This window comes from Phyllobates terribilis, unplaced genomic scaffold (assembly GCF_046119375.1).
Source record: "Phyllobates terribilis strain yellow unplaced genomic scaffold, ASM4611937v1 Scaffold_9__5_contigs__length_417890890, whole genome shotgun sequence".
Classification (NCBI taxonomy): domain Eukaryota; kingdom Metazoa; phylum Chordata; class Amphibia; order Anura; family Dendrobatidae; genus Phyllobates; species Phyllobates terribilis.
In genome coordinates, this window is record NW_027362769.1 from 356,054,675 (window position 1) to 356,126,763 (window position 72,089).

Here is a 72,089-nt window from a genome sequence, read left to right on the forward strand (position 1 = left end):
ATGTGACAGCCCTTGAGATATTTGTAGACGGCTATTAAGTCTCCTCTCAGTCTTCTTTTTTGCAAGCTAAACATTCTCAAATCCTGTAACCGTTCCTCATAGGACATGGTTTGCAAACCGGTCACCATTCTGGTCGCTCTTCTCTGAACTTGCTCCAGTTTGTCAATGTCTTTTTTAAAATGTGGTGCCCAAAACTGGACGCAGTATTCCAGATGAGGTCTGACCAAAGAGGAGTAAAGTCCGATAATGACTTCACGTGATCTAGACTGTATGCTTCTGTTAATACATCCCAGAATTGTATTTGCCTTTTTTGCTGCTGCATCACACTGTTGACTCTTGTTCAGTCTATGATCTATTAGTATACCTAAGTCTTTTTTACATGTACTGTTGCTTAGCTCTATTCCTCCCATTTTGTATATGCTTTTTTCATTTTTATTGCCCTGATGTAGTACTTTGCATTTTTCCCTGTTAAAAACCATTCTGTTAGTTACTGCCCACTGCTCCAGTTTATTTAGTTCATTTTGAATCCTCTCTCTCTCTTCTCTAGTATTAGCTTGATCCAGAGATTGTAAAGGATCTGGTATACTAAGACTCTGTGTACGTGGATACTACAAAGGAGCCCTGTTGTGAACTACACTTTGAGACTGACATTGATTCTAATTCCTGATTACACCTGGATGTGCTGGAGAGCTTGGTGAGAAGGAGAAGCAGATCAAACCCTGTGGCCAGAGATCAGGGTCTAATAAAAGGTTTAGTTTGTTAACTGTTTGTATATGTATTAAGTCTGAGAGATTTCTCTTTGCTCTTGTAAGAAGAGAAACTGTACACTGTATAGGTGTTAGGATTTGAACCTGTGACCCATTGCTTGCTAGTCTGTTCCTTTGCTGTGGAGCTATTCGGAACTTGTGTAACTCCTGCCTGAAACCATATGAACTTCGTCTGGGATAGAGATCATCACCTGCCCTGCTGATTGTTCCCGCCCTGATTGAGATTGATTGGACCTGCTATATATACCTGGCCCTGTGCTGCTTCCTGTTGCTGAGTATATTGTGGTGCTCAGTCTAACTGAGTGAAGCATTATCTGAGCTCCTGATTTGGAAGGTGTTCTGCTGGTGCCTTCCTGCTTCTTGTGAAAACTCTGCTGTTCCTACCTCGAACTTCGATTGCCTAAATGAACCTAGGGCTTGTGTGTGATCCCGGCCGGCGCTTGCTCGGGCGGGCCGCTGCATCTGCCGACATAGTGAACTATCACCGCCATATACTGCATCTCCAGAAGTCTTCCCACGGTCAGGTCACCTGTACACATCTGCTCCGGCCACTGACCTCCAGTCCAGTGTCGCCAGTAACGTGACAATAGGTAACGCGTTGGCTAAATATATATATGAGTGTTCTCCAAGGGGAAAACAAGGGTACCCAGATCCCATTGTATTAGTGTGGGAGGCAGGATGTAAGGTTATATTCCTTGGAGGACCACGTGCCACATCCGCGGTAACATCCTGGGTAGGCCCTGTACTGAATAAGGGTGGGAGCGGCATAGCCCAGGGGTAGTTTGGCTCATTCCAGCGAGATTGGCACTTGGGCTCTCCCGGGCTGCATAACTTGTATTTTGTGTTAGTGGCTGTTGTGGCCCATAATTTGTAGAATCGTTTAACCCTGTCATTTGTGTGACAAGTATAAAGAAAGTTATTTGCCACTATACGAGGTTGGAGTCATTCATAGCACAGCCGTATCCCTCATACACTTTCGACCGGCATTCCGGTCGTTACATCTTGGCGTAGTCGGCAGGATACGGTGCTCACCATGAATGGTGACAGTGGCGCGGAAGGTGCTGCCGCACCTACTGTGGAACTCCACCCCCCTCCTCCCATTGTGACCGGTAGAGACCGGTTAGTTGGTAGCCCTGCAACGGGCGCACTACTTAACCACCTGGTAAAGTTTGATCGGTATAACTTGCTGTTAAGTGATTGGGTAGGCAGGTTGAAGAATGCCATTGCCTTGCACAGTGTCATCTCTCAGCTGCAACCGGAAGTCGCGCTGAATGCTCTGGTGGGGATTGCCCACAAAGTTGTCTTGTTAAAATCTGAGGATAGGCGAAAGACGGTCAACGCATCATCCGGATACAAGAGAAAGCATTTGATCACCAGGCGGCAGCAGGGCAACTACGAGTACAGTTTTTCGCCCGGACCCAGAAAGACGGAGAAAGCCTGATCCCGTATGCTATAGCGCTGGAGGAACTGCATCAGGAGATCAAAAAGAAGACGCCTGTAACCGTGGGTACTGAGGCTGATGTCGACAGCATTCTTCGGGATCAGTTCATCGAGGGGATACGGAGTGAAGCGCTAAGGAGCGAATTGTTGCTGAAGGCGCGGAATACCCCTGGTGTCACCTATGCCGAAATACAGGAAGAGGCGGTAGCATGGACTTTGGAAGTGAAGCCTGCTTTGCAGTTGTGGCACCCCTGAGGGTTCGATCGCCACAGGGATACTGCACCTCTTTAATGGGGTGTGGTATCTCTCCTTCGAGGTAAGGATGGTGCAACTGTCAGGACCACACCTCTGCATCCAACACTACACCTCTCCCACCTGAAGGGGGCTAATATGCACCAGGGTGCTGCCCCAGCCGGGATAAGTGGAGATGGGGGAACCAAAAGATAGAGGGAACCAATTAGTGGGTGAGGGTGGAGGACGCACATGTAGGTTACACTTAATAATTCATACTTAATAAACAGCCATCTTGGGCTTATTGTCTTTTGATTGTGATCTTCATCATTGAACGTGGCTTTCTGCGTGAACCTGCAGTTGATGGGGACACGGTCGTCGTACTCTGGCCTTGAGTCGAGGAGCGGGCAAGAGTTAACGGTTGTCCCTGCCCAAGAAGGCCTGGAGCTGAGGAGTCTAGCTCCACCGCAAAAGGATCCCAGGGTGATGCAGACGGAGTGGTATACGCCACCTGTCCTCGCTGCTCTGGCCTAGTCAGAGGGATTCCTGCTGCAAAAGGGGTACCAGCCCCCGATATCTGACTTTGTTACTCTATGTCTCAGTCGTAGAAGCCCGGAGGCTCAGTGGATCCCACCGGGTAACGGAGCGGAGTTGCCACCCGTACCCTTGTTCTATGCATAGTCCAGAGGGAGACCCGGCCTTTCTACACACATGGATAGGAGAGGACTTAGTTTGAAGTCTAGGAACACTGTGGTGCGGGGTCCTGGCTAAACCACCTGAATTACTCGGAGGTTGTCGGACCCCCGGTCCTGGTGGCCGCAGAGCCCCGTGAGGAGCAGGGAGAAGCCTTGCAGCTGCATGCTCTACTGTGAGTAAAAACCCTGAAAGTCTACCCCTATGGCCTCCAGTCTCTTTATTTCTGCACCGCACAGCACCAGAATTCCTCCACTACAACTCCCTCCATCTGCCTCTCTGCCCTGAGGCCCTGCTCCGCCTGTGGGGAGTAGCACCATCTCCTGCTGCCACTACATCCCGCCTCAGAGGACTGCCGCAGCGCTGGTGGCGATCACCAGACACCACAGTTGGCGTAGTCGATAATAATCACTCAACCCTGTCAGCCCATTACACCCTTTTTAATGTGACGGCCCTGTGCACGGAACGGGTCCAGGCCACGACTGCTTCCCCAACATCTGACCCGGCTCCGAGTATCCCCATCTCCCAGGGTAGGGCTGTGAGCGTCACATACTTGGCGTAGTCGGCAGGATTGCGTGCCCGCAGCAACAGAAGGAGATTGCCCATTGCTACTGGGTGCTGTGCGCCTTTTACCTTAGACTGTCGTTTTCCACTTAAAATGGCGCCCGCCCAAGAAGAACGGACGCCATAATGTGCAGAAAGGACAGTTTCCTAGCACCTCCTATCGTGGGCCAGGCTCCCCAATGGCGCCAAAAGAGCAGACCGCCCCTTCCATTAGCGACTATCCGCGGGGTAGTGCCCGTCAAAACGGATGGGATGTCCGAAGGCGTGACTGTCAGCTTACCGCCCTGGAGCCGCCCCGAAAAGAGGAGGGAACGAGGAAAACCAACAGGTGCGGCCATAACAGTCAGAGACTTACTATCCTCAGGAGCAGACATGGACGCTGCTGAGGGGAGTCTACCGGAGCCTTCCGAACCCGGCCCAGGTCCTTCTCCAGTCGGCGGAGAGGCTGGCATATCCCTGATCCCGGGAGATCTTGACTTTCTCCGTAAGGAAACCCCGGACCTTGCTCGAAGGGTAGCTGAGGCGCAGTAAGCGGCTTCCGCCGCATAGCGGGAAGAAATGCTGCAGCGGATCCGGGCCCGCCACCAAGGAGTAGCAACTCGGGAGGATGAAGCAACAGAGGTCACGTGCAGCCCAGGAGCAGGTGAGTGTGATACCCCCGTCCCGGCTGCTGAGCCCACCATGCCCCTCCTGGACCTCATGACTGAGTACTTGCTACCTGGCGCGGTCACCTGGGAGCAGGTCTTTGCCCCGGAGTTAGAGGCCTCTGCCATTGGCGGGGACCTGCATTGCCTTCTGCCTCCCATCTAGGAGGAACCTGTGTCTGCTGGGGTATCCACCGACCCCAACCCGGACTGGTCCACACTGACCGAGGACCTGCAGCAGCCCCTGCTGTCACCGCTGCCCGCACCTCCAATTACCTGGCCGGCAGCTGAAGAGTGGGCCTGGGACAACCAGGGGTGGGACCTGATGGTCTTCCCCCGGGAGACCCGGGCTGAAGCGCGGAGGAGGAGTGAGCTGTGTCGGCAGCAAACGTCCAGCTCGATCGGGAGCAACGGCAAAGGGAGGTCCGCTGTGAGCGCCTCGAGGTGCGCGCCAAGGCTGCAAAGTCCAGGGCCCGCCAGCAGGGGGCAGCCCGTCCAAGCCCCCGGGAGCGAGGACAAGTCGTCCGCTTCCACCATGAGGCAGGATGGGGCTTCATCAGGAGTCCCCAGTTTGAGCAAGACGTCTTCGTCAGCCGGCGGGACGTCGAGCCGCGGCTGAAAAAGGGACACCCTGGTCGGAACCTCTTCCCGGGTGACTTTGTTACGTACATCCGCCACCACGGGGTGCGGGGGTGGTACGCCCTGGATGTTCACAGGGTGTCCAGGAGCGATGCCCCCTCGCGCTCAACAGTGGAAGTCCAACCAGCCTCTGTCGGGAGGAATGAGCCTTTCCCCCGGTGGGGACCTTTGGATTAAGCGGCCCAGGCGGCTGTAACCTCTACAGTTAAACTGTTTTTGTTAATGTTTTGATTGTTATTTCATTATGTTTTCTTCCTGGATTCTAGAGACATTTGTCCCTGCGGACTTGCAATAGGCACACTCTTCAATTTTATATAGTTTGCATCTCTTTAGGTGCTCCCTATTGGTTTTATATAAAACCGATTATATTTCTACCTCAGACCTCGGAAGAAAAACCTGTCTGGCGTAGCTCTCTTGGAGGTCCATCTTGGGATCTTCATGCCCTGCAGCCACCCCAGGGCCTACATTGAGGTTTTGGGACAGGTCCCTCGCACTTCTGAACTGACTCTTCTTCATTGCACTTTAACTCGTCTGTCTACATGCATAATGTCTCTTGATGGTTTTATATTTTTATACTTTTATAATATTTACAGTTTGTAACGTTTAAGAAAAGGTGCCTCCCATAAAGGGAAGATTGTTCAAATGTTATACCAAAAATATAAAAAGTCTGTACCAGGTTTTGCTCTCTTTGCAGCCCGCGGACGTGTTGTGTTTCACCAGGGGGGAATGTGGCGCCCCTGAGGGTTTGATCGCCACAGGGATACTGCACCTCTTTAATGGAGTGTGGTATCTCTCCTTCAAGGTAAGGATGGTGCAACTGTCAGGACCACACCTCTGCATCCAACACTACACCTCTCCCACCTGAAGGGGGCTAATATGCACCAGGGTGCTGCCCCAGCCGGGATAAGTGGAGATGGGAGAACCAAAAGATAGAGGGAACCAAGTAGTGGGTGAGGGTGGAGGATGCACATGTAGGTTACACTAAATAATTCATATTTAATAAACAGCCATCTTGGGCTTATGGTCTTTTGATTGTGATCTTCATCACTGAACGTGGCTTTCTGTGTGAACTTGCAGTTGATGGGGACACGGTCCTCGTACTCTGGCCTTGAGTCGAGGAGCGGGCAAGAGTTAACGGTTGTCTCTACTCGGTCAAGGGCCCTGCCCAAGGAGGCCTGGAGCTGAGGAGTCTAGCTCCACCGCAAAAGGATCCCAGGGGGATGCAGATGGAGCGGTATACACCACCTGTCCTCGCTGCTCTGACCTAGTCAGAGGGATTCCTGCTGCAAAAGGGGTACCAGCCCCCGATATCTGGCTTTGTTACGCTATGTCTCAGTCGGAGAAGCCCGGAGGCTCAGTGGATCCCACCGGGTAATGGAGCGGAGTAGCCACCCGTACCCTTGTTCTGTGCATAGTCCAGAGGGAGACCAGGCCTTTCTACACATACGGATAGGAGAGGACTTAGTTTGAAGTCTAGGAACACTGTGGTGAGGGGTTCTGGCTAAAGCACCTGAATTACTCAGAGGCTGTCGGACCCTCGGTCCTGGTGGCCACAGAGCCCCATGAGGAGCAGGGAGAAGCCTTGCAGCTGCATGCTCTACCGTGAGTAAAAACCCTGGAAGTCTACCCCTATGGCCTCCGGTCTCTTTATTTCTGCACCGAACGGCACAGCACCAGAATTCCTCCACTACAACTCCCTCCATCCGCCTCTCTGCCCTGAGGCCCTGCTCCGCCTGTGGGGAGTAGCACCATCTCCTGCTGCCGCTACATCCCGCCTCAGAGGACTGCCGCAGCGCTGGTGGCGATCACCAGACACCACAGGTGGCGTAGTCGATAATAACCACTCAACCCTGTCAGCCCATTACACCCTTTTTAATGTGACGACCCTGGGCACGGAACGGGTCCAGGCCACGACTGCTTCCCCAACATCTGACCCGGCTCCGAGTATCCCCATCTCCCAGGGTAAGGCTGTGAGCGTCCCACAGTGGAGTAGCCTGCAATGGCTAACACAAGAGAGCCGAGACCAGACCCTGTTCAGGCACAGCTGGCGGCTTTGCAGAAAACCATGGAAAACCTGACGAAACAGGTACAACAGTTGCAAGTTTGGGAGAAGCCTCCAAAATGCTCAGCCTTGAAGAACCCCCTCCCTATTCCCCTTTATGGTCAGCCCCCCCCCTATACCTCAGGAAGGACGCTGACTGCTCCTAGACCTGAGGCATCTAGAGGTAGGGCAAGAAGACTGGTTCAATATTGGCGATGCCGAGAACTGGGGCATATGCAGCGGTACTGCCCGAGGAACCTTCCGGCTGAAGTCCCGCCATCAGTAAAAGAGAGGCCCTTGCTGTAGTTGGGCATACGGCGAGGCAGGAACGAAAATCAATGCCCAAGGTCTGTTCTGAAGATCTGATTTCAGAGATTCCCACGTTGGAGGTGCAGTTTGCAGGAAAGAAGGTGGCGTGCTTCGTGGATGCCGGATCGGAGGTGACGACTATGCCAATGGAATTTTTCAAGTCGCACTTCGAAGAGACTGTCAAAACGGAGTCGGGACACCAGCTAAGGCTGAAAGCCGCTAATAATGAAGATATTCCAGTGGCAAGCATCGCCAGGATGAGAGTACAGCTGTGCGGCCAGGAGTTGGGAACCAATGGAGTGGTGCTCGTGAAGACACAGGCGAGGTCGAATCTCCCGGTGGTTCTGGGAATGAATATCTTGAGAGAGCTTGACCTTGACTCCCCTTTGTTTGAGCGCGATGGTCCAAGATACTGGAAACGAGCGACACCCCACAAAGCCACTCAGAGGGCCCTGCAACAGGTGGTCCATTTGTGCGGCATTCAAAAGAGTTCGGCTGAAGGAAGAGTAGTGGGAGTGGTGTATGTCCCATTCGGGTCTGCCGTTGTAATAGCTTTGGGTCAAGAGAAGCTTGTGTTGATGCCGGTAAGGACGCACAGGAAACTGAATATTGTGGAGGTGATTCTGAAACTGGTGGGACAGTCAGAAAATATGGATAGCCCAATGATAGCCTGAACAGTGGCCATTATGCAAGATGGAAGTAAACCAGTGAGATGTCTGAATCTGCAGAATCATGAGGTGACTCTGGCAGTGGGCACGAAGCTGGCTGATGTGTATGTGTGTGGTGAAGGAATCATCCCCAAAAGCCAGTTCACACTGAGGGCAGACCGCCGGACCGCCTGGATCCTGTCGATGAAGACGGCAGCTGAAGAACCCCCCTCGCCCGAGTGGAAAGGCAGAAAGATTATGGAAGTCATGGGAGTGGATGAGTCCCAGTTGACTCCCGAACAGGCTCGCAGACTGGAGGCTGCGCTGTGGGAATATCAGGCTGCTTTCTCCAGGGGAGATGAAGATTTGGTTGCACCAAGGCTGTGGAGCATGAGATACCCACAGGAAACACCCCCCCAATTCGGGAGAGATATATCGCCAGATCCCACCAAGTCTTTATCAGGAGGTCAAAGGAATGCTGGCGCAGATGCTGGATAATGGGGTGATCCGGCCGAGTTAAAGTCCTTGGGCCGCACTGGTTGTGCTGGTCCGGAAAAAGGATGGAACTATACAGTTTTGTGTTGATTACTGTAAGCTGAATGCGCACACAGTACGTGACTCCTACGCATTGCCCCGGATCGAGGAATCCCTTTCTTCCCTGGGAAAGACAAAGTACTTCTCCTGTCTTGACCTGGCCAGCGGCTACTGGCAGGTGCCCGTGGTAGCTCTAGATTGGCAGAAGACAGCATTCATCTTGCCAATGGGACTGTACGAATTTAATCGAATGCCCTTCGGACTGACTAATGCTCCAGAAACGTTTCAGCGGTTAATGGAATACTGCTTGGGCGATTACAATTTTGAGTCCATGTTGATCTATTTGGACTATGTGATTATATTTGGAGATTCGTTCGACGACCACCTGAAGAAGCTCGGGCAAGTGTGGCACCGACTGAGGGACAATGGGCTGAAGATCAAGCCAAAGAAATGTCACTTGTTAAGGACACAGATCGAGTATCTGGGGCATGTTGTGTCGGCTGAGGGTGTGTGCGCCCAACACCGAGTAAAATTGAAGCCATTCAGGGGTAACTCCATCCAAAGACCATGACAGAAATATGGGTGTTCCTCGGTTTAGCAGGATACTACCGTCGGTTTGTGAAAGACTTTGCTAAGGTGGCTGAACCACTGAATGAGTTGTTGAGAGGGCAGCACAGGGGCCCAAGAATCAGCTGACTTGGTGGACGGACCGACAGCAACAGGCATTCGATCGGGTCAGGGCCGCCCTTGTACAGGCACCTTTATTGGCCTATGCTCGCTTTGACCAACCGTTCACCCTGTACACTGATGGAAGTCTCCATGGTCTGGGAGCTGTTTTAGCCCAAGAACAAGATGGGCATGAGAGGGTTATCGCGTATGCTAGCCGGTCTCTACGGGACACCGAGAGAAATCCGGACAATTGCAGCTTGTGTATGCTGGACATGTTTGCCCTGATGTGGGCCATGACTGAGAAGTTTGCAGAGTATCTGGCTGGTTCTGAGATTCTTGTGATGACGGACAATAATCCACTTGCATACTTGGAAAACGCTAAGCTGGGAGTCCTGGGGCAGAAATGGGTGGCGCGAATGTCCATGTTTAATTACCCGAGGCGCACCCGAGCATGGGGTGGATGAAGACCTCGAGGATACTGAGATCCCTGATTTGAGGCGATTGCCTGTGTTCGTGGGTGTGGCACGTTCAAGTGGGGTGGCGACAAGGGTCGCCACGTTGCTGGGCAAGACTCATCAAGAGTGGGCTGAGTTACAGGATGCAGACTCCGAACTGTCACGAGTAAAGAAATGGCTGAGCCAAAAGTCCTGGCCCGATGGGAGCGCAAGAGCTCGACTGGGTGTAGAAGGACAAAAGCTGCTAAGGCAGTGGGATCGATTGGCCATAGCAGAGGGGATTCTGCATCGCTGCATAAACATAGCAGCGGAGCTGGAATACCGTTGGCAGGTAGTAATTCCATCTTCAGTGGCTCCGGACATTGCCCAGGAAACTCATATGCAGGGTGCACATTTCGGGCCTGAGAAAACTTATCGTTTGCTGCACCAGTGCGTGTACATGCCTGGCTTAGAAGAAGTTGTGAGAGAGGTGTGTGGTAGGTGCCGGGCATGTGAGCTGAATAAGTCCCCGGAACAGAGGGCTCCTGTCCAGACAATCGTGACATCTGCCCCGCTGGAAGTGCTAATGGCAGATTATTTGTCAATTGGGTACACCAGAAGTGGTCATCATTCAAGTCTGGTCATGACTGATCACTTTACTAAGTTTGCTGTTGCTGTCCCCACCAAGGATCAGACTGCTAAGTCAGCAGTGGAGGCAATTTGTAAGCATTTCATCCAGGTTTATGAGAGTCCTCAAAGGATACATTCAGATCAAGGTGCTTGGTTCCAAGGTCAGATCATAACGGAGTTGCTACAAGTCTATGGGATTCAGCAATCCCGGGCAACGCCCTACCATCCGCAGGGAAATGGGGACTGTGAACAGTTCAACCGAACCTTGGTCCAGATGCTGAGAACACTTGAAAAGAGGCAGAAGGAGCAAAGGACTGAGTTCCTCCCAGAACTTATGTGGGCCTATAACAATCGGGTCCATAGCACCACAGGATTCACTCCTTACGCGATGATGTTCGGTCGGCCTGGGCGAGAGATGGAAGAACTGAGTTGTTAAGGGAGGGCAATAATCCTTCACGGTTGACCAAGTGAGTGTCAAATTATTATGATGATTGCAATCCACAGAAAACCAAACGGAAACAATGTTCTGTCTTGGAAGGATTCAAAGAATCTCTGATCCCATTTATTTTGCTTAGCATTTTATATTGTTTTGAGTATTTTAATAGCCAATCAACTCTACAGCCATACTACAATACTATAGGCTAACTGATGTTAGTACAATTATTACGGAAAACACATATATGGTCATATTATCATTGTTAGTTTGAAGCACTATGGAAATTTTACAAGGTCAAACCTGGCCTAAACAAGTTAGATAACAGAGTGTCTGACAAAATGTTCTCTTGAGAAAAGGTTAGTGTGAGATAAGTTCCATGGGAAGAGAAAGAAAGAATGTATGTTATGCAAGGAGTGATAATAACATGATTTTAAAGCAAGCAGACAAAATGGAGTTGCTCTAGCATGAGTATCAATATGTCCTTTACATTCCCCCCTAAAAATTATGTTATTATCAACAATAGAGGTGCTTTCCCAGGGTCATGTTTTGAGCCTGAGGGACATTGGTCTTCACCCAATTAGTGCCCTTGATACCAATTGGGGCTGTCGCGGCATGTCCATCCCCCCTTGTTTGTTGATATAATCATAAGCTCAGATCTGAGGTTGGTTGGGGCAAGCGGGTAAAGGTCATCATTCCCTTGTCATCCAGGTCCTCAATGCTGGTTACATGTGGGAGGTCCGTGTACAGTAGCACTGGATGTTGGCTGACAGCGTCCTCCTTGCTCCTCTCTGATGACTGGCAGGTTTTCCTCATGCAAAATGGCATACAATAAACGACTAGTTTTAGTAAAACATATATTAACAAGATGCAAGCAGCAATATGCAACACTCTTTTGTCAATTCATTATGTTTGTTATATTCTTCCCTGAGTTTCCTAATGTCTTCCATTTTAGTCTTTAACTGTATGGTAGAGTCGGGGTCAATAGGCTGGTCCTATAACCTGACACATCCCTCCTTGAGCTGCTGTCAAATAGTCCAGCACTAAGGTATGTTGATTAGCCACTATAATAAGCTGATTCTGCACTGCAACAGTACTATTAATTACTTCCAAAATATTCCAAATCTGGTCATCTAAATAATCAGTGACCTCCACTAATTTGTCCCACATTTATGTAACCATAGGGTAGAGGAAGACAGTACTAACTATCTTATCGGGTATACTCATTTGAACTAAATGAGATCTTCCTGATGGGCGTGGGGTGTTGTCTTTGGCATGTTTAAAAATGGTATAAAGAGGGATGGCTCTCATATCAACTTTACTATGGGGAATAAGATAAGTGGCTGAAGTTAGCCGGGCCAATGTACAAGTCCCCCTACTCCGACTGGGAGCCATTTGTACGCATTGTTCCCACAGACCCAATATGTGGCTGATGGCAGATCCCATAAAGCAGAGTTCTGTAATACTAATTTATGTACCAAATCGATAAAAACTGTGTTATTTGATAACATACACCATGAAGACATTTGTCCCAGGGGGCTACAATATCCAACATCCGGATTACCACATGTTGGATCACTAGGCTTATATTCAGAAGATTCATTACAACAAACATTACCAGATATTTTATAACGTGTCATTGGTACCTTTTATAAACAGATTTGCATGTACCCATGAGTGATTATGAATGTATCTTTCCAATAATGACGGTCTGGGACGGACCGCCAGAAAGGGCATACTAGCGGCTGAAACTGGTGAGTGAGTACATATCTGTCACGGGTGTGTCGCCACGAAGATCGCCACGATTACACAGCCTGACTTCTTGCAGCTGAGTTTTTGGTGCTTTGTGTTTTTCGGCAGTGAGGGAGTTAACTCTCTCTCTCTCTGTGCTAGACGAGGTCCAGCCTCGCCCAGCTGCAATCAATGCTGCTGTAGTGGGACTCCTTCAAATGCCTGCCGGTCTGTTAGGGAAGTGTCGGTGAAAGCATTTCATGCAGACTAACAGAGCGGATCGTGGTATTTGGAGTTTTAGAGCTAAGTGTATTTGGAGTGTTTTTTCCCTTCCTCGCTTTATCATTTATCTCCTTTCCCGTTGGTGTTCCCTCTGTTGTAGTTGTGTAGTTTTTGTATGCAAGGTGGTTTTGGTTTTACCCTTGTACTGAGTGTGGGCATATTATTACCTGTCCCCTTTTGTTGTGATCAGGGGTCCTTCTCAGGACTAGATTACTGAGGTGCAGGGATCCTCAGGAGGTAGGGGTTACGCTGGCGGCCTGGACCTCTGTACCTTTAACAGTACCTCCAGGTAGAGGGATTAGTCAGGGCCCCAGCTTAGGGTCAGCTTAGGCCCCCTACCTCCAGTACACAGAGACAGCGTGACATTTTCACCGACCACTTAGATTTTCTCCAGCTACCATGGATCCAGTAGCCGGTCTAACTCGGCAGTTGCAGAGTTTGTGCATGGAGCTGGCGGACGTTAGGTCCAAGGTTTTGTATCCTCAGGAGCAAGCCGGACCAGAACCTAAAGTAGCTCTCCCTGACACGTTCACTGGGGGGCGGGACAAGTTTTTTGTTTTCCGGGAGGCATGCAAGTTGTACTTTCGGCTGCGGCCTCGGTCATCGGGGAGTGAAGAACAAAGGGTGGGAATTGTCATCTCGCTCCTACAAGGGGACCCACAATCTTGGGCGTTCTCTCTTCCCCCGGGCTCCCCGGCTCTCCAGTCAGTGGATATGTTTTTTGCTGCTCTGGGTCTTGTATATGATGACCCGGATCGGATCTCCCTTGCTGAATCTAAGTTACGTAGGATCCAGCAGGGAGATCGTCCGGCGGAGGAATTCTGTTCGGAGTTCCGTAGGTGGGCCACTGACACCCGGTGGAATGACCCGGCTCTTAGGAGCCAGTTTTGTCAAGGTTTATCCGACAAATTACAGGATGTGTTGGCACAGTATGACTCTCCCGCGTCCCTGGAAGCCGCTATGGCCCTTGCAATTCGCATTGACAGACGGCTTCGGGAGAGGTGCGGGATAACTCCACCCCCTGTGATGACTCCACCTCCTACAAGGTCCCCTCATATGGTGGTTCCCCTGGTCAGTCCAGAGGAGCCTATGCAATTAGGAGGGACATCATTTCGGGGGAGGGGACCGGTGGTGCGCCATAAGACAGGAAGGTGTTTCTTCTGCGGGAGAAAGGGACATTTTATTGGGGGGTGTCCATCCCGTCCCTTGCAGAGTGAAGAGTCGTCGGAAAACTGTTGATCCCAGGTTGTGTGGTGGACGGCAATCTGGGAGTAGGTATTTCGTCCCTAGGTTCGTCTCAGTTTCTCGTACCGGCGGAGGTGGTGGTGGGTACGAGAACTGAGAGGATATCTGTTCTTCTGGATAGTGGGGCCGGGGCTAATCTGGTGGACGCTCGGTTTGCCCGGGTTCAAGGTATGCGATTGAGTGAGTTGGCTAAACCCATCCCCATATTCTCGATCGATGCCAGGCCTCTCGGTCAGGGAAGTTTTTTGCAAGCTGTGCATAACGTAAAACTTCAAGTGGGGGTGATACATAAAGAACTGTTGTCTTGCTACGTGTTGGAGGGTCTTCCCACTCCTATAGTGTTGGGCCTTCCTTGGTTAACTAAGCATAACCCGGTTATTAATTAGCAATCCAGAGAGATAAGCCAATGGAGTAAATTCTGTAATAAAAACTGCATGAATACGGTCATCGGTGCGGTTACTCCTAGGGTCTTACCTCCATTTCTGGCGGACTTTGAGGATGTATTCTCGGAGAAAGGGTGTCAGGAACTACCTCCTCATTGCGAGTATGACTGTTCTGTAAAACTGCTCCCTGAGGCCAAGTTACCTAAAGCTAGGTTGTATAACCTTTCTGGTCCTGAGAGGCAGGCCATGAAGGATTATATTTCAGAAAGTCTGGCTAAGGGGCATATTACACCTTCATCTTCACCAGTGGCCGCGGGGTTCTTCTTTGTTAAGAAGAAAGATGGAGGCCTACGCCCTTGCCTGGATTTCCGTGAACTTAATCGGATTACGGTCCGAGATCCGTATCCGCTCCCACTTATTCCCGATCTCTTTAATCAGATCGTGGGCGCCAAATGGTTCTCTAAGTTGGATCTCAGGGGGGCGTACAATCTGATTAGGATGAAGGAGGGGGATGAGTGGAAGACGGCGTTTAACACTCCAGAGGGGCATTATGAGAACCTTGTCATGCCATTCGGTCTGACTAATGCCCCGGCGGTGTTCCAACACTTTGTTAATGACATTTTTCGCCGCCTGGTGGGACAGTTTGTTGTCATATATCTGGATGATATCTTAATTTACTCGCCGGATCTGGTGTCTCATCAGGAGCACGTTAGGCAGGTGTTACAGATCTTGCGGGATAATAAACTGTATGCCAAATGGGAAAAGTGTGTGTTCGCCGTACAGGAACTCCAGTTTTTAGGCTTCCTGGTTTGAGCGTCCGGTTTTCGTATGGACCCTGGGAAAGTGCGGGCAGTTCTTGAGTGGGATCGGCCAGAGAATCTTAAGGCACTACAACGTTTCCTGGGGTTTGCTAATTATTACCGGAAGTTCATTCGTAATTTCTCATCCATGGTTAAGCCTCTCACAGACATGACTAAAAAGGGGACGGATTTTTCTAGGTGGTCTGACAAGGCTTGTCAAGCATTCTCCTCCTTGAAAAAATGTTTTGCCTCGGCACCCATACTCATTCAACCTGATGCGTCACAGCCATTCATTGTAGAGGTAGACGCTTCTGAGGTAGGGGTGGGAGCAGTATTGTCACAAGGTTCGTCCCCTGGTAAGTGGCATCCGTGCGCCTTTTTCTCTAAAAAATTGTCGTCCGCTGAGAGGAATTACGATGTCGGCAATAGGGAACTCTTGGCCATTAAGTTAGCTTTTGAGGAGTGGCGCCATTTTTTAGAGGGGGCAGTCCATCTGGTCACCGTCATCACCGATCACAAGAACCTGCTATATCTGGAGTCCGCGAAACGTCTGAATCCCAGACAAGCTAGGTGGTCATTGTTTTTTACCAGGTTTAATTTTGTCGTTACATATCGTCCTGGGTCAAAAAATGTAAAGGCGGATGCCTTATCTCGTAGTTTCCCTGGGGCCGGGAATACGGACGACCCGATTCCTATCCTTCAGGAGGGGGTGGTGGTTTCGGCAGTATGCTCTGAGCTTGAGGAGGAGGTATTGGAGGCTCAGGGGAACGCCCCTGTTGGACCTCCAGGGAGACTGTTTGTTCCAGATCAGTTGCGACAAAAGGTGATCGAGGCACACCATAACTCAGTTTTTGCAGGACACCCGGGGAGTAAAGCAACTGTGGATCTCCTCTCGCGTCGGTTTTGGTGGCCTAAATTACATAAGGAGGTGGTAACTTTTGTCGCGTCCTGTGGGGTTTGTGCGCGCTCTAAGACCTCACATACCCGTCCGTCTGGGGCCCTCTTACCTTTGAAGATCCCGGAGCGTCCTTGGACTCATCTGTCTATGGACTTTATTACGGACCTCCCTCCGTCTTCGGGTAAAACGGTCATACTCGTTGTAGTGGACAGGTTCAGCAAGATGGCACATTTTATCACTCTTCCTGCTCTTCCTAATGCTAAAACTCTTGCGCAGGTGTTCATTGGGGAGATTGTGAGGCTTCACGGGGTACCCTCCGAGGTGGTGTCAGATCGGGGGTCTCAGTTTGTGTCCAAATTCTGGAAGGCGTTTTGTGCACGGCGGGGGATGCATTTATCGTTCTCATTTTTTTTTCATCCTCAGACCAATGGTCAGACGGAACGTATGAACCAGAGCTTGGAGACATATCTCCGGTGTTTTGTGTCAGAGAACCAGGAGGACTGGGCTTCTTTCTTACCTCTGGCAGAGTTTGCTCTTAATAATAGGCGGAGCGAGTCCACTGGTAAGTCCCCGTTTTTTGGGGCATATGGATTTCACCCCCAGTTTTGTACTTTCAGTAGGGGGGACTCTTCGGGGGTTCCTGAGGAGGAACGATTTTCCTCATCACTCGCTTCAGTATGGAGAGGGGTGCTGAAGAATCTGAATACTATGGGGAACCGATACAAACGTATGGCTGATAGGAGGAGAGTGTCTGGTCCGGACCTTAGTGTGAACGATCGGGTATGGTTGTCTACCAGAAATATAAAACTTAAGGTTCCCTCCTGGAAACTGGGTCCCAGGTTCATCGGGCCGTACAGGATCAGTTCTATAATTAATCCGGTGGCATTCCGTCTTGACCTCCCCCCTACGTTTAAAATTCACAACGTGTTCCACAGATCGTTGCTTAAGAGGTATGTGGCGCTGGTGATACCGTCACCTTTACCTCCCCCTCCAGTGGTGGTCAATGGTAACTTGGAGTTCCAGGTATCGAGGGTCATCGATTCACGCTTTAATCGCCGGTCCCTTCAGTACCTGGTTCATTGGAAGGGGTATGGTCCTGAGGAGAGGATGTGGGTTCCTGCGTCGGATATTAACGCAGACCGATTAGTTCGGGCCTTCCACACGACTCACCCGGATAAACCTGGCCCTGAAGATCCGGAGGCCCCTCGTAGAAGGGGGGGTACTGTCACGGGTGTGTCACCACGAAGATCGTCACGATTACACAGCCTGGCTTGCAGCTGAGTTTTTGGTGCTTTGTGTTTTTCGGCAGTGAGGGAGTTAACTCTCTCTCTCTCTCTGTGCTAGACGAGGTTCAGCCTCGCCCAGCTGCAATCAATGCTGCTGCAGTGGGACTCCTTCAAATGCCTGTCGGTCTGTTAGGGAAGTGTCGGTGAAAGCATTTCATGCAGACTAACAGAGCGGATCGTGGTATTTGGAGTTTTAGAGCTAAGTGTATTTGGAGTGTTTTTTCCCTTCCTCGCTTTATCATTTATCTCCTTTCCCGTTGGTGTTCCCTCTGTTGTAGTTGTGTAGTTTTTGTATGCAAGGTGGTTTTGGTTTTACCCTTGTACTGAGTGTGGGCATATTATTACCTGTCCCCTTTTGTTGTGATCAGGGGTCCTTCTCAGGACTAGATTACTGAGGTGCAGGGATCCTCAGGAGGTAGGGGTTACGCTGGCGGCCTGGACCTCTGTACCTTTAACAGTACCTCCAGGTAGAGGGATTAGTCAGAGCCCCAGCTTAGGGTCAGCTTAGGCCCCCTACCTCCAGTACACAGAGACAGCGTGACAATATCCAACAGTCACTGATCTGGTTGTTTTCTAATTGTCTCAATTCTTGTACCAAAATCTGATGGTGAGTAATGAACTTATTATTAAAGTTGTCAGTACTCTGATGTAGGCTATTCCAGGTATTGACTAGTTTAACCTTACATATTATCATAAAACATCTCAGCTGTTGGGATTGTCAGGAGCACTTGGTATGGTCTGTCATACAATGGTTCTAGTCCGTGTTTCCGAACATGCCTCTTCACATACACATAATCTCCAGGCTTGAGGGTATGACAACCTTCTGCATCAGCTGGATCTGGAATAGAAGATGATACTAACGCATGGGTGTTAGTTAAGGCTTTGGCAAACTGAATCACATATTGCACAACATAATTGTTTTGGGGTAAATCTAGCTATGGCTGGTTGTGACCTAAATAGTATCTCATAGGGTGACAGTTTGTGTTTCCCTATGGGTGTGGTGCGTATGTGATATAGTGCAATGGGAAGGAGCTCAGGCCACTGGGCCATAGTCTCCTGCATCATTTTGGTTAACTGCCTTTTCAGTGTGCCGTTCAATCTCTCCACCTTGCCACTTGACTGTGGATGGTAAGGAGTATGTAACGTCACTGTTGAGGAAAAGGCTGGCCCTTGATCACTTTTGATATCTTCTGGGACGACTCCATACCGGCAAACAACTTCAGAGACCAGCTTCTTGGCGGTAGTCTTGGCAGTCATGTTTGGAACGGCGAATGCTTCTGGCCAACAGGAAAACATATCCACTACCACTAAGCAGTATTCATATCGTCCTGCTTTAGGGAGAGTGATGTGATCAACTTGCAAGGTTTGGCAAGGTGTTTTGTCGGTACTAGTGTTGAGCCACCCCCGTATTGTTCGAGTTCGGTTCGTTGAACACCCGTATGTTCGCCGAACTGTTCATCGAACTGTTCGTCGAACACCTTTGAACACCATTAAAACCAATGGCAGGCAAACAAAAACACATAGAAACACATAGAAAACACCTTCAAAAGGTGTCCAAAAGCTGACAAACTGCTCAGAAGACACAACTAACACATGGAAAAGTGACAAGTACATATAGTCATGCGAAAAGAAAAGAGATGGAGGAGTTAAAGGAGGGGGAGACACAGATATAGGCATGTCATGCCCTTCTAAAACCAAAAAAGTGTGAAGCCGACACAGCCAGTCCGTTCCTGCCTGTGCGACCTCCGTGTCGTCGGGTTTGTGCTAGAGCTGCGGTGGACCCTGATGGCCAGCCCCCCTCTCTCAATACTGGTGCCTGTCCGCTGGTGGGTCGAGTTCCCCCGCGGTGGGGGGGAGTGACATCTGCAGAAGAAAGACCATCTTCCAGCCAAACTAAGATGTCTACTTCTTTTCGTGGACAATGTGATACGATCCCTTTCTTACGGACACGCCCATCGCTACAATTTCCAGATGAGGCACAAAAACAGCAGGTGCTTCAACGTATATCAAGTGCTCCTTCAAGTGGGCTCTCCTCCACCTCAACTTCAACATCACAAATACTCCAGTCCTCAGAGGTGTCACCCCAATCGCACTTGCTTCCCCACAGCTCCCAAGTCTCCAGCTGCCCGTCTGAGTATGGGGTAACACAGATGGTTGAGTCTGCACATCTGTTTACTCATACTATAGCCTTGGAAACGGAGGTCAGCTCCAGAGCTTCTGTTAATCCAGACGAGGAAATGATCTGCACTGATGCCCAGAATCTTTGAGTCGGATCCAGGACCAGATGAAGAAGGTTCTGAGCATAATGTAGACCCTCGTTCCCCAACTGTATCTCCTGTTGGTGGAGACAATGATGAAGACGATGATGAGACTCAAATACCTGATTGGAGCGACAACTTGACTTTTCGGTCAGGGCAGGAAGAGGTTGGCTCTGAGGACGACGGGTATGAGAACACACAGGGTGATGATGACGAGGTTGGAGATCCCACTTACTGTCAACCCACAGTCAGCCAGTCGATGAGGTCAGCAGAGGAGGTGGAGGAGGATGTGACTAGCCCAGGGGATGGGGATGACTCGGTACCCGGGCCTTTGCCTGGCCTTTGGGATGTCGCGGTGGTCGGCTCCCGAGCCCGTACCCTGGGGTCAGTCTTTAAAAGGGTGGATAATTGATAATTTTATAAGAGTTGGTGACGCAACTTGTGGTATCTGGTGAGAAGCACCAGCGCTGCAGTAGTCCACTGAGGCCAGTGATAAGGCAGCTCGATGGTATAGCTCCCCACAGGTGAAGCTAGGCCTCAGAAAATAATATGCAGGGGGAATGCAGGACAGGCGAGACCCAGCTGGGTCAGAGCAAGAACGGGAACCAACACGGTAGTCACTTCAGTACCTTTTACTAGTGGAAATTCAGGCACATCCCGGAGCACTGTAGGGTGAAGGGTGCATATCAGGATCCTCCCCAATGAGCGTGTGTAGGGCCTTCTGTTTCTTGCCTCTGCGTAGTAAGTTTCTGACCTGCCTAGAGCTAGGCCTAACTTTGTCTCTGTCCTGCGCTGGCTGACCTTGTGGTAGGGCCTTGTCTTGGAGTTCACGCTCCCAGTATGCGGGGCCTAAGCGTCTCCTGGCTCTGTTACGTATCAGCACCTTAGCGATCCTGGGACTTGTAGTTCTCCAGGGATTTCAGTTATCATAGAATCATAGAATCATAGAATCATAGAATCATAGAATGGTAGAGTTGGAAGGGACCTCCTGGGTCATCTGGTCCAACCCCCTGCTCAAAGCAGGATTCACTAGATCATCTCAGACAGATGTCTGTCCAGCCTCTGTTTGAAGACGTCCATTGAAGGGGAACTCACCACCTCTCGTGGCAGCCTGTTCCACTCATTAATCACCCTAACTGTCAAAAAGTTTTTTCTAATATCTAATCTGTGTTATGCCTTACTGGGTCAGAGATCCCGGTAAGCTCGGAGCCGGTGTCCGGTAAATGCTTCGGGGTGAGCTGGTTGAGCTCCTCTGCCCACTATGTACTAACTCTCCACTCGCCTTCGGCCTACTCAGGCCCTCACTAGTGCTATACACACTAACCACTAACTGCAACTTGCCGCGCTTCACCGATCTTATGGCGCCGGCACACCTTAAGCTCTAACTGGGCTCCCTGAATCTAGCTAACAGGAGCCTCGTGCTCTACTGCTGAACTATTAACTGAGTTCTCTAGACTAGACTGAGCTCCACTGCAGACTGACCTCTCTTAGGCTTCTCTACTGCAGGAACTCTTCAGAGGAACTGAACTACCTAGCTCCACCTTCCCTGTTTATATTCCTAACGGGCTCCCTCTGCTGGTCTGAGGTGGAAGGTGGAGATGTGTGAATGTTTATGGGGACCTCTTGTGGAGGATTCCATCAATGCACTCTTCTAGGAGCTGTGATACCAAGTGCAGCTGGGCGTCACAGATGCTATTGATGATGTGGTTAGGTTGCGCCTTCCTGGACAGAGACGGAATACTGGAAGCACGTCAACAACTGCATCCTCATCCACAACTCGGCCTCTGACCACAAGTCGTAGTGGCTCTTCAGGTCGCATGGGCTCTAAGCCTTGCATAGCCTGGGGATTTTTTCAGATTGATAAGGATGACCCAACTCGTGTTATCTGTAATATTTGTCACCAAAAGCTAAGTAGAGGCCAAAAAATCCATAGTTTGAGTACTTCATGCATGAACCGTCACATGGATATGAAGCATAACTTGCAGTGGGAAGCTCACTGTGCTACAATGCGGCCTAGCGGGCCGGGCCAGCCACCGTCTGCCCTATCTTGTGTATCCGCCACCTCTTCATCCTCTGTGACTGGGGGGACAGCAGTCACACATGTTTTTGGACGCAGACCTGCCACCTCTTTACCCGCAACAGCCAGTGTGATTGGCCATTTCATTTGGAAGTGGAAACACCAGCTGTTGTTGAGCGCTCTCCGCCATCGAGAGCACCACTTTTGGATCAAGGCAACCTAACTTTTCCGCCTACATCTTCCTCACAGACCGGCACACAACATCACCGCTTCTTTGAGAAACTCTGTGTGTGACAGGGTGCATTTCACCACAGACACTTGGGCGAGTAGTCATGGACAGGGGCGTTACATGTCGCTGACTGAGCACTGGCTAACTATGGTGACAGCAGGACAAGGGGCTGCTGTCCAAGTCTTGCCGTCCCCACGAGTTGTACGTCAATCCTCTTTATCTAGAAGTTCCTCCACTGCTTCTGCCTCCTCAACCTCCTCTCGGTCCTCCACCTGCACCCAAAGCCTGTCTGGTAATGCCACCCGCTTTTTAACTGTGCAGAAGGAATCCTGCACACCTCCCTACTATGCTGGCAGTAGGGCTCAAAGGCATCAGGCGGTGTTTACTTTGAAATGTCTGGGAAATGTGAGTCACACAGCTGAGGAGTTGTGGTCAGCTCTGGAGACCCAGTTTCATGAATGGTTGTCTCCACTGGACCTGCAACCAGGGAAGGCCGTGTGCGACCATGCTGCAAACCTGGGTGCGGCCCTTCGCCGGGGCAATGTCACACACGTGCCTTGTATGGCTCACGTGTTGAACCTGGTTGTCCAGCAATTTTTAGCCCACTATCCGGGACTAGATGGCCTTCTGCAGAGGGCACGGACGCTGTGTGCTCACTTCCGCCATTAGCATCCCGCAGCTCAACGACTTACATCTCTACAGAAGTCGTTGGGCCTGCCAGTTCACCGGCTGAAATGCGATGTGCTGACACGGTGGAATTCAACTCTGCACATGTTGCAGCGACTGTGGCAGCACCGAGAATCCCTGGTGCAATACGTTCTGATATATAGCCTGGGCCAACAAGATCCAGAGGTGGGGCAAATCACGCTGCAGGAGCGGTCTCAGATCAGGGACCTATGAAGTTGATGCGCCCCCTGGGCCGTGGGGTACCCGGAGCCGGGCAGGTAGACGCTGGGGGTTGTAGTCACTGTGGCGGCGACCCGGTCCGTGACCCAGGGCGGTCAATCCAAGGGTAATTTGTATATATGGGTTTTATAATGTCCGACTACGCCACCTGTGGAGTGCGGCCAAAGGGGCCGCCGCTGTGGAACAGTCCTCTGAAGCAGATGGTTTTGCAGCAATGGTATTATTACTCCCCACAGGAAGAGTGTAGCTTCAGATCAGTGTGGGTGGATGATGGTGGTTGTAGTGCAGGGAGTCAGTAATGAACACAGAGTCCGTGTGATGCAGTCCCCAGATCTTTACTCACAGTTGTTGCAGTCCAGATTACAGGTACCAGAGCAATCTTCCCCATCGTGCTGTGCATACTCAATGAGGGGCTCAGTCGACCCCCAGATAGCTCCGGAGTACTTAGCAGGACCCCCTTCTGTGTGGCCTTTCTCTGGCCTTCTCCCTGCACCTCACACCCAGTGACACTTCTATCCGGTACCTCGGACCTTGGCGGGCGACGTGTGTTCCGTCCCCTGGGTCCTATGAGGCTACCTTCTTAGTGAGACTGGTGTGGACTTTGGCCTGCAGTACATGAAATGCTGCAGCCTCCGGTTTCTAGTTGGGCCTTGCTGTTTCTCCGCTAGTTGAGGGACCATTTCCCCTTATCTGGCCTGACCCCTCTACCTCCTGGTAGCAGCAGGCGTACGGATGGCCTTCTGCACGGCCCGTACCCCTAGGGTCCCTTCGGTTACTGGAGCCTTCCTGCTCCCACTCCTCTCTTCTCTCCTTCAGTCCTGGGCCTCCCAGGCTAGGCCCGCCTCCGGAGCAGACCTCATGCAGAGTCTCTGCTCCTGTCACTTCTCCTCCTCTGACTGGCTTGCTCTTTCTAAGATGGCTTCCTATTTATACTCTCCCTGTCATGTGCTCCCCTAAGCTGCTTTCTCCACCCACACCCAGTACATAGGACCCTCCCACCAGCTAGGGACCTGGGACTGTGCTCTCCCTTAGGAGCAATCTCACCCTAACCCCACTGCGGGTATGTGTTGGATGCAGGTGTTAGGGTCCCGAGCCATACTCCTTCCTTACCTGAGGGTGAGATACCACACCTCTGGGTGAGATGCAGTACCTCTGTGGCGACTGAACCCTCAGGGGCGCCACACACCCTTCTGCACAGTTTTGAAATGGCGACGAATATGTTTAGTGCTGACGACGATGCCATTATCAGCATGACTATTCTGGTGATTTACATGCTGGAGCACACGTTAAACAGAATTCAGAGTCAGGTGGTGGGACAAGAGGAGGTGGAGGAAGTAGAGGAGGAGTCGTATGCGGAAGGGATAACATCTCCAAGGTCCAGACGGTCGGCAGCACCAAGGCGGCAGGCATGGGAGGGTGGGGGAGAGGGATTAACCAGGGCGCATGGTAGCAGCCAAACTGTTGAGGAAGGTGCAGGAGCCTGCAACAAGACCCTCGGATTGTCAGAATTCAAAGTAATCCCGACCACTGGGTTGCCACACTCTTAGATCCCCGGTACAAAAGTAAATTTGCCGAAATAATTCCTACCATAGAAAGGGATTAACGCATGCAGGAGTATCAGCAGAGGCTGTTGCAGAATCTTACATGTGCTTTTCCACAAAACACCAGTATTGTACATAGTGAATCTCACAGTTCTAACTTGCAAACCGTGGGACTATGGAGTCTTCATCACTCAAACCGTAATAGTAACACAGTATCTGCTGGTAACAGCAATTTTGTGGAATCGTTTCACCACTTTTTTAGACCATCCTTTGCAAGGCCACAGGAGACAAGAAGTCTGACACATAGTCAACGCCTAGAGACAATGGTACAGGAGTATCTCCAAGTAAACATCGAAGCTATGACTGTGTCACTGGACCCTTGTTTATTTTGGGATTCCAATCTGGAAAAATGGCCGGAGCTCGCCACTCACGCCTTGGAGATCTTGTCATGCCCTGCAGCCAGCGTTCTCTCTGAACGTGTGTTCAGCGCTGCTGGTGGTGTGCTGACAGATAAGCGCACGCGGCTGTCCACTGAGAATGTAGACAGACTCACGTTCATAAAAATGAACAAATCATGGATCCGCAAGGACTTTTCTACCCCTGTGTCATCCTGGGGAGACTAAAAGCTTGAGAATTTGGTAAAATCACCTCACCAACCTTTTTAAGCAACTCTGGGGCAATTGATGCCACTTAAGTGGTGTCTGTGCCACAATTTTTGGAAAAAATGGAGACTCTTTTTGGAGTCCCCTTGCTGTGTTTTACGAGACGTTGGCATCGTCAATTCCAGGTGGGTGGGGTCGCTCCGTCCCCCTTTTAACTGTAAGAAACTACATACACTATGGCTTGGGGTAACACAGATGATTGAGTCTGAAGAGCTGTTTACTCAGAGGTCTGCTCCAAAGCTTCAGTGTCTGCTAGTCAGCGTAGAATTTTTAACTGCATCTAGCCTATACTTTGGGCGTAGTAGCCCAGCTGCGAAGCAAGCTGCACCGCCTGTGTATCTAATAAGAATTTTTAAATGCATCTAGCCTAGGCAGACTGTGGGGACCCCCAACCAAACCCAAACGCTCAGCCCCCCTACCGCCCCCCTTTCCTTGACAATACAATAATGTAACTCTTACAACTGGATGGGTGAGGATCGGTCACAGCTTTATTAACTCTTTATACTCATTCCATTAGAAAGGCATTTTATTTCTAAAATAATTCAGCTTGTTGCAGCATGTCCTGGGTCTCCACACCTGCAAGTTGGCCAACAAGTGTAACTCTCCAACATGTCCTTTCTATTTCCAGGCCACGGAGGATCCTGCGTACTCGTATGCAGGACTCTGACCCCCATCCATCACTCTTAATGCTTCTTCCACTCCGTCCTGGAGTCCTGACATGAATATGTCCAGTCCAATATCCATTAAGTGAACACCGTCGGGCAGTATGAGGCCTGCTTTATCTCCTTCCAGTTGTCGGTGTTGTATCACTACATCGCCTCTGTCGCTTCTAAATTTTGCCATCCGAATATTTATTACCCGCCTTGTCCGTTCGATGGCCGTGATGTCTCGCGCACCTTGCCATACTGCTATCGGCACAATCTCTGACCATACTATAGTTAGTTTTGTGAAAAATTCTCTGAAGCGCTGAAGCGCTCAGTGTCTAGTCTCATTATTGCCATTAGTTATGCGCTCTTGTGATGACCTAGGTCGTTTCCCCCGGCCTGTATAACTAAGATGACCGGACCTCTTGCCTCTCTCCCTACCTTGATTACCTCCATTAGTACCTGTGGCCATAGCAGGCCTCTAATACCTCTCCAGTTGAAATATGTGTTATGAAACTCTAATTTCCTTCCGCCTGGGTGGACTTTCGCCCTTTTTTCTGCCCAATATATATACGAGTGGCCTATCACCCACACTGTTGGCTTAGCGTCACCTGTAAAAGAAACAAACCACGTTAGGATAACAAGTCTGCTCTTATGTATCTCGCCAAACACGTGGATCGCCATCTCCCTATCCTCTGAACTTCCGTTTCTGACAGTCCTGCTCTTGCTGCTTCCGTGGCCGCGCCTATGCGGATTGAGTGTGTCCCGTAATCTTTGGGGTGGTTCCCTGCCAATGTTATGCATTTATTAAATATAGCTTGGAACTGGTATCTTGATAATGGCGTTCCATCAATGTGTGATAGGAAGAAATTACTTTGTGCTCTGATGGTTATATATGTTTTTACTATTGTTACCCGACTCAGTGTACCGTTTGTGGGTTGTAGAAGTACCCAAGTGCCCCTGCCTGCTGGAACTGTTTTCAATTGGCGTATGCGTAGACGTATTGCATTATTGGCTATGACTATGTCCTGGTGTAATAAGCCTCCACTGGTGGTAATTTTGGATTGAGGGACTAATTCGCTTATGCATAGCGCCCCGAAGAAGGCGATCGCAAATGCAGTAGACAGTAGTGTTGCTTAAAATTGTGAGTGTCATGTTAATGGTGTTAGGGATATGATGTGAGAAATCAGTTTTAGTGACATGGGACAGGACGTCTACACTCCTGACTTGGCTGACCCCTTTTCCACCCTTTTATGGATTGTCTGATGATGAATCTCTTTGTCACATCTCCCCAATTCAGTAGTTGGAAGTGAAATACTACTCCGGTCAGACACCGCTGCGCTGACGCCCCTGATATGTCCCTCATGATTAGTTTGTGGAGAAATTCTATGGTGACTTGTAATCTGGCTTGTTCACATTGGTCAACCCATCTGCCTGCTACTAGTCATGTCCACTCTTCCCATGCCTTACCGTATGCTTGCCACGTCGATGGGGCAACTGACGCTCTGATTAATGGCATCAACTATTCGCCACTAGATCCCATAGGGAGGGTGGGCAACTGTTGCCCAATGGGTGGGCGTTGGGGAGGAGTTCTGTGAAAATCCACCAATTGAATTGTGATAAGGCGTTAGCAGCAGCTTTAGACCCCTCAGCATCGTGGGTAGCGCGGACCCATGCATTGTGTTTTAGGCACAGGAATGCTAGCCGGCGTAGACAGGAGAGACGATGATGCCATCTTATTAATGCAGTGCGCTAGGCTGATGTTTTTTGTTATGAAGCGTATATTTTTGTTAGCCAGGAGTGCGCCCCATATTTCTATTGCTACCACTATTGGGAAGAAAAATTATTTTCCGGGCTAGATGCAGCTAAAAATTATTATTAATTTCAAAGCTGGTGGAGCTTGGTATAGATGGCCTAATACAATGAGTACCACACACTGCTACTATGCCCAAAATTATTTTCCAGGCAAGATGCAGCTAAAAATTATTATTAATTTGAAAGCTGGTGGAGCTTAGTATAGATGGCCTAATAGAATGAGTACCATACACTGCTAATATGCCCAATATTAGTTTACAGGCAAGATGCAGCTAAAAATTATTATTAATTTCAAAGCTGGTGGAGCTTGGTATAGATGGCCTAATACAATGAGTACCACACACTGCTACTAAGCCCAAAATTATTTTCCGGGCTAGATGAAGCTAAAAATTATTTTAAATTTGCAACCTGGTGGAGGTTAGTATAGATGGACTAATAGAACAAGTCCCACACACTGCTACAAGCAGACGCCCAAATATTTTTTCAGAGCTAGATGCAGATAAAAATTATATTGAATTTTCAACCTGGTGGAGGTTAGTATAGATGGACTAATAGAACAAGTCCCACACACTGCTACAAGCCGAAGCCCAAATATTTTTTCAGAGCTAGATGCAGATAAAAATTATATTGAATTTTCAACCTGGTGGTGGTTAGTATAGATGGACTAATAGAACAAGTCCCACACACTGCTACAAGCCGAAGCCGAAATATTTTTTCAGAGCTAGATGCAGATAAAAATTATATTGAATTTTCAACCTGATGGAGGTCAGTATAGATGGACTAATAGAACAAGTCCCACACACTGCTACAAGCCGAAATATCTTTTCAGAGCTAGATGCAGATAAAAATTATATTGAATTTGCAACCTGGTGGAGGTTAGTATAGATGGACTAATAGAATGATGCTATGCCCAAAAGGTTTTACTTCACTAGGTGCAGTAAAAAAATTTGTATTCTATACACAGGTGGTGTAGCTTGCAACACAGATAGGCTACTCCACTGACTAACACACACTGCAATAGGCCAAAAAGGATTTGCTTTGCTAGATTTAGCCAAATGCTGTAAAAAAAAACTTGCCCAGCACTGGCACAGACCTGCCTGGCAAAAAGTGATAGGAACTGATGTAACTTAGTCCTGAAAAGGACTGCAATTACAATTAGTCTTTACTCCCAAGCTATCTATTTAAGAGCACAGACCTGCCTGCTAAAAGTCGTAGGAAATGATGTAACCTAGTCCTTAAAAGGACTGCAATCACAACTATTCCCTACTCCCAAGTAGATTTGTGCGAAAATTGGCTTGAAATTAATAAGGTATAGCGCACATGTAATGCAGGTACCGGAATGCAACGCACAGAGACACAAGGAGAGAACAGTTAGAGATGTTTGTAAACAGTTTTATACAACAGGTATACTGAAACAAGGGATTAGCAACAAGGGTAATGAACAGTGGTTTGAAACATCAGAAAAATACGAAATTTCTCAAAGTAAGGCGCAGTCTCTTAAAATAAGGCGCAGTCTCTTAAAGTAAGGTGATGCCCTCAAGCATGAGAAGCACCACACAAGTTCTTTAATCGTGAATTTGGCCCTAGCGGGGGTCACCGGTTATTCCCGCTAGGCCGTGAGTCTCTTTCCGGATGAATTAAATTAAATCACGTTGTGCTACTTTAGCCCCAACCGTCCCCCTCCCAACCTGAGTACTTAAACCCAATTGTCCCCGGTACCGTGGGTGAGCAGTGGAAGTGACGGCCCTGCTCACGTATGCAGCTCCTCTCTGCTTGGCTGTTGGGGGCAGTCTCTCGAGCCTTGGATAGGGGGGTCCAGGCCTCGTCTGTCGGGGGCCGACTTCGGGTTCCGCGAACTCACTCAGCACCGCGATCAGGTTCCTAGTATCCTCAGCAGGCACAGCACTCGAGTCACAACTGTGAGGGATCCGGAGCTCTTTTACCGGTGCCCGGCTGGAGCATCTCTCAGGCCTCTGGATTTGGCCTGTCACGTGGGGTTTCTCAGGACGAAGGGAGCACGTCTGCTCCTCTCTGCTGCTTGGCGCCAAAGACCCCTCAGGTTTGGCGCGCTGGCCTCTTATCTCTCTGAACTCCTTCCTGGAAGTCACCTGATCGGGTCCAGCCTCTGAAACTGCCCTCCCTGCAACTTCCTTTGTATATTTTGTGTTTCTGCTTGACTGTCTCTGGCCAGTAGATGTCAGTCTCGCTCCATCCTTGAAACGTCATGTTGAAGTTCTTTTACAAGCTTTTTTGCTCGTTCTACATTCCTCCCTCCTTTTTGCTCGCCAGTCCTCGGGCGAGTGGACTCCTCGCAGAATTGATGTCTCCTTCCAGGCAATGCAAGCTCAGACAGGAGTTGGGCACACTCCTGCGTTTTCTGTTGGATTCGAGACCAGATAAACTCTTCCTGAGCATACCGGTTAGGAGGAATTCCGGCATTAGCCCGCTCAGTTCTGCGGGGCTCTTCTTGCGGAGGAGACTCCGGGAGATCCGAGGAATCAACTACTGGGGATTGCAAATCATTTCCTGACTCATTCTGACTTCCACTCGGGAGTGGCACCAACATTTCTGACGGGCCCAACTGCATTGTGGCCCACCCTTCTTCATCCCCCAAGGTTCCTGTATGTGGCACTTCAGCCAACACGTCTGAGGGCCCAGCCCTGTTACAGACTTCTGCTTCAGAGGAGCAAGGTCGCAACATATTACGGTGCAACACCCTGGATGTCACGTCGTCATCCCCTTCGGGCCTAACCTCGTAGACGGGGTTGTCTGGGTGAACCTTCTTCACCACCCGATATGGTATTGCCTCCCAACGATGGTCCAGCTTACTCCCAAATCGTTTAGCCCTCACCAGCACTCGGTCTCCTGGCTGAAGCGATCCACCTGCGGTCGGGGGCCGAACTGCATGCTCTACTTCCTGAAACATCTGAGCAACCAGTCTTCTCACGGTATGGAGTCGACGCTGGTGTTCTCGAATCCAGGTACTTGGGCTACTGCCCGGACCGGGGTCTTCTGAGTCTAGCTCCAGTTCGGTGATTTCTCGGCCACTTCTTCCAAACAGCAACATGTAGGGGGTGTAGCCGGTGGTTGCATGAACTCGATTATTATACACCCACACCAGCTCGGACACGAATTCGGGCCACTTCATCTTTTTGTCCGCTTCCAGTGTTCGCAACATTTGCAACAGGGTTCGGTTAAAGCGCTCGCATGCACCGTTCCCTTGCGGGTGGTAGGGCGTTGTCCGGGAACGGTCGATCCCATAGATGTGGTATAGCTCATCCATCACTCGTCCTTGGAAGCAGGCCCCCTGGTCAGAATGTATCCGCTTCGGGCACCCATAAATCCGGATGAAATCTTGACAGAAGGCCTTGGCTGCTTTAGTGGGCGTCACTACTGCAAACTTGGTGAAGTGATCAGTCATGACTAAACAGTGTCCATAACCGTTGTATGAAGTTCCTACCATCAAGTAGTCAATCATCAAGACTTCCAAGGGGGCAGAAGTTCGGATGGTCTGAATGGGAGCTCTTTGCTCCGGGGGCTTGTTCAACTCACACTGGCGACATATTCGGCAGACCCCCTCGACTTCTTGTCACAGTTGAGGCCAATACACCAGCCGTTGCAACCACCGGAAGGTCTTTTCTACTCCGAAGTGAGCACCTCTTCTATGAGCTTCTTGGGCTAGCTGTGTTACTAGCGCTCCTGGAACTACCACTTGCCAGGTAACATCAAACTCTCGAGGCAGCTGGATTCTTCGGCATAGCAAGCCGTCCTTCAGGAGGAGCCTCTCCCACTGGCCTAGGATTTGTAGGGTAGTTGGAAGTAAAGCGGCTCTGGTTTCCTGGTCGGGTCTCTGATTAAGGGCGACCCATTCTCTCAACTTTGCTAGCTCCGGGTCGGATTGCTGCAGATGTATCCATTCGTCTCTTGAACGGCCCAGAATCTGAGTGGGCCTCGGCTCCCCTCTGGTCTCTTGGGCGCGGACCACAGCAGCGGCGAACTGGCTGAAATCCGGGATCTCGTTGCCTTCGAGCTCCTCATCTCTGTCCTTCTTCGGCCCCGCCTGAGTGACCCGGGACAGGGCATCTGCATGTGTGTTCAGGGCCTTGGACCGATAGGCGATTTTATACTGGAATTTGGACATCCTTGCGACCCACCGCTGTTCTAACGCACCCAGTTTGGCGTTCTCCAAGTGGGCCAAAGGGTTGTTATCTGTCCGCACTTGCACTTCTGACCCTGACAGGTACTCAGCAAACTTCTCGGTCATGGCCCACACCAGTGCCAGTAGCTCCAGCTTAAACGAACTGTAGTTGTCCGGATTCTTCTCCGTATCCCGGAGTGACCTGCTGGCATACGCGATCACTCACTCTTTCCCTTCTTGTACTTGAGCCAGCACTGCTCCCAGCCCATGCAAGCTTCCATCAGTGTACAACATGAACGGCTGCGAAAAGTCAGCGTAGGCCAGAATCGGGGCATCTGTTAGCGCCATTTTCAATGCTCGGAATGCCTCTTCTTGTCGTGGGCCCCACTGAATGGGCTGCCGCTTGGCTCCCCCAGCTGTTCCTCTCAGCAATTCATTGAGCGGGTTCACAATCTTAGCGAAGTCTTTAATGAATCTGCGGTAGTATCCAGCGAGCCCCAGGAATGCCCTTAGTTCCCTTAGATTGGCGGGCATGGGCCACTTCTGCACGGCAGCTACTTTCTCCGCAGTGGGGTGCACCCCTGCACTGGACACAGTGTGCCCCAGATATTCAATTTCTCGTTTGAAGAGACGACACTTACGAGGCTTAATTTTCAGGCCGTGCCTTTGTAGCCGTTCTAACACTTGTTCCAATCGGCGGAGATGATCCTCAAACGTTGCGGAATAGATAATTATATCGTCCAGATATATTAAAGTGGCTTCAAATTTGAGGTCCCCCAAGCATCTCTCCATCAGCCATTGGAAAGTTCCTGGCGCATTTGTTAGTCCGAACGGCATTCGATTGAACTCAAACAGGCCCATAGGGAGAACAAAAGCTGTCTTCGGACGATCCTTCTCAGCTACTGGGACCTGCCAATAGCCACTGGCCAGGTCAAGGGAGGAGAAGAATTTGGCGCTCCCTAGTGCAGATAGAGACTCTTCGATTCGGGGGAGTGGATAGGAGTCCCGTACTGTACAGGCATTCAGCTTCCGATAGTCTACGCAGAATCTCAGGGTACCGTCCTTCATTCGGACCAGCACGATCGGAGCGGCCCAGGGGCTCTGGCTTTTACGGATCACACCGTTCCGCAACATGTGGGCCAACAGCTCTTTCACCTCCTGGTACATTTGAGGCAGGATCTGCCGATATCTCTCTCGGATGGGAGCAGTATTTCCGGTGGGTATTTCGTGCTGAATGTCCCGAGTGCACCCGAAATCATCTTCATGCTGTGCAAACACTCCCTGATATCGCTGGAGAAGTTGTTCGATCTGCCTTACTTGTCCAGCGAAAACTCAGTCAGGTTAGCTTCCATTTCTTCCAGGAGGTGGCGTCCAGCCAACGGTTCTCTTCCATGTTCCTGGCTATTGAGGGACACCTCTAGGGTCCATGGTTTTCCTTCCACAGGTGCCAGCCCTATAGCGTCAGCTCTAGTAAGGGCCTCCGGCATTACGCACACTCGCGCCACCTCGCACGGTGGCCAGAGTTCGAGCAATCAGGAGTCCAGAGGGCGCTTCTTCTCCCTCCATTGGTTCAACTTGAATGTCCACGCCCTCTAAGGACACATGTGCCAGCACCGGCAAAGTGAGTACAGTCTGTCCCACCGGCAGTGTCATTGTGCCTTCGGGCGGTATCGATACCTTACCAAGGTACTGGGAGGTAGTGGGCAACTTTTGAATCTGACTGACCCGCACGAGGTGCTGGAACACTCTCTTGTTAGCTGGGTCTCGAGTGTCGCGGGTCCAGTTGTTTTTGCTACATCCCTCAGCCAGGAACTGTCCGACTTCTTTCAGCACATTCATGCCTAGGGATACAATGGGCCCATCGCCTCCGGGCCCGGTGGTCAGTACAATCCCTTTTCGACCGAGGTCCTTTCCACATGCCCGCACGGACATCCATACTACTCCTGCTACTGGGATAGGTAGTTGATTAGCCGCCACCAGTTTGACAGTGGGTTCCCGGCAGGAACGAGCGACTTCAGTAAAGTGACTTTGGAAGTACGTCTCAGGCATAGTGGTCACTTGAGACCCGGTGTCCATCAAACAGCGGATCCGCTGCCCATTGAATTCAGCCCAGATAATGGGCCTCTCGGAGACAATGTCTTCAGAGCTCCCTCTTCTACTCTCTGAAGCTCGAGACCCCACGTTATGCTCCACAACCGTGGGGAATTTTAGTTTAACGGCTGTCCCCTCCTCCTCCTTTCTCGGTTTGGACAGTCTTTGGAGATATACCCCCTACCTCCGCAGGTCCAGCACTCCGGTCCTCGTTCTGCCGATAGGTCGGGTACATGTCGTGCTGGGGCCAGATAGGAAAGTCTTTCTTGTTCTGGTCTCCGTCCGCGTTGAGCAGTACGGTCCGTCGGCAAGGGGGCAGTAGGAGTCTTCCTAATAGAATTCAGCTCACCCCGAATGTCTTGAATTTCCTGAGGTATTTCCCGTACCCAATCAGGCTCTTGGTTGGTGAATCCAGGAGCAATTGCCTCATGACTTCTAACTGTGGCTTTGAGAACAGGAACTTCTCTCTCCAGGACTCTAGCTTCAGCCCCTACCTCCAGGAAGCCCATATCAGGGCTCAATCGCAGCCGCTCCTTCAGGATCTGCCTCAGGGAAGGGTCTTTCAAGCCAGCAATCAGTTGGTCACGCAACACCTCATCCAATGGTCCCAGTCCTCGGTTCCCATCTCGAGTTTTCTTAGTGATATGGGCTGTCACTTCCTGTAATGCATTAACATACTGATTTACTGTCTCATTTTCCCCTTGGACCCGCTTAAACAACCGTAAGCGCAAGTGTCCCAAATCTGTAGTGTCACCATGCATGTCCTCTAGAATTTTTATCACTTTATCCACGGTGTCACGGTCCCCAGGTGGGCGGTACATCAGTCTGTCGGGTCTCTCCATCAAGGGTTAGGAGGGCCAGCTCCGCCTGGGCTAGAGGGTCAATGGGATACATACGTAGCATACTTCTCAGTCTTTCTGCCCAGTCCCAAAGTGACATGCCATCCCCTGTAAACTTGGGAAGATGGCTGAGCATAGCCCCCAGGGGTATATGGCTCCGGCCGAACCCAGCCACAGACTGATCCGCCATCTCTGTGTCTGAATGTTGCATCCTGCCGACTACGCCAAATGTAATGCAGGTACCGGAATGCAACGCACAGAGACACAAGGCGAGAACAGTCAGAGATGTTTGTAAACAGTTTTATACAACAGGTATACTGAAACAAGGGATTAGCAACAAGGGTAATGAACAGTGGTTTGAAACATCAGAAAAATATGAAATTTCTCAAAGTAAGGCGCAGTCTCTTAAAATAAGGCGCAGTCTCTTAAAATAAGGCGCAGTCTCTTAAAGTAAGGTGATGCCCTCAAGCATGAGAAGCACCACACAAGTTCTTTAACCGTGAATTTGGCCCTAGCGGGGGTCACCGGTTATTCCCGCTAGGCCGTGAGTCTCTTTCCGGATGAATTCAATTAAATCACATTGTGCTACTTTAGCCCCAACCGTCCCCCTCCCAACCTGAGTACTTAAACCCAATTGTCCCCGGTACCGTGGGTGAGCAGTGGAAGTGATGGCCCTGCTCAAGTATGCAGCTCCTCTCTGCTTGGCTGTTGGGGGCAGTCTCTCGAGCCTTGGATAGGGGAGTCCAGGCCTTGTCTGTCGGCGTCGACGTCGGGTTCCGCGAACTCATTCAGCACCGCGATCAGGTTCCTAGTATCCTCAGCAGGCACAGCACTCGAGTCACAACTGTGAGGGATCCGGAGCTCTTTTACCGGTGCCCGGCTGGAGCACCTCTCAGGCCTCTGGATTTGGCCTGTCACGCAGGGTTTCTCAGGACGCAGGGAGCACGTCTGCTCCTCTCTGCTGCTTGGTGCCAAAGACCCCTCAGGTTTGGCACGCTGGCCTCTTATGTCTCTGAACTCCTTCCTGGAAGTCACCTGATCGGGTCCAGCCTCTGAATCTGCCCTCCCTGCAACTTCCTTTGTATATTTTGGTTCTGCTTGACTGTTTCTGGCCAGTAGATGGCAGTCTCGCTCCATCCTTGAAACATCATGTTGAAGTTCTTTTACAAGCTTTTTTGCTCGTTCTACACACACAGCAACAGCGGTGCCATCTAACATGCAGCTGCAGCAGTGAGAAAATGGTGGCGACGGGGAAAATGGCTGGGTCTTATAGGGCAAGGACATGTGACATACACTGCCAATGACACATGCCCTTGCTTGTGTGAAAAAAAGCAGTTCGCTCCGTGTGTGCGCTGCTGATAGGCTGACAGATTGCACCTCCCCACTGTAAATGCGGGAAAGAGAAAAAAAAATGGAGATCGTCATTATTTCTGCAGAGATCCATCCCCTGCCCCTCCCCCCGCCCCGCTGTACACTCAAACTGCATATTAACATTAATTTTCAGCATTACTGAGAAAAAATCCAGTTATGATTTTGGAGCATGAACAGTTATCGAACATAACCTCGAACAGCCAAATTTTTTTCAAATCGTTCGGGTTCGCCGAACGGCTCGAACACCGCCCAAAACAGCTCGAATTTGAGATTGGTGAACAGTTCGAGTCGAACACCGCCCATCTCTAGTCGGTACATTCTGTAATCTACCTGGGTTGCAGGTTTGGCATATTGTGCAACCTTTGTCCTGTGCACTCAACACGGTGGAAATTCCTGGAGCCCAATAGATTTTCTGTACCAGTAACAAAGCTTGATTCTTCCCTCGATGTACCGGTCCATGGGCCCAGGCCGCAACGGCTGGATACAGGAGTCGAGGCAAACAGTACAGTTGTTTCTTCTTCCATAGCCCATCTATCAACTTAGCACCCGCCTCCTTCCACGACTGGTGTTCTTCTTTAGAGCGTAGATCGTGAGGAGCGTAACTTTGTGATTCGAGGGACCGGTTGATGCTCTTCTGCAGGTTGATCCTGGGTTGGCACGGAATTTAGCTGTTTGGCCTGTTTCCGCGTAAGAGCCATGGACATGGATGTCGGAAGAAGAGCTGCTCATTAGCATGGAGATCAGCAAGTGCATTACCTCTTGCTTCAGGGGCATCTGGTCGGGTATGAGCTTTGCGACAGCCAACTGTCTTGGTAGTTGCACGCTTCCATCAATTGTCTGATTCTTTCAGCATTCTTCACAGGAGAACCTGCACAGTCAGAGCTTTGAGCTCTGCTTCCTGTGCTGACATACTGGGTGGTAAGACTGCTGCCTCTACTAATGTATCTACAGTTGTGACAGCATATCCAGTATGAAACCTGCCAGAGGTGTCAGCATATCTGGATCCATCCGTATATAACGCAAGTTCTGGATCATCCAAGGGTACTTCCCCCACTAGAACAAGTGGAGTTGACTCCGCAGTAATTTGTCAATCATGCGGAGGATCCTCTTTCCCCTCTCCTTCAGGTGCTGGTAGCAGGGTGGCTGGGTTGATGGTGGTGCACTGGTGTAATTTCACATTTTCTGGCAAAATCAACGAACACTGCAGCCGCAGGTGTCTCTGTGTAGACAGATGTTTAGGTTGCTGTAAAGTCAGAACAGCCGCAATATCGTGCGGAGCATAAATGTGAGTCTCATGTCCAAGGATGATGTCTGCCATTTTTTCAAGTAACTGCTGTGTGGCGTGAACCGCTCGTAGACAGCTGGGGGAGGCTCTGGCTACTGGGTCCAGATGCGCTGAGTAATACCCGACTGGGCGCTGCTTTGTACAGTGTCTCTGTGTGAGTTCTCCGGCTGCATGTCCTCCTGTCTCAGAGACATACAAATGGAAAGGTTGAGCATAGTCTGGATTTCCAAGGGCAGGGGCTGTCATTATCCTTGACTTTAGTTGCTCAAAGGCTTGTTGCAGCTGTTCTTGGTGGTCCTTGTTGTTTACATCAGCCAGAGTGTTTTCTTTTAATGAACTTTTGGGACTGCATCAGACATGAGGAGTCTGGGATCCATTGTCTGCAATATGTACATAGTCCGAGGAAGCGTTGCAGCTCTATGGGATCTTTTGGGAATGGTAGTATGTAGATGGCCGTCTTCCTTTCTTCTGTGAGATGTCTGGCACCCTGAGTAAGGCAATTGCCTAAGAAGACCACTTGACCGAGGCAAAACTGAAGTTTCGAGGCTGAGACTCGACAATTCAGTTTTGCTAGATGCTTGAGGAGGCTAACACTGGCCCTGATGGCAATTTGCTCCGTGGGGGCACACAAAAGATCATCCACATATTGTAACATTGTAACAGTACTACCTCAGAGTTGTCCAGCTGCCATGGCAGCAGACAGCTAGATATGTTCTTTGCAAACTGATTAGGGCTATTCTGTGAACTCTGCGGCATCACCGCACCGTCCAAGTCATTTGCCTGCCCTGATATGTAAATGCAAACAGAAACTGACAGTCTTTGTGTAGTAGAATGCTAATAAAAAAAAAACAAAAAAAAAAAAACGTTTGCTAAACCAATTACTGTAAACCAGACAACGTGTATGTGCATCTATTAGAACCTTAAGGATATAAAACCATCTAGAGAATTAGTTTACATCACCATATATAATGCTCTGTCATACACTTCATACACTGATCATGATGATCTTCCTCATACACATTCTGGGATTCTGGGTGTAGTGTGTATTGCGGCCTGTATTCCTGGTGTGCTAAGATGGCTACCACCAGATGGAAGCATACTACATGAAGGGTGCACCAAGATGGCCACCACCAAAAGGACACGTGATCAGAGGCTGGAGGTGATGCAATGGGTGTAGCTACATGGCCGCTACAGGAAGGGTTGGAACTTTGGGCGGACATAGGTATAACAGATGAGGATGGGGCACTAGGATTGGCTTGGGTAGCGGCAAGGGGTGTGTCTCCTGGACGGGGGGGGGGGGCACGTGACATGCAACACAATAATCTGCTGACAATGGATTCTGCTGGCCACAATTAGAACATTTCCAACAATTCATTACTCCGCCATTATCGGAGAGCAGTATCTTTGTAATACACATAACATAACGTCTTTCCCCTATTGTCTGTATTTTCTTCCTCCATTCACCCTCTTTTTTTTTTCTTCCCTGCTCTGTATCAAGCCAAGGCCGTTTTACTATGCTAGCAGCTGTAACTGGGCGCTTATCTGGCAGCGCGCATATTTCAGTTAACCATTTAAGTTCCTCCACATATCCACATACTTTTTCCTTCTGTCAACAAACTCAGCGCAACCTTCAGCGCAACTTTTCCCTCACATGCATTCACTTTTCAACATTTCAACATTCCATTATCTTCCTTGCTGCATTTAACATCTTGTACTGTAATCTTACACAATGACATTACTCTTTTTTTCTCTACATGTATAACAAACTGACATGATAGCTGTCCTGCTCTTGTAGCTATCACCTCTCCTTCTCTTAACGGACCATGATTATGGATGTAATCATTAGATGCAGCTTGTATTGTAGGTCCCCCAATACGACATATCTCTGCAGCTAGCCCCCATCCATGCTGCAGTTTCGCATTTGCTGCGTTTACAATGATCCCAACCTGCTGTTGTGGTATACTCCCCATACCCATTCTCAGTATAGTAGAGAATTCTGAAGGACCATTCAGTAAAACAGACGCCACCTCCTCATACTAGCGTCCATGTTCTATTTCCCCAGTTTGGGAGAGGGTGAATAGGGAAGATTTCAGAGGACCCTTGGTCCCTCTGAATGGAGTATGGACCATGGCAGGGGCAGGTTGGGGTAGTGGTTTATAATACCCCCCGTCAGCATTAAGTAATGGGCAGGTTGGTGCTACAACACTGGGTTTACGTGCGTGCTTCACAATTATAGCACGTCCTGCTCTATCCTGGATTAGTGACCCAACACACATTACAGAGCCAACCGTCTGGGTTATATGATGGTTGCTGGCTCTCAGTGGGAAGTGCAGGGTCTTTAATCTCATAAGGTATAAGTTGCTCGCTCAGTTTCTGGATTCAGGGGGTGGGGTACTGCTACATTTGTGGGAGATGCTTCTTTAGGGGCTCTAGATTTGGATTGTGGACACATAATTTGGGAAGGGGGACCTACTTCCTCCTGTACTTTTTCAACATATCATTCATCACAAATCTCATGTGCCACTTTCCTAAAGTTTTCAGCATCTTCCAACAATCCACAGCAGTCAAATAATCTACCCCTTTGCTGCCGGATTCCTTCATCCCACAACACAGGCTGAAGCCTCCCCTCCACAGGAAAATTTAACACCTTAAACACTTTTGGCGCGTGCTTAAATGATCTTTTCCCTTCTCGACTGATCATGATATTCATCACATCCTCCCTCTCCTGCGGGGGAGACAAATTCTTTCTGCTCCACAGAAACATTGATTATTCACTACAACTGACAAAAAGATCCTTAATTTGTGCACAGCGGAGTCTGGCCAGAGCTCCCAGCTGTTCCACTACTAACTCACCCCTCCCGTCGGGGGAATTCTTTCACACAACAAATGAAAGGAGGAGCCCTTCTGCAGCTATGCAGCTTTGCAGTTTTGCAGCGCTCCGGACACTCGATATACGTATATCTACTTGCGTGTCCTACCCAATCTTCGATCACCTGCTGCGACTGAAACTAACAATGTTCAGTCTCTCCTAAGGATTTTTGTCAGAAGTTGAGAAAGATTCACACAATATTCACTTGTCAATCCGAGGTGATACTGTTTTAAAAGTAAATAATATCAGACCCCTAATGGAACTACACCCCTTATAGTCTCACCTTTGACTATATCCAACCAGGACGTCCGGAGATACTGCAAACAACCACACACCACGTGGAAACCACGCCAAACGGTCAGTGTCACTAGTAAAGAACTTGTGCACTTACCGTGGCTTTTTGTGGGGGATGATCAGTCCCAATTCCAGTGAGGGAGGCTGAAGGCAGGTCTCTCTTTGTGGACATCCAGAGGTGGAGGGCGTCCCTGGTTAGGGATCCGAGTCATGGCACCAGCTGTTAAGGGAGGGCAATAACCCTTCACGGTTGACCAAGTGAGTGTCAAATTATTATGTCGATTGCAATCCACAGAAAACCAACCGGAAACAATGTTCTGTATTGGGAGGATTCAAAGAATCTCTGATCCCATTTATTTTGCTTAGCATTTTAAATTGTTTTGAGTATTTTAATAGCCAATCAACTCTACAGCCATACTACAATACTATAGGCTAACTGATGTTAGTACAATTATTACGGAAAACACATATATGGTCATATTATCATTGTTAGTTTGAAGCACTATGGAAATTTTACAAGGTCAAACCTGGCCTAAGCAAGTTAAATAACAGAGTGTCTGACAAAATGTTCTCTTGAGAAAAGGTTAGTGTGAGATAAGTTCCATGGGAAGAGAAAGAAAAAATGTATGTTATGCAAGGAGTGATAATAACATGATTTTAAAGCAAGCAGACAAAATGGAGTTGCTCTAGCATGAGTATCAATATGTCCTTTACAGAGTCTCACTGTACCCAATGAGCCAGAATATCGTACAGCCAGTGAAAGGGTCTAGGATCATCGCCAAAGGTTGCGGGAAATCCACCGGATAGTAAAAGACCATGTGCAGGATCATCCCCACCGAGATCGGGGGCTGGTGCACCTAGATGAGTTCCGGGTGGGTGATAAGGTGCTAGTGCGAGTCACGCGTCCGGGAGGGAAATTGAACGACAGGTGGGAGAATACGCCCTACACAGTAGAAGTGTGTACACAGTGGTTCCCGAAGGGTGCATTGGACCCTGTCGCACAATGCACCAGAACTGGCTAAAGAGGTGTATGTCCGACACACTTGCCTGTCACTCTGAGTCACCTGTGCCACCTACGGCGGTTGCACCGAGCAATGTTGACAGCGACTGTTGGGATGACTTCGGGGTGAGACCCTCGGACGTGCGGAGTCCGATAGCGCCAGTTCCAGGTGTTCCAGACACCGCCACTGATGTTACTGTTCCACTAGATGCTGTGGATCCTCCATCGAGCTCGGCAAGTACTGGTTTGCAGAGATTGGAGAGGAGCACAGCGGGTGTTCCCCCGATACGATATAATACTGAGGAGTATGTGTTACATATGAGTGGTATGAAACCATTTGTCGGGACGCCAAATTGTAAGTGGGGTGGAGTGTAACATGTTGACATGTCTTTCTAGTAATGAGTTCATATTACTGACAGTATACATTTCTCCTGCAATGACTTAGTCTGGCCATTAGGGGTCAGCAAGAAACAAGTAAAGAAAAAGCCCGGGGATCTGTAAAAAGGCCTGGGAAACAGAGAACCCGGAAGTCCTGTGAGGAGACGAGTCATGTCTGATGCCCAGGGACGTTTGGGAGCTTGTATAGACTGGAGCCGGACAGTGTGTCCAAGAATAAGCTGTGCCTTGTGAGCAACTGAGATATGTGACCGGTCACCAACTGTGTAGTCAGTTAGGGAAAGCTGATACACTGTATAGGTAACGCGTTGGCTAAATATATGTATGAGTGTTCTCCAAGGGGAAAACAAGGGTACCCAGATCCCATTGTATTAGTGTTGGGGTGTAAGGTTATATTCCTGGGAGGTCCATGTGCCACATCCGCGGTAATATCCTAGGTGGGCCCTGTACTGAATAAGCGTGGGAGTGGCATAACCCAGGGGTAGTTTGGCTCATTCCAGCGAGATTGGCACTTGGGCTCTCTCGGGCTGCATAACTTGTATTTTGTGTTAGTGGCTGTTGTGGCCCATATTTTGTACAATCGTTTAACCCTGTCATTTGTGTGACAAGTATAAAGAAAGTTATTTGCCACTATATGAGGTTGGAGTCATTAATAGCAGCGCCGTATCCCTCATACACATTTGACCGGAGTTCCGGTCGTTACACCCTCTCCCGCTCTCGGACTACAGCCTTCTTTCCTTCTCTGTCAAGAACTGTCTACTCACCAGGGACACCCCAACTTACCACACTTATAGGAATACACCTACCATTAATACCCAGGAGCTTATAGACAATCTCCACACATTTTTAGCTCCCATCTCCTCCCTCTCCTGTTCAGACTTAGCATTGTCACTCTACAATAATACACTGAAGAGTGCCCTAGATCAGTGGTCCCCAACCTTTTTTGCACCAGGGACCGGCTTGAAGCAAGATCATTTTTCCATGGCCCAGCAAGGAGGGGGTGGGGTGGGCGGGGCTTTGGTCATATGGGGCCGGGGTAATGGAGGGATTTGGAGTTTAGTGCATACTTATCATATAGTGTAGACCAGGTCCCCGCCAGGAGCTATGCCAGGAGCCCCACATAATGTGCTGTGCCAGGAGCCGCATCACTGAGGCCCCATCACGCCCTGCAGCAGGACAGGGCAGCTGTCCTGACAGCTGCTGTTCAGCTGCATTTACTTCATCCCAGGGGCGGACACAGACTGTAGTGGGCCCCTGTGCAAGAAATTTTTGGGGCCCCCCCCCGCCCTTCATAAGGCAACAAAGTTATGTAAACATAACCCCCCCATGTGCATCTCTCACCCCCCCATGTGCAGCTCACCCCCGTGCATCTCTCATCCCCCTCCGTGCATCTCTCATCCCCCTCCGTGCATCTCTCATCCACCCCCCGTGCATCTCTCATCCACCCCCCGTGCATCTCTCATCCACCCCCCGTGCATCTCTCATCCCCCCCGTGCATCTCTCACCCCCCGTGCATCTCTCATCCACCCCCCGTGCATCTCTCATCCCCCCCGTGCATCTCTCACCCCCCCGTGCATCTCTCATCTCTCCCCTCCCTCCCATGTGCATCTCTCATCTCTCCCCTCCCCCCATGTGGATCTCTCATCTCTCCCCTCCCCCATGTGCATCTCTCATCTCTCCCCTCCCCCCCATGTGGATCTCTCATCTCTCCCCTCCCCCATGTGCATCTCTCATCTCTCCCCTCCCCCCATGTGCATCTCCCATTCCCCCCACTCCTAGTTAATTGTATTTAAAAAAAAATAAAACTTGTTATACTTACCCCCATGCGATCCCTGCAGAATCCTGGCGCTCGTCCAAATCGCTGACACCAGGTTCTCCTGACTTCCGGCCATGTGACGGCGCCGTCACATGACCGGAAGTCAGGGGAATCATGAAGGTGCTGCCGCAGCAGCGCAGCGCTAAGATGTCCCGGACCCGGCGCTTAGCATGCGGCCGGGGGCCCCATGAGGAGAGAGACGCACAAGAGGGGGGCTCCGAGGGGGCTCCTACCGGCCGGGCCCCATACTGGAGTCAGGGCAGTCATGCCCTGATGGCGGCCCTGCTGGAGGCTGGAGGGGCCCCTCTCCCCGCGGACCGGCTGAAAAACCCCAACGGCCCGGTCCTGGTCCGCGGACCGGCGGTTGGGCACCTCTGCCCTAGATGAAGCAGCGCCTTCTACATGCAGAAATACCCGACACAGACAACGGCAGCCCTGGCACACAATACAAACACCTTTTCTTCAGCGTTGCTCAAGGTGTGCTGAGCATCAGTGGAGAAAATCTCTTTTAGCAGAGGATTTCATCCATTATAAGTTTATGCTCAAAACCTATAACTCTGCCCTTCATCTGGCCAAACAATCCTACTTTGCCACCCTCTTCACTACACTATCCAACAATCCAAAATGACTTTTTGAAACCTTAAACTCCCACCTAAACCCTAAAGCACAGGCCTCCATCACCAACCTCAGCGGTGAGTATCTGGCCACTTATTTCCTAGAAAAAAACAACCACATCCATCAGGACATCTCAGCCCAATCTCCTCAATGCCTGAATCTACTTCCCTGCCGCACTTCAAGCTCACTTGAATTCTTTGAGCCTGTTACAGAAGAAGAAGTTGCCCAGCTCCTCACTTCTTCTCGGTCTACAACCTGCAACAGTGACCCCATTCCTTCACATCTCCTGCAGTCTCTTTCACCGGTGGTCACCACTCACCTAACTAAAATATTTAACCTCTCTCTTTCTTCAGGTATCTTTCCCTCCTCATTTAAACATGCCTTCATAACCCCTTTACTTAAAAAGCCAACCCTGGACCAGAAATGCAATGCTATCTACAGACCTGTCTCTAATCTTCCATTCATCTCTAAACTCCTAGAACGCTTGGTCCAATCCCCTCTAATCTGCTATCTCTCAGATAACGCTTTTCTCGACCCTCTACTATCTGGCTTCCACTAAAGTCTCTAATAATCTACTAACAGCTAAATCCAAAGGTCACTGCTCCCTGCTGATTCTCCTGGATTTCCCTACCACATTTGACACTGTGGATCACTACCTCCTCCTCACTATACTCCGCTCTATAGGCCTCAAGGAAACCTCTCTCTCCTGGTTCTCCTCCTACCTCTCTGACCGCTCCTTCACTGTATCTTTTGCCGGCTCCTCTTCCCCTCCTCATCCCCTTACTATCAGGGTTCCGCAGTGCTCAGTCCTAGGCCCCCTCCTCTTCTCTCTATACACTGCCCCTATTGGACAAACAATCAGTAGATTTTGGTTCCAATATCATCTCTATGCTGATGACACCCAATTATACATGACGCGCCCCTGGGCCTGTGTCGCGCTGCGATGCGCACGCGGGAGCTTACCCGGAGCCGGATCTCTTGAGGGTTGTAGTCTCGTGGCGGCGACCCGGTCCGTGCCCAGGGAGTCAAACTGAGCGGCGATGTACTAGCAGTAGATGGTTGGTGACTACGCCACCCGTTGAATGCAGCTATGGAGCTGCCGCTGCAGGGCAGACCGCTGAGGCCGGTGGAAGGATGGTGCAGCGTGGATGGTGTAACCCCCAACGGGAGGGGTATGGCCTCAGGGCAGCCGACGTGGATGATGGGGGTAGCAGGAACCACTCAGAGACGGTGCGGTGTAGTTCAGGGTCTTTACTGGTGACAAAGAAAGACCCTCCCGGAATACTTGCTAGTGATAGGGGCCTGGTCAGTCCTTGAGCAGATGGGATTTCCCCTGGCCAGGCGGAGTTGTAGGCCTTCCCAACTAACTGTACTCTTCTGGCTACCTTGCTAGAGGCGGGAATAAGTAGCCCACGTCCCTGAGTGTACCGTGTGGTGCTCACCCGTATGGCCGGTGACTCGGGGCCTTCTAATGGCTTCCGCTCCACGATGGCGGTGCTGGTCCCACGCGTGTGACCGTGCCTTCGGACTTCTGGGCCAGAGGACCTGAAATCCTCTGCCGGACGGTTTCTGCTGCTGGGTAGGAGTTAGTCCCCACAGCCTCGGACTCCGGGTCCGGTTAGAAATCTTCTCAGTCAGGGCGAGCTCGGCAGCTGCCAGCCCCTGACTCGTTGTAACACTGCTCCCCACAGAGCTCCTGATGTTTCTTGCTATGCTGCTTCTCTTCTCTACTCTTGTTCTGTCTTCTTTCTCACTCACTCTGCCTCAGCCCCGGGTTTATATAGGGGAAGTCCTTCCCCTCCCAAGACTGGGCAGGAGGTGTGGCATGCACAGGATCCCTGACCAAAGGACCTCCCACCTGCTCTCAGACGTAATATCTCTATCACTGTGGCAACCAGACCCCTGGGGTGTCACATTCCCCCCTAGTGAAATTTAGTACTCCGGGACTAAACATATTTTTTAGAAAAACATAACAAGGTATAGCAATAACAATACAATAAGAAAAACACATAAGATGGTTACGGCGTGTCCGCAACCGGGTGCAGTTTTGAAAAGCAAGGTGTCCATTTCACCAAAACAGGGAGACGTAACCAGGTAGGGGCCTGTCCTGCCCCGAGTCCTTAACAGTCTTTAGTCCATCCTGGGTTACGCTCCAACTATGTACAAGGATTCCCGGTAAATCCACCAAGGACTCCTAAAAAGAACTAGAAACACAAAATTATACACAAGCAACTATAAACAAGTAAACATTATAAGATAGCTTAAACATTTAGATCCTCCAACGTGCGGGTAGCTGGCCTCTAGTGGCCCTAGTGGACCTACGGAGCTGACTGTCTGGCCCTGAACTACAGGGTGTAGGAGCTGTCAAGGGTAAACTGGGCAGCTGTCTATGGGCCCTCTGGCTCACTAGGGGTATGGCAGGCTCACTATAAGCAGAGGGTTGACTTTCCGGGTCTGCTTGTGTGGAGTCTTCTGCCTCCTGGACCGGCTGTTCTTCCAGCTCTACCTGTTGCTCCGTAGGTGCTTGGGATGCTGGTTGGAGGAAGGTGAGTACGGGTACCACAACTGCACCATTGACTTGAGTCCAAGACCGAGGGAAGTCCCCGAGCACAGTACTAACCATATCTTCCCTTTCCTCTACGGGTCGATGGTCTTCTTGTTCCTCTTCAGGGTTCCTCAGTTGTTCGGGACACTTCTTCAGGTGGTCCCGGGATACAATGGCTGTGGTTTCCCCTCCGTCTTTACTGATGGTACAGACCTTCGGGTTTTCGTGGCTTGAGGGCAGTACGGTGTACGGGTCCTTCTCCCACTGGTCGTCCAACTTGTGGAGCCGTCTCTTCCTCTTCAAGACCTGCTCTCCGGGTACCAGGGGAACAGCGGGAGCATACTGGTTGTAAGTTTTCTCTTGTCTTTCCCTAGCCTGACAGAGACTTCGCTCCACGCTCTCCTGTACTCTCCGGTACTGCTGCTGCCTCTCTGTGTCCCAGTCTGTTTCTGGTGAAGTGTCCTCGGGTGTCAGGACTCCCATTTCCAGGTCAACAGGTAACTTACCAGGTCTTGCCCTCATTAGGTAAGCCGGGGTACAGTTGGTGGAACCTACCGGGATGTGGTTGTATAGGTCCACCAGATCGGGCAACTTTTCAGGCCACAGACTGCGTTCTTCCAGGGGCAATGTTTTTAGAAGATCCATTACCACCTGGTTCATTTTTTCACAAAGTCCATTAGTCTGCGGATGGTAGGGTGTCGTCCTTATCTTCCGGCAGCCATACAGATTGCAGAATTCCTGGAAGACCTCCGCTTCAAAGGCAGGTCCCTGGTCCGTCAGCACTTGGTCCGGGTACCCGTGTGGACGGCAAAAGTGCTGCTGGAAGGCTCTAGCTGCTGTTTGAGCCGTTAAGTCCTTGACGGGGACGACAACCAGAAACCGGGAGTAATGATCCACGATGGTTAACGCGTAGACGTAGCCACTTCTGCTTGGGGTCAGTTTTACATGATCCAAGGCTACCAGTTCCAACGGTTGCCGGGTGACGATGGACTGCAGGGGAGTCTTCTGGCTGGCGCGGTCCTTCCTTCTCAGGTTGCACGGGCCACAGTCTCTGCACCACTTCTCAATGGTTCCCCTCATGCCTACCCAGTGGAATCGCTCGCGCAGCAGGAACTCCAGCTTCTTCCAGCCGAAGTGTCCAGCTCCGTCGTGGTATGCCTCCATCACCATGGCTGCGTCTCTTCGTGGCACCACTACCTGCCAGAGTAATTCATGCATCCGGGAGTTAACCATTCTGCGGCACAACTTCCCTTTGTAGAGGAACAGTCGACTCTTCTCTGCCCATAGTTGTTTGGCTTCCTCCGGAGCGTCTGGTTCAAGGCGAGCCTCCGGCCGAGTCAGCATCTCCTTCACCAGTCGGATGGCAGGGTCGCTGTCTTGCGTTTCCGCCCAGTTGTAGTGAGGTAAGGGGTTCAACGTAGCAGCCTGCTTACTCCTTACCCGGTGGGAATACTGGATAGTCCCATGACGGTGGAACGCAGGGAGTTCAATTTCTTCCAGTCCCTCCGGATCTTCTCCTTCGTCCGGCAGGTTGGGCATCCTGGACAGGGCGTCCGCGTTAGTATTGGAGCGCCCTGCCCGGTATTTGATTATGAACTCGTAGTTGGACAGACGGGCCATCCACCTCTGCTCCAGGGCACCGAGTCTTGCCGTGTCCAGGTGTGTCAACGGGTTGTTATCCGTGTACACGGTGAACCGGGAAGAAGCAAGGTAATGCTTAAAGCGCTCAGTGACTGCCCATACCACGGCCAGGAACTCTAGCTTAAATGAGCTATAATTCTCGGGGTTCCTTTCGGTGGGTCGCAGTTTTCGGCTGGCGTAGGCGATTACTCGTTCTTTCCCCTGCTGGATCTGGGACAGTATGGCTCCTAGCCCGATGTTACTGGCGTCGGTGTAGAGGATGAAGGGCTGGCTATAATCCGGGTACGCCAAGATTTCATCCCCCGTGAGGGCCATCTTCAGCTGGCGGAAGGACTCTTCTTCTAGCTCTTCCCATTTGAAGGGCGGCTTCTGGTTCTTGGCCTTCCGGGACTGGCCTATCAGGAGGTCCTGCATAGGCGCTGCCTTTTTGGTGAAACCGGGAATAAACCTTCGGTAGTAGCCTACCAACCCGAGGAACTGCCGCACTTCTTTTACGCTGGAGGGGCTTGGCCATCCCTTAATTGCGGTGATCTTATCGGGGTCGGGAGCCACTCCGTCAGCGCTCACCACGTGTCCCAGGTACTGCACCTTTGGTTTCAGGAGGTGACACTTGGAGGGTTTCACCTTTAGGCCGTAACTCGCCAGAGCTTCGAACACCTCCGCCAGGTGTTTCAGGTGGTCCTCATAAGTTTTGGAGTATACGATGACATCGTCCAGGTACAACAGGACCGTCTCGAAGTTTCTGTGGCCCAGACAGCACTCCATTAATCGTTGGAAGGTTCCTGGGGCGTTGCAGAGTCCGAACGGCATGCAGGTGAACTCACTAAGTCCCATCGGGGTGGTGAATGCGGTCTTCTCCCGGTCCGCCTCTGCTACAGGAACCTGCCAGTACCCGCTAGTGAGATCCAAGGTAGAGAAGAAGTTAGCAGATCTTAAAGCAGCCAATGACTCCTCTATCCTTGGTAAGGGGTACGCATCCTTGTGTGTGATACGGTTGATTTTCCGGTAATCTACACACATCCTCATGGTGTTGTCTTTCTTTTTGACTAAAACTAGCGGGGCTGCCCAGGGGCTACAGCTATCCCGGATTACCCCAGCCTCCTTCATGTCTCTAAGCATCCCCTTGGCGTGTTGGTAATGTGCAGGGGGTACGGGTCGATACCTCTCTTTTATGGGAGGATGATCTCCCGTGGGGATGCGGTGTTCTACCCCCTTGACTCGCCCGAAGTCTAACGGGTGTTTACTAAACACTCTCTCATACTCTTGAACCACCCGGTAGACTCCCTGTTTCTGGTGGGAGGGAGTGGAGTCAGTTCCCAAGTGTAGTTGCTGACACCAATCCTCCATTACTTTCTTAGAGCCGTTACCTTCCTCCGGGTGAGATGGAGGCAAGGGTTCCACAGACTGTATAGAGTTTTGGTTGATGGTATATAATTTTGCTAGCGTGGCATACCGGGGCAGGTACACTTCCCTCTCCCCGATATTGATTATGCGAACGGGCACCCTCCCATGGCGTACATTGACCACCCCCCGTGCTGTCAAAATGGTGGGCCTACTGTCTGAGTAAACTGGTTCTACCATTGCCTGGTAATCTCTACCTCTCAGACCAATAGCTGCCCGGCACCAAATCATCATTTCGCTTTTTGGGGGCATGGCAATAGGGAAAGGGTCACACATTCTTACGCTACCAATCTCACCGCCGGAGAGTTCCACCTGTTGCCGTCGCATCAGTGCCCGGATCTCTTTCTGGAGCACTCGCTGCTCGCCGGAGCTGGCGTTCTTGGCAACCTGCTGTAGAAGGAAAATCACCTCTGCAAGACAATTCTCAATTACATTAGTTCCTAGAGTTATTTTTGGGTGGCTCTCATGTTTGTCAATGTCTACAATGATCAGTCCCTGTGCTGCCAGTTCGACTCTACCGATTTTGATGGTCACCTCTTTAAATCCGATCTGTGGCACGGGCTGGCCATTGCTGGCGATGATACTCAAGTCGTCGTCAGGGTAGCGGGTAATATCCGAGTCATTCCAGTACTGCTTAAAGAGCACGTACGGGATGGTGGTGACCTGTGACCCGGTGTCCAGTAGGGCACTCATGGGAATGCCATCCAGTACCACAGGCAAGACTGGACGTCCTCCCACATATCTGTCGCGCCAGTTCGATGGGCCTGGTGATCTTTTTCCTGGGGGTTGGCCCTCTACCCCAGGTTGTGCCCGTTTAAAGAACAGTACCTTTCCATATGTCCGGGTTGATTGCAGCGGCGGCAGAGGGGTCGTCCGTCCTCGCTGTATCGGTCACTGGGTCTTCCTCTGGCCGGTGGGGTCCTCCTTGGTCGACGCCACGGGATGTCCTCCGGTCCGGATGCCAGCTGGATCTTCCCTGGGGTGGAAACCTGTAAAGACTGCACAGTTCGGGTTAGCGCAGCAACGCTCTTAGCTAGCTCTTGGACCTGATGGCGTAGGTCTGGAGCCGGGTCATTGTCCAAAGCCTGCGCATCAGCTCCCACAGGCCCTGCCGACAAGGGCGCCGCCTCCTGGTGGTAAGTGATAGCTGGGCGCCTGTGGGTCACAACGCCACCCGGTGCCGGTTCTCGGAGCACCCGGATGGCTCTGTCCTTGAACTGTGCAAAGTCTAGATTGGGATCCTGTAAGGCCATTGCCCGCAACTGGGTTCGGTGGGCATTGCAATATAAACCATCTATAAATTGTTCAGTCAACAGCCTGTCCTCGTTTCCCACCCCATCAGGGTCGGTCTGCTTTATGGCCCTCAGGGCCTCTTGTAGGTTTAGTGCATAGTCCCTTATACTCTCATGCGCTCGCTGCTTGCACCCGTAGAATCTAAGCTTAATCTCGGCTGAGGTGCGGGTATCAAAGGTGTCCTTCAGGCGGGTTAGTATCCCTGCGACAGTCTTCCTCCCAGGTGGCCAGGATTTTACTTCCCTTTTGGCTGCCCCAGTTAGTTGGGCCACCAGGATGCTCACTTTTTGCTCTTCGGTGAGGGGGTACACCTGGAAGAGGCTATCCAGATTTTCTCTAAAGTCATGCAGGGTATGTGACTCCCCTGAGTACTGGGGTAGCCAAGCTGCTCCCGGGATATAGGGCATGGTGAAGGGCATAACTGCAGCAGCGGTGGCGCTGGCGGGGGTTGAGGCAGTGAAGCTCTCCTCCGTATCCGACATCTTCCTCCCCCCTAGTGGACCGTGGCCTACCTTGCGATGATCCTGTTCCGTAGGCCGCGGCTCCGCAGTGGATCGTCAGGGTTGAGGACCTTCCGTCGCGCTCCGGTGACGTCGGCGTCTGCTGGGCTCCTTCCAGGACCTTACGCAACGTCCGGAAGTGAGGCGGGGCTTCATTTCTCGCGCGCTTTCGGAGTCCACGCCCCTCTTCTTCCCGCGCGGCGTCCTCAAGATGGCGTCCAATGGCGGGAAAACTCCACGGATGGCGGGAAGAAGGTCGAAGATGGCGCTGGATGGCGGGAAAACTTCGCGGATGGCGGGAAGAAGGTAGAAGATGGCGCCGGATGGCGGGAAACCTCCACGGATAGCGGGAATCTTCACCACTGGTAAGTTTGAACAGTCTTTGCTTTTCAGGCACGCAGTACCTGGTGGTTGCGGGCACGAGATCCTGCCGACTACGCCAAAGTTGACGCGCCCCTGGGCCTGTGTCGCGCTGCGATGCGCACGCGGGAGCTTACCCGGAGCCGGATCTCTTGAGGGTTGTAGTCTCGTGGCGGCGACCCGGTCCGTGCCCAGGGAGTCAAACTGAGCGGCGATGTACTAGCAGTAGATGGTTGGTGACTACGCCACCCGTTGAATGCAGCTATGGAGCTGCCGCTGCAGGGCAGACCGCTGAGGCCGGTGGAAGGATGGTGCAGCGTGGATGGTATAACCCCCAACGGGAGGGGTATGGCCTCAGGGCAGCCGACGTGGATGATGGGGGTAGCAGGAACCACTCAGAGACGGTGCGGTGTAGTTCAGGGTCTTTACTGGTGACAAAGAAAGACCCTCCCGGAGTACTTGCTAGTGATAGGGGCCTGGTCAGTCCTTGAGCAGATGGGATTTCCCCTGGCCAGGCGGAGTTGTAGGCCTTCCCAACTAACTGTACTCTTCTGGCTACCTTGCTAGAGGCGGGAATAAGTAGCCCACGTCCCTGAGTGTACCGTGTGGTGCTCACCCGTATGGCCGGTGACTCGGGGCCTTCTAATGGCTTCCGCTCCACGATGGCGGTGCTGGTCCCACGCGTGTGACCGTGCCTTCGGGCTTCTGGGCCAGAGGACCTGAAATCCTCTGCCGGACGGTTTCTGCTGCTGGGTAGGAGTTAGTCCCCACAGCCTCGGACTCCGGGTCCGGTTAGAAATCTTCTCAGTCAGGGCGAGCTCGGCAGCTGCCAGCCCCTGACTCGTTGTAACACTGCTCCCCACAGAGCTCCTGATGTTTCTTGCTATGCTGCTTCTCTTCTCTACTCTTGTTCTGTCTTCTTTCTCACTCACTCTGCCTCAGCCCCGGGTTTATATAGGGGAAGTCCTTCCCCTCCCAAGACTGGGCAGGAGGTGTGGCATGCACAGGATCCCTGACCAAAGGACCTCCCACCTGCTCTCAGACGTAATATCTCTATCACTGTGGCAACCAGACCCCTGGGCTGTCACATACACTTCTTCCCCTGACGTCACCCCTACCCTAATACAAAATACTAAGGATTGTTTGCCTGCTGTCTCTAACATCATGTCCACCCTCTATCTTAAACTGAATCTCTCCAAAACTGAACTTCTTATGTTTCTCCCCTCTACTAACCTAACTCTACCTAACATCAAAATTACCTTGGAGGGTTCAACCATAACTCCCAAGCAGCACGCCCGCTATGTTGGGGTCATATTCGACACTAAACTTTCCTTTATTCCCTATATCCGATCATTCACTTGCTGTTGTCACCTGCATCTTAAAAACATCTCCAGAATCTGACCTTTTCTCACCTTTGATACTGCTAAAACTTTTACTGTTGCTCTTATTCACTCTCGTCTGGACTACTGCAACTCTCTTCTGATCAGCCTCCCTCTTACCAAACTTTCTCCTCTCCAATCCATCCTGAATGCGGCATCCAGGGTCGTATTTCTGTCCAGCCGCTTCACCGATGCCTCCATCTTGTGCCAGTCATTACTCTGGTTACCCATTCGCTGCAGGGTCCAATATAAACTCATCGCTCTCACCCACAAAGCTCTCCACAATTTTGACAATCCGACTGATGCCTAGCCCCCACGTTTTCAAGCGCATTTAAAAAACCCATCTCTTTACACAAGCCTACCACCTCAACTACTCAGTAAACTAACTTTCCCCTGTCCCCTCCTTCTAAATATTATTCAAAATCTGCACCCTACTATTCATTTGTCTCCACACCCTCCATGCACACGATAACTGCACTCAATACTTGATTATTGCACTTAAGCATACTGGCTGATGACCGGATCATACAGCTTTATATGATAATCCTGACTTATTATAATTGCTGGACCTGAAATAACAAGCACTTTTCACCTATTGTGTCCACCTTACTCCTAATGTAACTGTTTAAACTGTCTCACCTTGTATTGAATTTATTGTCTGTATATGTCCCCGCTTAATTGTAAAGTGCTGAGGAATATGTTGGCGTTATATAAATAAAATTGATGATTATTATTATTATTATTATTATATGGGATGCTACCCTTCCTGTGCACCCACAAATACTGAGGGGGGGGGGGGTGTCCGACACATCAGGTCTCCTTTCGCTTACTCGGATAGAGTTATGGAGGGGCAGTGGAGAATCGGAAGGTGAGTGTATATAGTATTTTTTTTAGACCCTGTTGGAACCAGATTTAGAAAGTGAATAAGGGATGGACAATCCCTTTAAGCATTTTTTCTGGCTGTCAAGATTTATTTCATTGACTATACATTACTTCAGCTGGATACATTGAAACTGTCTATAAAGTGCAGAACAGATGCAATTTGGAGCTTTTTGTTCATTTACAATATTTGTAAATCAGTTATTCTCGAAATTATAGTACGACTTACAGAAACCTTTTAAAACACTTATTTGTATATAAGAATGACGACAGATGCCAGAGTTATTGTCCTCTCCTGCAGTGAACGGATCATTGATGCCTTCGTCAGCTTAGTCCCGTCCTGACATCTTGTTTTTCAAATGCAGAAGATTGGACGTCACGTGACTTTCCTATACATAAAAAAAATGGCTGTAAAAAGAAGTTATTTCTCGGGATATTGTGTTGTGCAGAAGGTTGCCATCTGGCTCCATAAAACCTAAATGGGCTCAGCCATTCTGGGCGTTTTAGAAATACAAGAAGAGATTTGCAGTTCAAAAATGGCTGAGGCTGCTCATAATAATCTGCAGCCATCAATTTAACCAACCTGCATGATACCGGGGAGCGACTAAAACGTGATTTTATTTTACATCTACATTACAGGACAAACTGATGTCAAAGCAGAATTATGGCGCAGATCTCCCCGACGCTGCTCTTTTATTCAAATGTTTCCTTTATTTATGGACTGTGCTATATAGACGCTGACCTGGAGCATCAATCATAATGGTGCCGCATAAAAACAAGCTCAGCCTGATAAGATAAAACCTGCGCCGCTGACATGTCATTTTGCCAGATTCGAGGTATGCAAGGTATTCTTGTTTCCATCAACCTGTTTATGTAAATCCATAGGGATCTGGGGATTTAAATTATTAGCAATTAAAGGGGGTGTCCAGCCACTAACATTTTTTTTTAATAACAATGAGAGATGAGTGAATCTCCTGATTACACCACCACACCATGACCATATATTATCGCGACATAGTGTCTGAGTACAACCACCATTCTGTTACTAAACAAATTACACTATATCAAGACCAATATACCAGTAATACCACATAAAGTGAATAAATTTTGCCACACAATGACCATATATTATCCTTACATAGTGTCTCAGTACAACCACTATCCTGTTACTAAACAAAAATCACTATACTAAGACAAATATACCAATAATACCACATACCATAGATAAATTCTTCCATACCATGTCCAGACCACAAATTGCTTTCACATAGTAACTAAATCATACCACCTAAAGTGGATACATACTGCCACACAATTACCATATATTACCACCACATAGTGTCTGAATACAACCACCATTCTGTTACTGAACAAATTCCACTATGCCAAGATCTATAATACCACATACAAGTAATAAATTCTGCCACATCATGCCCGGGCTACATATTACCCCCATGTAGTAACCAAATAATACCACATAAAGCGGATAAATACCACCACACAATGACCATATATCACCACCACATAGTGTCTGAATACAACCACCATTCTGTTACTGAACAAATTCCACTATGCCAAGATCTATAATACTACATACAAGTAATAAATTCTGCCACATCATGTCCGAGCTACATATTACCTCCATGTAGTAACCAAATAATACCACATAAAGCGGATAAATACCACCACACAATGACCATATATCACCACCACATAGTGTCTGAATACAACCACCATTCTGTTACTGAACAAATTCCACTATGCCAAGATCTATAATACTACATACAAGTAATAAATTCTGCCACATCATGTCCGAGCTACATATTACCTCCATGTAGTAACCAAATAATACCACATAAAGCAGATAAATGCCACCACACAATGACCATATATTACCACCACATAGTGCTATACCAATAATACGACTTACAAGGGATAAATCCCGCCACATCATTTCCAGACCAAATATCATCACCACATAGTAACTGAATAATACCACCATACTGACCCTTATCTAAAACAACAGTACAAGCTCTAATATTACAACTAGTGACATTATACACAGGAGCTCTGTATATCATATGTGTATATAGTACAGGTAATAAAGTGACTTACCGGTAACGCATGCAATTGAAGTAATTTATTTTAGCCTTTCTGTTTTATTCGGTGCAGATCGCAATGACTTCTTCCAGTCAGGACTTGTCTCTGCAGAAGTAACACACATATCTATGACTGATCACTTCTACAGCACTCTGCACACTTTATCCCCCATCTATACATTGTGCCAGATGAAGAAGAAAAGTGCAATAATGCCACCCTGGTACCCTGCACAGTAACAGTACCTCACTTTTGTTCCCCCAATAGTAGCGGTATCCACACAAATAAAGTATATTACAGTAGTGATGACTCCCATTGTGATCCCCTCACAGTAGAAATGCCCCCTCTCTCTGGCCCCAATATAATATTAATGCATATGTCTCTTTTTGAGGCCCCCATGTGCAATACTAAAATTCCTCTTTGTGCACCCACTCAGTAGTAATGTCTGTCTGTGTGCTCAAATACAACAGAGATCCAAGGGGTAACATTTCTCCTTGCAGAGAGTGACAGGTCAAGCCTGACATGCCAAGGTGAGGAGACTAAGTCTTGCAATGCTCCTCTGGGAAATATGCAAATTGTCTCATCAGAGAGGAAGAGGACTAGAACTCTAGAGCCACCTATTGGAAATGGCAATGCTAATAGTCAATATTGACCCTCTAACGAGCCTGCCTTGTCACATGACTTAGGATGAAAGCCAAAACCGGGATCTAAATTTGCAGACAATGTGTTTCGGGGTGTTACCCCTCATCAGTGCAAAGTATGAGATCTGGTTTGGCTGGGTGAGAGGTGTCTGACCGGGATCCAAGGGGTAACGTTTCTCCTTGCGGAGAGTGACAAATACAACAGTAATACTCCCTACTAAGTGGAAACAATATAGTAGTAATGTACACCATTTCTACACCATGCAGTAATAGAATCTACCTTTAATGCCTTGATACGGTTGTAACATCCCAAATTGTGGCTAAATAAATTAATTGTTAATAATTAGTGTTGAGCGAGCACTATAATGCTCGGGTGCTCGAAGCTCGGGCCGAGCTCGCCGTGATACTCAGGTGCTCGACCCGAGCAACGAGCCCAATGTTAGTCTATGGGAGACTCAAGCATTTTTGCGGTGGCACCCCCGGCAGTCTTTTAAAAGCCTAACAAGTGCCCAAAACGATAGTGACAGTGCTCAAATGACATGGTGACAGCATGGGGATCGCCCCAGGAAGCATTTCTGACCCCCAGGTCACTGCTGTCAACAACGTGGTCAGAGGTATTAAGCCACTTTTACAGGCTCACAATAAAACATTCAAAAACGAAAGTGAAACTTTTTTCCTGTGAAATATGTTAAGGAACATTCTTTCCAGGGTAAAGACTTGTGTATAAGTTAAAATAAATGACCAAAAACAAAAATACTCCTCCACACCTTCGGCTATGTTCACAAGTAGCATTTTTTATGCGTTTTTGCACTTTTGTATTGCTTTAAACTATGACAAATGCATGCACCGTGAAATATCATTTTAACATTTTACAACCTTATCTGGCCATGTGCTGTGTGACACATGCATAAAGTGCTGAAAAGACAAGGGAACAGCATGAGGAAGACCCCTGGAAGCATCTCTGACTCCCAGGTCACTGTCTAAAAGTGTGCCCATCATAAGTGATCCTTACCGCATCAGAAGATGCAGACTTGCAACTATCCCCATGCAAGTTCTAGTCCCAGGGCAGTGTTCAATTGTACCTCCCCCATTCCTTGCAATACAAGCTCAAGTATGCAGCCTGCCACCCACCCACCCCCAGGCTGCAATACCATACTGCTTGCTTGCTTGAACTTGAAATTGGGCCTTTTATTCATGTGGTGGCGGAATCTGGCCACCACGTCATGGCTGTGTTGGCGGCCTGGAATCCATACTCAGTCCCCAGCCGCCCGGCGGCCGGGTGTCCATACTCGATCCCCAGTCGCCCCGCGGCCGGGTGTCCACACACGGTCCCCAGCCACCTGGGGGCAGCCGGGTGTCCATAAACAGTCCCCAGCCGCCCCTATTTCTCCTTGGAACATCCCCCCACACACTTTTCTTAGCCCGGCCTGCTTTAGGCAGCATTGGACGAGCCCACCAGAGAACCAGACTCCTCCGGTGGGCCCTGACTTCTCCATCGGTGGAGTTGAGAGTGCCAAGGTAAGGAGCATGATGATGATGACAGAAGTTAGCATCTGCTATGTTTTCTTTTAATGCAAGTGTAAGTGTGCAGCCTGCCACCCACCCACCCCCAGACTGCAATTCCATACTGCTAGCTTGCACTTGAAATGGGGCCTTTTAGTTTGGAGGAGGCCGAAGATGGCCACTACCTCATGGCTGCTTCGGCAGCGAGGTATCCGTACTCAGTCCCCAGCCGCCCCTATTTGTCCTGGTGTGCCTTATACATAAGATTAAGCGCGTATACCAAAACATTACCTGTGCCCTCCCCAGTGCATTTAGTGGGAAGGAGAGCCTATTCCGCTGTAGTGTGTGCATGCCAAACCCCTGTTCATGGTACATGCGAAGATGCCTCCCACCTTGCACCTGTCGTTGCAGACTTGCAACTATCCCCAATCAAGTCCTTGTCCCAGGGCAGTGTTCAATTGTACCTCTCCCATTCCTTGCAATGCAAGCGCAAGTATGCAGCCTGCCACCCACCCACCCCCAGGCTGCAATACCATACTGCTTGCTTGCACTTTAAATTGGGCCTTTTAGGCATGTGGAGGTGGAATCTGGCAACCACGCCATGGCTGTGTCGGCGGCCTGGTATCCATACTCAGTCCCCAGCCGCCTGGTGGCCGGGTGTCCCCACTTGCTCCCCAGCCTCCAGGGGGTGGCCGGGTGTCCATACTCGGTCCCCAGCCACCCCTATTTGTCCCGGTAACTTTTCCCACACTTTTCTTAGCCTGGCCTGCTTTAGGGCAGCATTGGCCGAGCCCACCGGACTATCAGACTCCTCCGGTGGGCCCTGGCTTCTCCATCAGGGGAGTTGAGAGTGCCAAGGTGAGGAGCATGATGAGGATGATAGAAGTTAGCATCTGCTTTGTTTTGTTGTAATGCAAGCGCATGTATGTAGTAGCGGCTAGGCCTGAGGTTTTGGCGCATATCCTACCTCCTCCGAGGATTGCTGGATGTTTTCCTGCTACTATCCAAGTTCTATGACTCCCGTTAAAACAAAGCTTCAGGTGATAAATGATGGATGAGGTAGTGGCAAAGGAGAAAGAGCAGGAGGAACAGGGACCATTCACATCAATATCAGGCCAGTCAACCAGATATGTCTTGTAGGATATGTTTCTGTAACAAAAGGAGCGGTTCGGCTACACAGTTATAGGGCATACAGTGAGTGCAATGCCTACCAAAAATTTTGAGCCACTCCAATGCCCCTTGGAAATGACATGGAGGTCAGAGGGCGTTAACTAAACCTTTTTTTCCATTTATGGGAACTGGGTCTCCCGTGCACTGTTGGCCTAAGCAGTGAATGGAAGGCTTTCCAAAAATTATGAGGAACTGCAATGCCCCTTACAAGAGCCATGTGTGGCACCCCAGGGGTCTGGTGACCACAATAATAGAGATATTACGTCGGAGAGCAAGTGGGAGGTTTCCTGGTCAGGATCCCTTAAACATGCAACATCCTCCTGCCCCAATCCTGGGAGGGGAGAATTCTGCCCTTATAAACTGGATCTGGGGCAGGGTTGAGTGAGTCAGAGAACAGTCAGAGTCAGAGTGAGAGCAAGGGAAAGTAACAGCAAGGAGCTCTGTAGGAGCTAGGAGCTAAAGACCAGGGGCTGGAAGCTGAGCAGAGCTCGCCCTGGCAGAAGACAATAGGAACCGGACACAGGAGTCCGAAGCTGTGAGGACTTATATATCCAGCAGCAGAAACCAGCCGGCAGGGGATTTCAGGTCCTCTGGCCATAGAAGCCCGGAGGCTCAGTCACAAGCAAGGGACCAGCACCGCCGTCGTGGAGCAGAGGCTAACAGAAGGCCCCAAGTCACCAGCCATACGGGTGAGCACTACACGGTACACTCAGGGAAGTGGGCTACTTCTACCCGCTTACAGCAAGGTAGCCAGGAAGAGTGCAGACAGACGGGGAGGCCTACAACTCCACCTGGCCAGGGGAACTCCTGCTGGCTCACAGACTGACCAGGCCTCTTATGCTAGCCAGTACTCCCGGGAGGGTCTACCTTATAATCATCAGTAAAGACCCTGAACTGCACTGCAAAGACTCTGAGTCATTCCTGCTGCGCTCGTGCACCATCACCCCCATCATCCACACTCACTGCCCTGAGGCTATACTCCTCCTGAAGGGAGTTATCCCATTCTATGCTGCGCACACAACACCAGCCTCAGCGGTCTGCCTCGCAGCGGTGGTACTCCCTGACCGCAATCCACGGGTGGCGTAGTCGGACAATTAAACTCAAAACCTAGGAAAGACTGCCACTGGTTTGACCAGCCTGAGCCACGGGACTGGGTAACCGCCACGGAGACTACAGACCCCAGAGACCCGGCACCGGGTATCCCACATGTGTACACACGGCCCAGGGGGCGCGTCACATGCAGCACAGCATATTACAAACATAAGTCCCATTATTGGGGAGTGGGTGTCCCATGGTATTTGCTTATGCTTTCCAAGCAAAAGCTGCCAAAAATTAGAACTGAGCAACTTGCAATGCCCCTTACAAGAGCCATGCAGTACAGCATATTACAAACATAAGTCTCATTATAGGGGAGTGGGTGTCCCATAGTATTTGCTTATGCTTTCCCAGCAAAAGCTGCCAAAAATTAGGATGGAGCAACTTGCAATGCCCCTTACAAGAGCCATGCAGTACAGCATATTACAAACATAAGTCCCATTATTGGGGAGTGGGTGTCCCATAGTATTTGCTTATGCTTTCCAAGCAAAAGCTGCCAAAAATTAGGACGGAGCAACTTGCAATGCCCCTTACAAGAGCCATGCAGTACAGCATATTACAAACATAAGTCCCATTATTGGGGAGTGGGTGTTCCATAGTATTTGCTTATGCCTTGCAAGCAAAAGCTGCCAAAAATAAGGATGGAGGAACTTGCAATGCTGGCACCCTGGTGGTATAGTGGTGGTGGAGGCTGAGGATAAGGAGAAGAAGATTAAACAGCCGAAACGAGGAAGCGTATACCCATGTGTGGGTGTGAAGCGGTGCATGTGAATACACCTCCCGAAATAACACAATGGATTTGACTTTATGTTACTCTGCTGTCATTTGGTGGTGATGAGAAGTCTGGCCCAATCCAGCCCTTGTTCATTTTGATAAGGGTCAGCTTGTCAGCATTGTCAGTTGACAGGCGAGTGCGCTTATCAGTTGTAATTCCCCCAGCGGCACTAAAAACACGCTCCGATAACACGCTAGCGGCAGGGCAGGCCAGGATCTCCAAGGCGTACAGAGCTGCAAACGCTGCTGCAGCACAGCAAGGGCGGCGGAAGCTGTAGCCGACTTGCGAAAATGAGCTGACAGGCGGCGCACTTTCACGAGCAGATCTGGCAACTTGGGGTACGATTTAATAAACCGCTGAACCACGAGGTTAAGCACATGAGCCAGGCATGGTACGTGTGTGATCTCACCTCGCCTCAGAGCCGCCACCAGCTTACGGCCATTGTCACACACGACCATGCCGGGATGTAGGTTCAGCGGTCTCAGCCACAGATCTGCCTGCTCTTTCACAGCTGTCCACAACTCACAAGCAGTGTGAGGTTTATCACCTAAGCTTATGAGTTTCAGCACAGCCTGTTGCCGCTTGGCGGAGGCAGTACTGCAATGCTTCCAGCTTGTAACTGATGTGGTGATATCTGAGATGGAGGCTGAACATGAAGAGGAGGAGGAGGAGGATGCACAGGAGCTGTACACTGTGGGGGCAACTCTGACTGACATAGGGCCCGCAATCCTCGGTGTGGGGAGGATGTGTTCCGTCCCAAGGTCCGATTGGGTCCCGGCTTCCACTATGTTTACCCAGTGTGCCGTCAGAGAGATGTACCGTCCCTGGCCACAAGCAATTGTCCAAGTGTCCGTTGTCAGGTGGACTCTCCCAGTAACTGCGTTGTTGAGGGCACGGCAGATGCTTTGGGACACGTGCTTGTGTAGTGCGTGGATGGCACACCGGGCAAAATAGTGTCGGCTGGGGACCGAGTACCGAGGGACGGCCACCGCCATAAGATTGCGGAAGGATTCCGTCTCCACCAGCCTAAAAGCAGCATTTCCAATGCAAGCAGTCGTGAAATGTGCGAATTTAGGACTGTGGCCTGTGGGGCGTTAGCTGCGAATTTCCGCTTTCGTTCAATGGTCTGGGATATGGACAATTGAACGCTGCGGTGGGACGTGGACGTGGACGTTGATGCTGTTTCTTGAGAAACTGCCATAACAAGTGAAGACTGAGAGGAGGGGGCATCTTTACATGCAGTATGGACAGGGGATTGCCTTGCACACACAACAGGGGGTTCTATTGCACGCACAACAGTGGAAGAAGCAGTGGTGACACCCGCTGACACTGGTCGTGGACCCTGGGTTTCGCCCCACAAAGTCGGGTGCTTTGCTGCCATGTGCCTGATCATGCTGGTGGTGGTCAGGCTGGTAGTTTTGTCACCCTGCTGATGCTGGCATGGCAGGTGGAACATATGGCCTTTTTGGGGTTATCAGCAGAGTCTTTAAAAAAATTCCAGACTCTGGAAGACCTACCGCTTGTACTGGCAACGTCCCTCGTGTTGGTGTAACGGGGAACGGTTGCCTGCCTTCTGTCTGCGGCCACCACACTGCTTCTTCCTGCCTGTTGGGGTACTCTGCCTCCCTCCCCCTGTGTGCTGCTGGCCTCACTCTGCATGTCCTTCTTCCACGTTGGGTCAGTTACTAGATCATCCACCACTTCCTCCTCTTCCACTTGCGCACCACGATCCTCCTCCTCACTTCCTGGCAATTGTGTCTCGTCATCGTCCACCTCTTGTGACAGATTGCCAACGTCGACTTCCTGTGGCCGTGGCTGTTCAAATATTTGGGCATCGCAACATGGGATCTCCTCTTCCACCACTTCAAGCGTATCAGGCGAGGGGCCCAAATATGGAAATGGACCAGTGAACAGCTCTTCAGAGTGTCCAAGTGTGGGATCACTTGCTGTCTGACGACACTCGGCATGGTGGGTGGAAGGAGCATCAGGGTGAGGAGGAGTATGCGGTCGAGAATCACGGCTACTGAGAGTTGACCGTGTGGTAGACAGACCGGAGGTGGTGGTGCCCAGGTAACTGGAAGTATTATCTGCTATCCAATTAATAACCTGTTCACACTGATCAGTTCTCAATACTGGTGTTGTTCTGTGCTTCCCTAGTAATTCGGTCAAGAAGTGGGAGTGAGAAGATGTGGCTGTTGGTTGTGGCACATTTTCACCTTGGCCACGGCCCCATCCTCTGCACGAACCATCACCAGAACGTCCACTTCCACGTCCCTTGCCACGCGCCTTGCCCATTGTAAATGAAGTAAAATAGCTTAAACTTGCACTATCAATGGAAAAAGGGTAATAAAGAGTAGATTAGAACCGTGGAAGAGGAAAACCACAGTTATTGTTTACTGGGGTATACCACACTTTTTTAAATAGAGATATTTGCGGCTGAACAGTGAGCGACACACTCAAACTGCATTTTTTTTAGATACCAAAGGCCCAAAACTGGATATTACAGCAATTTGACCCGTGGAACTGCAAAACCACACTGGGATGTCGGGCCTACACAAGACTGTTTTCAACAGATATATTTTTGTGTAACAACAGCCAGGAGACACTACTGTTTTTCTTTACGGAAAAAACTACCAAAACCTGAATAATAGAGATTTTTTACCATGGGATGGCAAAACCACAGTTATTGTTTACTGCGGTATACCACACTTTTTTAAATAGAGATATTTGCGGCTGAGCAGAGAGCGACACTCAAACTGTTTTTTTTTTTAGATACAAATGGCCCAAAATGGATAATACAGAGGTTTGAACCGTGGAAGTGCAAAACAACACTTCTGTTTCTCTAGCCTACACCAGACTATTTTCAACAGTTATATTTGTGTCTGAAACATCAGAGACACGCTTTTTTTGTGGGGGGGGGGGGGGGAGACACACCAAAAGGTTAATAAGACGGGTATTTGTACAGTGTGAAGGAGGAAAAAAAAGGAGGATTTAGGTGAAAAAAAAAGGATTTTTCCTGGCCCCCGACACCTGGTGCTAAGTCCAGCAATTTCAGCAACAGGAGCACACAGGACTGTAATGCAGCGTTTGCTGGTATAACCACTGTGTCTCCTATACAGCCTGCCTGCCTGGTATCTGGGATGGATATTAGTCCTGAAAAGGACTGTTTGTTTGTTCTGGCAGCCTTTACAGACCCTACACTAACTATTTCGCAGTTTATATCTCTCCCTAAATCAGCAGCGCTGTCCCTACACTGTCTAATCCGGAGCGACTGTGTCCAAGATGGCGGCGCCCCGTTTTAAATACTCTAGGTGATGCTGTGCGGCCAGCCAATCACTGTAATGCCCACAACCAACATGGCTGCAGCATTACAGTGACTGGCTGGCAATCCCTGCATGTTCATTGGCTCTGTAAAGAGCGCCAAACATGCAGGACGGAGACCCGAGCTCCCGCCCGAGTAACCCGGAAATGCTCGGTGCTCACCGAACATCCCGAGTAGCGTGATGCTCGGGCGAGTACCGAGCAGTGTCGAGCATGTTCGCTCAACACTATTAATAATATATGGGCCAAAATAGGGAATATTATTAATGTCCCCCATGGTGGAGTAATAGTGTCCCCTATTCCGGCCCCATATAGTAATCATGTAAGCAATTGGTCCAATATAGTAATAAGGTCCCTCAATTGGCCCCATATAGTAATAATGTCCCCCAATTGTACCTATACAGTAATAATATCACCAAATTGACCTCCTACGGTAATTATGTCCCCCATTTTCTGCCATAAACTAATAGTGTATGTTCCTCAATCTGGCCCCTATACAGTACATACTGTATGTTCCCCATCCTGTTATAATGTCCCTCATCTTGGCACCTATCCTGTAATAATATCCCCCATCCTGTAATAATATCCCCCATTTTCAGCCATAAACTAATAGTGTATGTTCCTCAATCTGGCCCCTATACAGTAAATATGTTCCCCATACCGTAATAATATCCCTCATCCTGGCACCTATCCTGTGATAATGTCCCCCATCCTGTAGTAATGTCCTCTATTCTGGCCCTCATCCTGTAATGTCCTGTCCTGGCCTCTATGCTGTAGTAATGTTCCCCATTTACTATATAATTGTCTTATCCCGTCTGTCTGTCTGTCTGTCTGTCTGTCCTGGAAATCCCGCATCGCTCATTGGTCCGGCAGCGGCCAATCAGCGCCGCGGGATTTATGAAAAAAGATGGCGGCTGTTAGCGGCTCATCTGCGGGATGGAGCTCAGCGGCGATGCAGCCGGGAGATGAGCGCCACGAGGTGCTCATCTCCCGGCCAGTAACAGCAGAAGGACCCTGACCGCCGGACCCATCTGCGGGACGGATATGCAGCCGGGAGATGACCGACGCGAGGCGCTCATCTCCCGGCCGGTAGCAGCAGAAGGACCGCCGGCGCCGCTGACCTCCATGCGGAAGGGAGGACCGGGGAGCGGCGCTGCCGGTCGGGATACTTCTGCTGCGAGCGCCCGCTCATGTCCCGGGTTCTCGCTGCGGAAGTACCCGCACAGGCAGCGCCGCTCCCCGGTCCTCACCAAGACGATTCGATGATTGGTCGCGGTCTTCGGACCCGACCAATCACTGATCTTACCGCAAAAGTTAAACACTACTGTGCTGATTGGTCATGGACCCTGCCCGCGACCAATCACCGATTTGGGCGCCAAATTTAAATATCGGTCGCGACCAATCACCGATCTTGTCTCCACATTTAAACACCGCTGTACTGATTGGTCGTGGACGCTAATTAAATGTGGCGCCAAAATCGGTGATTGGTCGCGCCCAGCGTCGGCGACCAATCAGCACAGCGGTGTTTAAATGTGGAGCCAAGATCGGTGATTGGTCGCAGCCGATATTTAAATTTGGCGCCCAAATCGGTGATTGGTCGCGGGCAGCGCCAGCGACCAATCAGCGATTTTTAACACAAATGTCCAGACCTTTGTAACACCATGCGGATACTGTGGGGACATCAGCGGCTAGGGTATCAAGGGAGGACCGGGGAGCGGCGCTGCGGGTCGGGATATTTCTGCTGCTAGCAGTCGCTCATCTCCCGGCTTCTCGCAGCGGAAGTAGCCGCATAGGCAGCGGCGCTCCCCGGTCCTCACTAATACGATTCGCTGATTGCTCTCCGCACGCGACCAATCAGTGACCTTGGCGCTAAAGTTAAACACCGCTCTGCTGATTGGTCGCGGCCGCTGCCCGCGACCAATCACCGATTTGAGCGCCACATTTAAATAGCGGCGGCGACCAATCACCGATCTTGCCGGTGGCCAGCCGCGACCAATCAGCGATTTTGGCGCCAAATTTAAACACCGCTCTGCTGATTGGTCGCAGTTGCTGGCCGTGACTAATCAACATTGTTGGCGCCAAATTGCCGGCCGCGACTAATCAGCATTATTGCTGCCAAATTTAAACACCGCTCTGCTGATTAGTCGCGACCGCCGGCCGTGACCAATTAGCGATATAGTCGCCAAATTTAAAGACCGCTTTGCTGATTGGTCGCGGTTGCCGGCCGCGACCAATCAGCGATTTTGGCGCCAAATTTAAACACCGCTCTGCTGATTGCGCCCGGTCTGCCGCATACTTATTCTAGAATACCCGATGCGTTAGAATCGGGACACCATCTAGTACTGTAATAATGTCCTCCGTCTTGGCCACCATGCTGTAATAATGTCCCGCATCCTGCAATAATGTCCCATATTATGGCCTCTATCCTGTAATAGTATTGCTTTCCTTCCTACGAAAGTGCAGTAATAGAAGAATAAAAGTGTTTTTGGTCTACCTAAATATCTTCACAATTATTATTCTACTGGAATTCTCCATAGATTTGTATTGTAATATAAGAAATCTGCACTTTTAGGCTTATGACATTGTTGTCTTCCTGCCCTTTTACTATCTCAGAAATGACTCTATGGTGAAGGTGGTGCAACCAGATAACAACGTGACACTTATGAATTTGTGTGTTTTTTCACCCTTTTGTCATCCCGAGTGAGTCAAAGAATTATACACGGCATCTGGCAATTCCAAACTCGCACCCTGTATACAAATGTATGTAATGAAATAAAACTGGGGAACAATATGTGATAACATCAGCGGTAAACTGTTACTAGAGCATCTGCACATTTCTAAGAAATTATTATATTAAAATGTCACTTTCTGCTTTGTCTAATAATAGTTTTCCTTTTCTTGTTTTCTCGTGACAGTAAACAGTAAAAATATTATTAAAGGGGTTGTCACATCTCAGAATCGCCCGATCTATCAAAATAAAAAAGAATTAATCCAATTGGTAAACGGCGTGACGAGAAAAAAATTCTAAACGCCAGAATTACGTTTTTTGGTCGCCGCAGCATTGCAGTAAAATGCAATAACGGACGATCAAAACGTCGGATTTATACCAAAATGGTATCAATAAAAACTTCAGCCCGGCATGCAAAAAATAAGCCCTCACCTGGCCTCAGATCCCGAAAAATGGAGACGCTATGGGTCTCGGAAAATGCCATTTTTTTTTTTGTTCGTTTAGCAAACTTTTGATTTTTTTTTCACCACTTAAATAAAAAAAAGAACCTATACATGTTTGGTACCTACAAACTCGTAATGACCTGGAGAATAATACTGGCAGGTCAGTTTTAGCATTCAATGAATGTGGTAAAAAACACAAAACAACTGTGGAATTGCATTTTTTTTTGCAATTTCACAGCACTTGGAAATTTTTTACCATTTTCCAATACACAATATGGTAAAACCAGTGATGGTGATTAAAAGTACAACTTGTCCCGCAAAAATAAGCACTCACATGGCCATATTGAATGAAAAATAAAAAAGTTCTGGCTCTGGGAAGAAGGGGAGCAAAAAACGAAAATGCAATAACGGAAATTGCTCCGGTCAGGAAGGGGTTAATGTCATTTGTGACAAGGGCTGAATAATTAGGAATCAAAAGATTTTCAAGAGTTATGTGTGATAGTGTTGTACAAAATGAATGGTGTCAATGCCAATGGACTGCATAGTGTAAAAAAAAATCCATATCATGACTAAGAATGTGGGAGCCACTTGCAGCAGCATCACTGCCTTTGGCACCAATCTTCCAGGCAGTAGTGTTAGCAAACACAGGTCATAATTAGCTTTCTTTTCCTCTGACAAGCATTGTATTGTGGAGGAAGCAATATATGGAAAGTCACTCATCTCAGTCACAGCAGTATGATGTTACCTCTGACAGAGACACCGTCAGTTTGAGTCAATGTTCTGCGCAGTCCGTTTCCTCCACCACTATAACAGTTATTTTTTTTCTTTTGGAGATCTGTCAATGATACCTATATATGTTCTGCCGTCTAATGCTTTAAGCCACAGCACTCCCGAGGCTAAGAAAGATTTCCCAACTTTTTTCTGTTGATTTACTGGATGAGATGAACAATAAGCCTTAGTATTTAGATGATATGAAGCTGTAGGAGAGTTAGGACACAATTTAAGTTCTTAGTTGTGTTGATGGCACTGTCAGCCCTAATTGTAGATCCACTGGCAATGGCAGAGCAGAAGTGCTAGTGGCACACTCAATCAGGACAAACCTAAAGATTGAAATCATTTGGGGTCCAGGAGCTCAGAACATGCCCCACACTTAAGGAACTGTCAGTGGAAACAGGAATGAATGATGATAATGATGGTGATATTTGTGTGGTGAACAAGACCTGGGAACCAGATCGGGTGCCAAGGATGTGATGTAATCAGAGAACGAGAGTGGTGGCGTCAGCCATAAAGAGCTGGCCATACAAACAACCAAAAGATCTTCTACTTCTCTGATGAACCTGAGAGTAGTTCATGCCATGACTGAAGCTGAGCAGTGCCTGATAACTCTTGTGGGAGTTGTGATGGTGGTGTTTCCCATATGCGGGCATCTCTGGAGTGGGAATTCTTCTGGAGTACCAATATATTTCAGGTATGTAGAATCTACAGTGGGATAATCATCTGTGGATAATCTCAGCACAATTTGTCTAGAAAGTATGGCTCTCCATCAACTCATGAAGCTGCATCACTTGCTCTCATTGGAAAGTCAAACTGGTGAGCAATGTGAGCAAGGCTCAAGCTGTTTTTGATCATTTTTCTGGTCATTGTTATCATCATAATCACCATTCTCATCTGCTGCTCTCTGTACTCTTCCTTCTCTCCCTTCGTTGTGTTGTCTGCCCTATGTATGTGACGCGCCCCTGGGCCTGTGTCGCGCTACGTTGCGCACGCGGGAGCTTACTCGGAGCCGGATCTCTTGAGGGTTGTAGTCTCGTGGCGGTGATCCGGTCCGTGCCCAGGGAGTCAGACTAAGTGGCAGTCTATGGCAGTAGATGTTAACTTGATCGACTACGCCACCCGTTGAGTGCGGCTTTGCAGCCGCCGCTGCAGAACAGTCCGCTGAGGCCGGTGGTATGGGTGCAGCGATGATGTTATAACCCCCAACGGGAGGGGTATGGCCTCAGGGCAGCAGGGATAGATGATGGGGGTGATGGTGGTACACGAGCGCAACAAAGACAACTCGGAGTCTTGGTGGTGCAGTTCAGGGTCTTTACTCACGGTTACTCGGTTACTGCTCCAGGCCACCGCTGCAGAGGTGGCCGCCGGTGTCGCGCTGTGCTCACCAGGTGAGGGGCTCGGTTAAGTCCCAGGTCTTTCTGGAGTGCTTTGCAGGACCCCCTTTATGTCCCCTGTCTCTGGTCTTCAACCCCACTAGTGACCACGCTTATGTCCAGCTGCCTCGGACCTTCTTGGTGGGCAAACGTTGGCCTGCATTTCCCAGGTCCTATGTGGTGCCTTTCTAGCGGGTGTGGTGAGGGGCTGCTCCACATGTAATGTCGCAGCCTCCGGTTCTTAGTTGAGGGTAGTTTCTCTCCTCCACTAATTTGGGATCCGGTTCCCATCTTCTTGACCTGACCCCCCTACTCAGGTAGCGGCGGGCGTGTGGTGGCTACCAGCCAGTCCACACCCCTGGGGTCCCCTCTGTCCTTCCTGGAGCCCAGTCTGCTCCTCTTCCTGCTCCAGGCTCAGGCCTCCTGACAGGGCCTGCCTGTGGAGCAGAGCCCATAAAGCAGCTCTGCTCCCTGTCTTCTCCTCTCTCAACTCACTCCCTTTCCAAGATGGTGCCTCCCTTTATACTCCTGTACAGAGTGCACCCAGGATCTACTTCCCCCACGCACACACTACCGGGTTCCCTTCTCTAGGTGTTCCCTCTCCCCACTCCAGCCAGGGACATGCTCACTCGTGCCTGCATAACTAATGGGAGCACCGTCGAGCTGTCCCCCGGAAATGTGGTGTAGTGCATGTGGGTGTTAGGGTCCTGAGCCACACTCCATCCTTACCTGGAAGTGAGATATCGCACATCTGGGTGAGATGCAATACCTCTGTAGCAACCGAACCCTCGGGGTGCTACATTCCCCCCTGGCAAAACCCAGCACGTCCGCGGGCTGGAACTGAGCAAAAGACAGGGTATACATTAGAACATGCAAATTTTTCATAAACAACAAGTATAACAGGTATCAACATTCAGTTTCCCTTTATGGGAACGGCTCTCTCTTAAACGGTATAAGTGCATATGTACTGTTCTGGAACTCTTTTTCATAGTAACACATTCTAGCATATAAATTTTTCATATAAAACATTTCTAGCAGCAGATCCACGAAGAAGTCTCTTTATAACAGGTCACAGTTTATTCTGCAACCAGGTGTCCATTTTCCTAAAACAGGGAGACGTAACCAGGTAGGGGTCTGTCCTGCCCCGAGTCCTTAACAGTCTTTTAGTCCATCCTGGGTTACGCTCCACTAACTGTACAAAGGATTCCCGGTAAATCCACCAAGGACTCCTATACATTACTAGAAACACATAATTATTTACAGGATATGGCCGCTCTCAGTCCTCGGCCAGGTAGGGGTGGCTGTTCTCAGTCCCCAGCCAGTTAGAGGGAAAAGGGGTGGCTGTTCTCAGTCCCCAGCCAGGTAGGGGGTAAGGGAAACAGTTCTCTTTCTGTCCCAACGGGGACCACACTCTTAGTGGAAACAGTCCCACAACAGTCCTTATACCCGGTCGGGTAACTATTTACATCTCCTCTTTTACCGTTTACGATTAACGGTGTGCTCCACACGCTCCTTTCTCTTTCTCAGGTTCAGACCCGTCCGGGCCCTCTTGGTACTCGGGGTCTGAGTGGTACTGTTAATGACGCCCGGGGTCAGGGGGTGCGACTTTGGGCCTGGGCGCGGGCTGGTGGTGGCAGTGCCCAGGTCTGGAGGGCTCGGCTGCAGGGCTTGTTGCGGGGTCCGGAGCAGGTCTGCGTCTGCAGCGCCCGGGATCGGCGGCTCCACCGGGTGGCCCGGGAGCAGGCTGACGCTGGCAGCGTCCGGGACAGGGAGACTCCTCTTACCTGCTCCCGCGACCGCTCCTGCGTCACGCGTCTTCTCCTGGTGCTGGTCGGGGCCCGCGACGGCTGGGGCGCTGCCGATGCTGGGCAGCTTAGTCTGCTGCCGGTCCACCATCTTGCTGTCCGTTCCTGGTGTCCTCCTCCCCCCTGGTGGACCGTGGCCTACCTGGCGATGATCCTCTTCCGTAGGCCGCGGCTCCGCAGTTGATCATCAGGGTCGAGGACCTTCCGTCGCGCTCCAGTGACGTCGGCGTCTGCTGGGCTCCTTCCAGGACCTTACGCAACGTCCGGACGTGAGGTGGGG